The sequence below is a fragment of the Falco biarmicus genome, chromosome 3, assembly GCF_023638135.1.
Source record: "Falco biarmicus isolate bFalBia1 chromosome 3, bFalBia1.pri, whole genome shotgun sequence".
NCBI lineage: Eukaryota > Metazoa > Chordata > Aves > Falconiformes > Falconidae > Falco > Falco biarmicus.
Window position 1 is genome coordinate 119526650 of NC_079290.1, and position 72089 is coordinate 119598738.

A 72089-nucleotide genomic window follows, 5' to 3' on the forward strand; every position below is an offset into this window, starting at 1 on the left:
GTCCACAGGCTCTACACACTGAACTGTACATGCAAGTGGCCACTGAGCACTGACCATGCTGGCACAAATTTCAATTCACAATGTCATGCTGATTACACCATAGAATACATTACTTTCCCACAGAATATCAATTGCATAACAACTTTTTCCTAGGACATGGTTAGCAAAACCAGCAGAGTAGGTGTTCTCAGGGCACAGGCAGCAGACAACACTGGAGCTGTAGGATTACTGCTTCTGCATGTTTTTCCCCTAACATGGGTAACTGGGTTTGATGTTTGTTTTTAACTATTTATCAAATGAAAAATACACCTCACTGCTAGAGTTCAGTTCTCCAAAGAGAAAGTCTAAAACAAACAGTGAAAGCAAAGCAAAATACAGAGAAAAGATTCATTAGGTCCCCATTAAATTCCATTCAAACATGCCTACAAATTAAGAAAGATCAGCAGATTCATAAATGGGAAGGCTATAACCTTCAGTGATGCATCTCATCCAACTTAAGTGAAAATACCTTCACTTCTTCTGGGATAACAGATTGCACCCCACACCTCACCCAAACAAACATCACCTTGTACCACTGATTCCTACCAGCTCTCTCCTACCGATGGTACCTCATCTGCCAGGAAACTCCCTGACTGCATTAGCATCTTTAGACAAATCCTTCCCATGAGGGGCCTAGCTTTGGCTAAAATCTCGGGTGCACGGATGACAAGTTTGCTGCAAGACAGGCAAAGACAATCCCCACAACGGCGCAGCCAGCCTCACACGCTGCGCTGCCTTCCCAGCACCCTCGTGCTCACGCGGGCTGTTAGAACGGCCACAGCCAGCGGTAATTGCTGTTGACATTGTTCGGAGCCTTGCCTCGCTGCCAGAGACAAATCTTTCATTCATGAAGAAGTGCTTGTTAGGCCAGCACTAGACTCCAAACCCACTTAATTAAACTGGGGGCGGGGGGGGGGGAAGGGAAGAAAAAAAAAAAGTTGCTTAGCTCTGGTGGGAAATTTGCACACAAAGGCCCGGTGTCTGTGCCCTTCCTCCACTATTGTGTCTCTCAAACAGTTTTACAATATAACAGCATCTCTCTCCCCCATCCTTTTCCTTCCAGCCACTGCGAAGGCTGCAGTGACCCTCATTAACAGCCCAGTTTGTTACGGAATGTTTTCCCCATGATTCACTCACAGGGCTTTTCTCCTCGGCAATCAAGAGCTTGCAAGTGCTGCGTGAGGGCTCTCCAAGGGCCGATGGCTTCGAGAATTTCAAAAGTAAAGAGTGTAAACAGGTACATGGAAAAAGCCTCTTCTGAGCAGTTATGTAAACATCCCCCATGCAATTCACAAAGCTCGGTGCTGAAGCTGTCAAGTCTGACTCTTTTCTTTAATTCTATTCACGCGCCCCCTTCCCGCACGTACCTCCCGCCGGGCTCTTGGGCAGATACTCGGGGAAGCGGGGGCAAAATACACAGCACAGTGCCACAGACAGCAGTTAGCGTGCTTAAAAAAAACCAAAACCTTAACACCCTTCCCCAAACACAGCTTACGTTTTAGAAGTACCAGACACACCATACTACCCACGCAGAATTCCAGATGGCACAAACTACTTCGTGAAGAGGGAGTCAGAAAACTGAGTACCAGCTGAACTCGTATTTGGCTTTGGCATAATCCGGCAGTTTTTGGTCTTGGCTTGCAAATTTACATGATTTTTTTATTTTTTTTTAAACCCATGTAATTGTAAACCTTTTGGGGTGGTGGCCACAGGTCTGAATCCTACACAAAATAAATTGTCAGTATTGATAATGGATAACAACAGCATTTCAGAGAAAAGTATCACTAACTGCAAATGTTGTTTTTCCTCTGCACATAATATTCCTTTCTGTATGAATAATAACAATCTGTTCTATACTCACAAATCACAATAATTTTTCTGTTATATGGTAAATAATGTTTGGAGTAAAGTTACCTAATTCCATATGACAGCTACATTCAGCTGTTTCTATATAATTCACTACCATAATTGTATATTTACATCAAGTAAAATGTTTATGTCTTTACATGAAAAACCAATAAATTAATAGAAACAATACAGTCCTATTTTTTGAGATTCCATAGAGTCAATATGAAATCACAACAGTAAAATGTTGAGAAAGTTAATTAAGACGGTAAAGCTAGGAGTCAAAGAAAAATATCAAACTGTCCCATGATTTACATCAGCATCACACCAGATGTATTTATCTTATTGTTTCTATCCTTACAAAATCCTTAATCCTTTCTCAGGAAAACAAGATAAGTACCTTTTTGTCATCCCACTTGAGTTGTCATTAAATAAAATAGGGAAGTGATATGAGCGCAAACACCTTCGATATCAAATATTCTGCAGCTGTATCTGTCAACCCATAATTGACAAGACACTGAACTGAAATCTGCTCTGTCTTACACCTGTGGTTTCTCCTTGGCACAGAAGAGTTTGGTCCCTACCCATGTTATCCGCCCTTAAAATTTCAAAATACAGATCTTTCCATCTCCTGTGTCACAGTTATAAAGCTCTTCTTTCTCAACCGACATCCGAAAATGCACCACCACAGAAGGAGCTCTTTCTGTGCAGTGGTGTTCTTCCGAGACTTGAAAAAGTGTCCACAAAGAAGAAAGTACCATACTGGAAAATTATCAGGGAATTGTAGCCATTATTGTCTTCTGCATTTGTATAAATATAAAGGGGGCTGATCAGACTACCAGAGGTTCTCAGCAATTCAAGTATACATCTCCCAGAGGATGTTTTTTCTTATAGCATAAAAGCATGGAACTTCTATTTATTCATGCTTTTTTAAAAATATTGTTTAATATTTTTAAAATTCAACAAATCTGAAATACGTATTTTATGGTTACAGAAGATCTGAAATAAGTACAACTATTAACTGTACACCCCTGAAGTTATTCTTCCTTTTAAAAAATTTTAAATTAAACCAATTATGGGATTACTTATAGATAACAATGTAACAAGTACTTTTTATGGCTTTGACCTATATCCCCTTGCCATTGTTTTATGTCTTACTGTAGAAAACCCTACAGTTATTCAGGTGAAGGAAACCAGTAATTCTCAAAAATAAATGTAGGAAATTACTTCTTTTATTGTAATGATTCAGTTAAAGGAATTGGTTGTTCTACTCTTTTTTTTTTTTTTTATGTAAACCTTTCCAGCTTTACATCTGAACTGTTTAATTGATGAACATCACAATATAATTTTCATCAGGTTAATTTTCAACTTCCCTAAAACTAACCAGAAGACACAGACAACTTGTTCCGAAACCCAAGGTAATCCAAATCTAAGAGATCAGAAATTACTTTTTGTGATGAATATTTGAGATTACTCTTTTGTGACCTGTGAAAATCAAGTAAGCTTCAAACAACGGAACGCTGGAAGTAATTTCTCATCTCGTTTCCTGTACTCCAGGCTACCAAAATTTGCTTTTTACATATGGTGCCATCACTCAAAGTGAAAATTCATTTTTGTTAGTAACAAATCCACAAATGCAATAATCTTTTTTGGATATTGAGATCTCAGCAGAAAAATACATGTATTTGCAAGCCAACACTAGGGTTTGCATATTGCTCCTACACTTTAACACAAGAACACCAGGATCATCCAAAGCCGCTTGAAGTCTACCAAGTCCCCACTTTTAAGTGACATTTCGATAGACTTTTGACCAGGTCCCAAGGCAGTATGTAGGTGAGCTATTTCTACATTCTGATCAATGAAAAGACTATTAGTCACACTACTAATTGATTATAACAGCTCCGTCCACAGGGATTTGCAATGTTTGTCACTGGAGATTTCCAGAAGTTTAGAGTAACTGAAAAGTACACTTTCATTGGATACCTAGCAAAATGCACTGGATGTTTCACACTTAGTGAATGAATATTTCAATGTTGATAATACTAGGGTTTAGATATTCAATATTGTATGATGTTAAGAGAAAATGGATGTAAATATGTTTTATGTGACTCCCCTGCAGAACTGAACCATCAAAAATGGAGTAATGTTCTTAGTCTTCCTCGATTCTTAAATAAAACAATTATTTTGCTGTACAATCCCTCTCCTGCATGTTCTTTTATCCTTGCCTGAGCTAGGCTATATCACTGTTTTGATTTGTTTTCATTATTGGCAGCTTTTAGCAATTGAATAGAATTAAGATTATGAGTTTATATCATGCCTTTTGTAATTTATGTACATTGAGCAGAAGCTGAAAACATTAATTTGTCAATCAGTCCTGCTCTATATCTAGTCTCACTTGAGCAGACCAAGTACACACACAGACACAAAAGATCACTATATATTTCTCAGAGGTAAGACGAGCCTGTAAACATTCAGGTATGCTAGGATTTACTGAGACCATTAGCTGTAATTCTGAAGCCTGTTGCACGTATGACAGTATATTACAAAAATCAAAGAGGTTTCAGTATAAAAACCTTTCAATCTAGATAACAACATGAAAATTTACTTCATACTCTTAAGACCAATTTTCAATTCACAGATCAACTCAAGAGTTAAAACTACACACTGTAAAATACTACAACGTAAAACTGGAAAACTCTGAGGCGTGTCAGTATGTATCTGACCCTGGAAGGAGTTTTGTACAATCTCAGAGTGTGCAAATGACGACTCACAACATCACGTGAGGACTGGGCAGAAAAAGGTAGAACACACAGAAATGGCAAACTCTGAGAGCCAACTTCAACCTTTCTGTCTTCAGAGAACTGTGGCCTGGACAACAGCAGGTCTAACCCAAGTACTGAAACCATCTTTTTCCCAAAACATGAACAGAATTTCGAATTTTTTTTTCCCTTCCTCACTTGCCTTGCTATGAAACGTGGATAGAGTTGTATACCCCGACGAGCAAATCCTTCACGCAGAAGAAAGAGGAGGGCAGAAAAGAAAAAGCTGTTTTGACAAGAACATTTTTTGTGGTAAAAAATATTTTTTCTGTCTGTGAAAACTCAATATTAAATTTAAAAGTATACTTCTGTTTTATAAAGAGTCTCTGTGAACGTATGTCTGTTCTAAGGGAGGAAAAGCACTACAGAAGTCAGAGAAAGACAAACAGCCCCAAATCCTTTCTTGACAATATCCTTCAACTATCTGAGGAACAATTAGAAAAAGCGAGTCTGAAAATCCACCCACCCACAAGGCGCAGAACCAAACCCATGAATGAATGTTTTGTTCAAGATATTACCTTACCTTTTGTTGACTTGGCTCTAGGTTCTGGAAATGCATACCTCAAGCGAGATGGAAGAACATACCAAATAGGAAACATTTTCACTCACTTTTCAGTTTGCCTAGAAGCAGAGAAACTGTATCTGTCCTTTGACCACAACAGAACAAGTGTTACATGCCAATGGTTTGGGTTTTTTTTTTTGTTTTTTTTTTGTTTTTTTTTTTTTTTACACCAGAAGCATAAGCTGTGGATAAAGCTCCATTCTCTTTGTAGAGTTCTATATTTTCTATTGATGTTCATCTGATAACACACTTGTTTTCAGTCAAGCTGGGCATAAGCGTATTTTTATTTTATTCATTTGATAGTTATTGATGGAGCTGGATGCCTGCCGTCACTGACAGAACAATCCCCCACCAACACACTCAGTGCAACTTCTTCCACAGCTCTTTCAGGAAAACGCAGCTATTTTGGTTCTTCTTAGAAGACATCTTCCCCTTCTTCCCCTTGTATTCCCTTGCTTCCTCCAGAGACCGCCAACGGGGAGGACAGTTGCACGCATTGGAGAGGAAAGAGACCTGGGCAGCAAGTCTAAAATGCTAGAGTAGAAATGGATTTATCTTTCTGCCAGGGTACAATTTGTTAAATGAAAAGCATCCAGGGGAATAAAGCGCCTCTTCCACTGCATCACGTTTCGACAAAGTGAGACCCATAACGCTGAGCAAAGGGCACTCACGCCACAGGAGTCAAGGCCTGCACCTCCCACAGCACCAGCAAAACTCACCGGCTGCAACAAGGCTTTTACCATCCCACACCAGGTTAACTCCAACAGCAGTTCCCACACCTCGTCCCAGCATGGCCACCAATCCCCCACGAGGTTTCAACAGTTCATCTACTGCCCGTGCTGTTTCTTCACCCTCTCCAGGCCAGCCCACCCTGCTTCTTGCCTCTGCTGCATCCCGATTTTTGCTTCTCCAGGCTCCTCTTCCAGCCGGCCTCTCCTCACCCAGGCCCCCTGCTCCTCCTGAGGCCTCTCCATTTGGGGTGCTCTCTCTCCTCCCTCTCCTTCTTCCAGGTCTCTCCTCACCCAGCGCTCCCCTTCTATCCCCCTCAGAGCTATTTAGCTACTCAGTGGAACCAGCCACAGCTGCACCTCATCCACATCAGCCACCCCCTGAAGCCAGCCCACAGCTGTATGTTATCAATGTTAATTAACCTGCCTTCATTCCTCTACAATTCCTCTACATGCCCCCCACCCTCCAGCTGGGACAGGCCCCACCTGTGCCGGCTGAGCGACCCGGGAAGGCTGAGGGATGGCGGGCGCTGTTCGGGTCCGTACCCCGGCGGAGGAGCTGGGGTTTGCCCATCGGATGGCACAGGCAGTCCCGCGTGCCATGGAGCCTGTGCTGTCCCCTGGGTGGCAACACGGTCAGGATGCCAGATTGAACCAGGGTTATTAACTCCTCGAGGTAGAAACCTTGTCTGTACGTAGGCCTTTCACCTGCCACACACATGCCACTGAGACTCCAAAGATACACGCAAGAAGCGCTGTTAAAGGATGCTAGTAAACACCGGCAGAGACCAACAAAACTCGAGCTTAGGTACCGCTGTTACAACAGTTTAAAATACCACATGATTAATTCTCTCACTGTGATTTGCTTCCTGTGCAGTTTGGGAACCTCACGTTGCTAATTACAGCATCTCCATGTAAAAATGGCTTCTTACCTACCCACAGTACATAGAATTCCCACAAACCAAGTAAGATACACTGTTGTATCTTTAAAGTGGTGGCTGGTGGCGATTTCATAAACAAATACTGTTGGCTTTAAAAAACAAAACAAAACCCAACCATCACATTACTAATAAAAAGATTTTGCCAATGGCCCTTAACAATATGATAATTTATTTAAAACAGATACAGTCCTGAAAGTGACCCACTTAAAATTATTAAAAAGATATGGTGTTTATTCTTGCTGTCCATAAAATAGGCAACAGCATATGAATATGCAAACCGATCAGATGTAATTAACACAATTGGCTCCTACTGAAACACAATCTTCTGTGTTTAAGGGAGTTGGATGCAAAAACTAATGAGGTCAAGTTAATATGCTTGTGAAGAAAGCATCAGCTGTCAATGCAACTGACAAGAATGCCAGTACAAATCCCCTTTTCTGAGAAAACAATTTAAATTTTCCTCAGTAAACTAGGAAATCTCGAGAGCATGGAGTCAACCAGCACTGATAAATGTGGGACAATTAACGAGGAAGAAATAAAGGCTTGTGTCCATTTATAGTAACAATAAACATGACATTTAATTAACTAGAAGGTTTTCAACAAGTGTTATGGGCAATTAGTGACCATCACAGCACTAGCCTCATCAATTCTGTCCAAGATGCACCATTCCAGCAGATTACCTGCAGATATCTTGGTCCACTGACCTTAAGGAAAAGGTAAAATGTAACTAAATGTTTTATGACATCAACAATTAAACTAAGCAGGTTTGAACTCTTAGCACAAAAATCAATACCCACAAAACTGTTGAATGCTCAAACATTTACATTTTTTCTTTTCTAGTGGGTAAAATCCCTCCAGCCATTTCAAAACACTCTCCTTACTTTGCAACCCTCCCCTCCTTATACATAACAATAAGACAGGAATTTCTAAAATTGCAGGCAAAAAAAGGTGAAAATCAAACTTTTATTTTAAAAGAAGACTTTGATTCATACATAGTCATGCCAGTTTCAGTGACAAATTCATCTTTGAGACATTTCAATAACTCATTTAATTATGAAACAGTTGTAAAATTTCAGTTAGGGGTGTTGTAGACATTAATTCTGTGTTTGCATTTATTACACAGGTGGTATAGTATATAATGGAACAGTGTTGTTATGTCTGTAGTCTTATATGTAAGTAATACACTACAGGTAGAGAAGTATTTCAAGTATTCCTAGAGCCACCAGCAAATATCTGAGTTCTTATCAAGATGGTAACAATTCTTGAAACCAAAAAAGGGCAAAATATCCTATCTTTAAAAAGGGCGAAAAGGAGCCAAAAATTTATATACCACTGCTGTAATTCTTGTTGAAAACGTCCAGAAGGAAACTGCAAAATAATATAGCCTTTATACACTTGGAAGAAAATGAAAGTTATTAGCAACAAACATGAATTTGTCACACATCACAGACACACTCCATTTAATTCAGCCTAACTTCCTTCCAGGGTAAATTCCTTAAAGGAATTAAAAAGCCTTAAGGACAGAAGAGAGAGACAGGAGTCCCATGCTTTGGTATGAGCAAGCCTTTTGGCACTGCTTCACATAACATGCACACTGCAAACCAGGTTGGAAATCACAATTGTAGCAGTTCCCAGTAGCTCACTGCCAGGGAATCCACAGAAGCCTGTTAGGAAGTTGCTATTTTCAGTATTTTCAAAAGTAGCCTAGGTAGAGGAGTAGGTTATAACTTAAGTAATTTTCAAATCACTTCAAACAGTAGGGGCTGCAAGCACTTTGGTGATCAGTACTGTAGCTCGTATTTATCTTAAACTGTGGAAATGGATTGAAAGAAACACACACAATTCAAGAAAAATAAATGCAAGAAGTAATTCCTGGGCAAATATCATCAACTGCACTAAAACCAGAATGGGAATTTGGGTAGAAAAGGAACCTTGAGGATGAAACAGATCACAAGCTAATTCGTAAGTGACGTGCTGCTAAACAGTCACCATTCAAAACTATTAATTAAAGAAAATCATACTAACAGCATACATAGGAATATTGTTTATATGATAGAAACAGCATCTCCCTGCTCAACCCTGGTGAAATCTTAGATGGAGAATAAATCCAGGTTTTGGTGCTACACTTCAGAGGTATGCTGTGGGACTGACTGTTCAGGAAAGAACAAGACAAGTGCTCAGGTGGGGTGTAAACAAAGAAAGAAATCTTTGATATCAAAGGCTACAGACATAACGACACTGTTCCATTATGCAAAGAACACGCAACATGCAGCTGCTGTGCCCATATCAAGTGGCCAGGAGAACACCGTGGAGGTGAACGATGTGCCGTTCTGCCTGCTGACCCTCAGAACGAAGTCCTGATACTCTTCACGTTACTAGATGCTCCAGCGTTACATGATCTCCGAAGAAATCTTCCTCCCTCCCTATCCCAAAAATGTGATATACTACATTACACAACATGGAAAAATGCCCCAATCTGAAACAAAAGTAGCCACAGTCTTTAAATATTAAATAAATGCTTTGGCATTACTTTGATTCCCTGCCTCCCCCCCCCCCCCCCCCAAAATACAGACAGAAATTAGGATTTTAATAGTGGGCATACTATGAGATATTATTTTGCTTGTGAAGGTACCACTGCTAGTCTTGTAACCTCCCATGCACTCCTGAGGTGCAGATTTACATGATTGTCAGTAGCTTAAATATAAGTTTAAACTGTAGTCCAAACCCAACAAACAACCCCTCAAGAGTCTGAAGCAAAGCCGAAAGCAAAGTTTGAATCCCAGTTCCTGCTAGGTGGAATAAGGCATAGCAACCCAATTGCAGGAGAGGATAATCAAGGTTTTTTATGAAAAAAAACCTCTGTGAGAAGAGTGATTAAGTACTGGAAGAGGTCACCAAGGACACTGACCATCAGTGCTGTTTTTAAAACCACGTTGGTCAGGGATAGTTTAAGACATAATGGGGAATTGGTGAGATATTTTAAGATAGTTTAAGACAGGGGAATGGGTGAGACATCCTCTAGCAATTTGAATGTTGGTTGGATTCTTTCAACTGCTGATGCACACGAAGAATGGGAGGCAGCTCTCCACCACCCCTACGCTGTGAAGTGTGGAGAAAAATACCATCTCCGCTCCTCCTCAGAGCTCAAACATGGGCAGAGAAGGAAACCCCAGGGGGGTTCTTCAGCACTGCTGGCAGACTGTGCAAACGCCCTTGTAGCGTACTCTTCACATACACCAGGTTCCACAGCCATGCCACCCCTACGCCTCTGCCATTCGCCCCTAACAACATCTGCCTTTAAGACTTTGGTAAGTCGAGGCCAGAGAAATCCCCTTTCACCCCGATTCTCGTGGTGTAACAGTGACACCCAGTGACGAGTTTTACACTAAACTCCTGCGAGCACCCAGAAAAACATCCATCCCTCCCCTGTTCGGAGACGGAATGCAGAATTTCTGAGTTTGCCTTTGCTCCCTGCGGAAGCCTGGGCAGCTCGCTCACTGCTCGGCACAAAAGTTGGCATCGTTGGGAGCCGAAGAGCAAACCCCCTCCGCATCGCTGGGAGCTAAAGAGCAAACCCCCTCCTCAGTCCCACCCTTTCGTGCTGCCGAAGCTGCGGTCGCCCAGCAAGAAGGAGTCTGAACGCAGAGCACTTTTATTGCTGTCTCAAGAACAGTTATCCTTCAGTAATTTGAAGAAAGCTTGGTAAGTCGGAAGCAATTTATTTAGAGCTCAAGTAAATACAGGCCCACAGTCCACGCAACTCAAACGGGTAGTAAGCAGGTACTACATGTAGAAGCATTTGGACCTAAATCTAAATTTGGTACTTCTTTTACTCACCTCAGCACTATGCCACAGTCTCATGGGTACTTCCTCGTGATAACTGGATGTGCCTCCTTGGCTATCACAACCACAAAACCAATTCTATGATAGCAACCTTTTCTGAGCTTAAACATCTCGTTTAAACATTTTAACCTGTGGAATAGTCCTCAGGCTGTCAACAAACATATAACTTTAGCACATGTTAACACACAGATGGACTATCATCATCTCATTTCTTGCTTAGTTTGAATCCCAGCAATTAGAAATGAAATTAGAGGCTATTCTTATTGAGATGGTGGTTCAGTTTCATTCTTAGATATTCGGCTCAAAACTTGGCAAAGGTGGCCATGACATACATCATGACCACATATTTAATCAGTGCACATAGTTATAGTCTGAACATTCATGCTCCTTTATGCCAGTTTCATTAATTATAGAAGAGTGGACCAAGACCCAAACCAACAATGTGTTGCAGAGAACTGGTGATGTGAAGGGAGGAAGGGGAAAAAAAAAATCCAAACCAAACCAACCAACACCAAACACCCTGTCTCAAAAAGTACATAAAAAGCACATCTCTTTCTTAAATTACAAATAAGTGTTCTTGTAAAAATATTCTTATTTCTGAGTTTGAGACATATAATTTGCAACACAAATATCTGCTCAACTGTATTATCGTAAAAAATAAAATAAATGCATGGGAAGCAGAAAGGCTTAAAGCAATGTAGAAAGAAATCCATATAAATCACTGTGTTATTATGGACTTTTAAAATATATTGAAGAAATATTCAGGTTGACAGAAGTGGCTGGTGCACAACATTGTTTTATAATGTCATGATTCTTACTAGTGTTTATAAACATATTTGTAGGGCGTGTGCAAGGCTGAGATGCTTTTCCTCCTAAGAGTCCGCTTTGAAGAAATCACATGTTGCCTCCTCAACGTCACAACAGGTTCAGGTATGGAAATCAGAAGATGCTGTGCAGTGGGTTGACCCCAGCTGGCAGGTAAGTTCCTAACACCATCATTCACTCACTTCCTCCACCCCAGGCAAGATGGAGGAAAGTCATGGAGATGGGTCATTTCCTCAAAAATGGGCCAGGGAGTTGACAAAGCAGTGTCACTAAGGCAAGAGCTGCAAGGCCTCTGGCACTGGATGAACATGACCAGGCACAGAAACTGCAGGCACACTTGCAGTGGACTCAGAAATGTAACAGAACCGAACCCTGCCTGCAGCCCGAAGCACTGCCCTCCGCACGCAGGCGGTGCAACAAGCGGCACGTAAACATGTCCATGGTGGACGAAGGAAGGAGTCACAAGATGAATCAGGCAAAATTATTTGGCTCCAGAAAGCATGATTTGCATGAATAAAAAGATTACTGCATGCTTTGGAAATTAAAGGCTTTCTTAATTATAATGCAAAACCTAATTATAGTTACTGGAGATGTTTGCTATTTACTTACAATAAGCACCTCGATGCAGCGTAATCAAAATAACTGCAAGCTCACTGGCATCACATAAGGACATGCGTGAGTCAGGACCTTGCCAAGTCTGTGACCCCCGCAGAAGAGCAGCTGTGCTCGGTCACACGTGCAGGCTGCCCTCCCCACCCCAGAAACGCTGAACTTACACAGGGCTTCCACTCCTACAACGGGAAGGATGCTTCTTTACTGACGATCCTGAATTCTGAGCAACACAGAAACCGTTCGCTGACTCACTGGCCAAACAGTATTTCAAGACTGGACCCAGTGCCAGAGCAGCGGGGGCAGCTGGAAGCCCCCCCTCCGTTGGGAGCCTGCAACCAAGGCACCCACAGCGGGTGGGCACAGCACCACCAGACACGGCCAAGTGCAGGGACCCCGACAGCACAGTGGTACTGCCAGCACTAAAGGTTTGGTGCCAAAACACTCAGGACCTGAGAGGAGAGGAACTCAGGGTAGGCACTACCTGCTCACACCTCAAGGACTGAAGCAGCAATGAAATTTCTGTTTAGGTGCTCTGATGATTTTACTGGCCTCATTAAGTACAAGACTTTCACAATTAGTTGGCCCACACAAGCCGAGAATGTGCATCAAGTTTAATTCTTTAATCATGGTTATAACAATTACTCATTTGAGATTCTGAGAGGAAAGTAAAATGAAGGAGCAGACCATCCTTTTGCCTAGACTACAAGGATTCCTAATCTGTTGGAAGCCCATTCTGAATTCTCCCTCCCTCTTTTCTCTTTGTGTATTAAATAAAATCATAAATCCCTACAGACATATGCACTGGAGTTGCAATAAAGTTCCCTTCCACAAGATCAAGAATTTTAATAAAAGACATAAATTCTGTTTCAGCCTTGAATCACAGTGGCAGCTTCTCAGTGCCCAGATCGCTGCATGGTTAAAATGGAAAATGGAAAATATTCTACTGCAAACCTGTCTAGGCTTCACATTCAGTATCAGGCTGTTGCTTCATTTTGAAGGTAGGTTTATTTTCTTCCCCAACAATTTTCAACAACTTAGAAAGTCTGCTAAAGTAAAACGCGTAGCACTTTTGGAAGGGAGTTACAGTGCCATTTTTAAAAGCACAAGCAGCACACCACAGGAATGCACAGGTAAGAGTCTACCTCGGGCCAACCTGTACAAGTTTGCATTACATATTGAAAACAGTAATGCAGGAGCTTTTAATGTGTAATCAGAGTTTGGTTTTTTCCCAAGATGTTATCTTTATACACCTGCTTCTCCCTGCCATGAATATTACAAAATAAACCACTAATCTGTACTTGCAAAATAATGCTTTCCCAGAGTTTCACCACATTATTATGAAAGCCAGTTCACATATGAAAAATAATGAAAGCAACTCTTGAGTATACAAATCCCATTTTTTTAATTCAAATTGAACAATAGCATAATTATATGATGTACCATCAACTTACAAATCCAAAAGACTGGTTAAGGTTTCACAGAATTTATATACAGAATTTGCCTCAGCTAGAAAGCATAGTATTAACAGAACTCACTCTCTTATTAGGGGGTGGAGAAAGCTGAAATATGATCTTTCAGAATTATCAAAATTTTGAAAGTTGTGTCAAAATAAATCCACAACTATGTTTTTCATATTTTAAACTCATAAATGATCTCATGCAATCATGTGCTTCTCTCTATTGTCTGCCATTGTGTGCCCTGTCAACTGTAAAAAAGTAAGAACACATATTACATTATTAAGATATAACTATGTTAAGAACACAATGTTGTTTAATAAAATTATTCAGTTGTATGTAATTTTAGTGGTTCATCCATTTAGAATTCAGTGCAGCTAAATAAATTACAATACCTGTTAAATCAGTACGTCACATACAACCTCACATTATTTTCTCACTAAAGAAAAAGGATCTCGTAGTATTAAAGACATCCTAAAAGTGGCTTTTTCCTCTCAGAGCTGTTATTAATAGTATCCTATGATTTCTTCACAGGAAGCAATTTCAATGCAAAACTGAGCTTCAATTCATCAATATGGAATGTGGCATCTATTTCGCTATACAAATTCAACAACATCAAAATCAGCAGCAGCAAAACCCTCAGTTAACTAGCAATGAAGACAGAGGGGCCTGTTGTCAGATTCTGATAATTAATAAAATAATATTCATTAGGACATCTTTATCAAGAATGTAACATTTCCCAATATTGCCTGGGTCTGTAATGAAATCCATTGGGAGCAACAACAGAAAAAGCTGACCAAAAGCTGCGCTCCTGAACTCCTGCAGATTGCACCATGAAGTGCAGCTGGCTTTCCAAAGGCAGCCTCAGCACTCACCGTTTGTTATTCTACACGGGGGGCAACTGCCCCAAAGTGATCAACCTGCCCCATAGTTTCTATAGTGCAATTCAAAATGGTGCTGCTCACTCAACTTATTTGCCATCTTTAAGTGAATAGATGCGCTGAGGATCAAATGGCAATCTGAAAGCCACAGAATCGTGCAATTAAACCTGGAGCTTGTTGAGCCACTCGGGTCCTTTAATACATGAGCTATTTTGAAAATTCCTTTATACCCTGCACTTAGTAAACAGAGAGAAACTAACTCTGAGGGTAATTAGAACCACTGTAATCCATAATTAAAAGCACCGGCACAAACAACTCATCATTCATTTTGCATTTTTCTTTGACAGTATATCTAATTCCTTTCGTTGGGTGGGTGGGGTAGGAACTTTTCATTGGGATTACCACCTCCACATTGCTTTGAGCAAGGTTGTGGGGGGTCTGGCTGAGCCCCACAGCAGCCCTCAGTGCTGTGCTCGTACTGGTAGCTCGGAAGGTGGGGATACCACAACAGCGGTTCGGCTGCGGCTCAGCATTGCCTGCACAGCACCGGGGCTGTCTCTAACCATCCTCACCCACCAGCAGGCTGGGGAAGGGGGGTGGGGGCAGGATCTCGAGAAGGGACATAGCCAGGGCGGCTGACCCAAAGTGACTGATGGGATATTCCATACCATGTAACATCTGCTCAAATATAAAAGCTAAAAGAGAGGAGGGGGGGGGGGGGGGGGGAGGGCATTCATCAGTGATGATGTTTATCTTCTGGAGCAACCACTACCTCGACTGCAGCCCTGCTTCCCGGGAAGGGCCCGAACATCTCCTGCTGATGGGAAGCAGAGAAAATCATCTTTTGTTTTCCTTGGCTTCCATGTGCATGACTTTTACTATTGCTTCATTAAGTTACCTTTACCTTACCCCAAAAGCTTTTTCCCCATCTTATTCTCTCCCCACACTGTTAGGCTGAGGAGGGGAGTGACAGAGCGGCTTGGTGGGCACGTGGCCTCCAGCCAAGGTCAACCCACCACAAAGGTACGTGGCTGTAACGCATTGTTCAGCATCATACATGCACAGCTTTCAAACTAAAGTTCTTATTTAGCAGCTTATGTTCCATTTTAAATGAGACACAAATTCCCTGACAGAGGCAGAACACTGTGCAAGTATATGCAGTGTATGCCCTAAGCCAGAGTCTAGCTTACAGACATACAACCATGTAGTTAAAACAAATAAATATATGACTTAAAGTCATAAACATACAAATTCTGAAGACCCAGTCACAATCAGGCAAGCTACACCAAGAACAGACCACTCCAAAAGATTTAACTTGGTACCAGAGGTGTGAAAGGCAAAACTGTACATTGTACATTCTCTAAATGGTTAATAATCGTGTCATTTACACATCTACAATGGACTAGGATAGCAAAACCAGTACACACCCGGGGACATATACAGCAGGCGTGACTATTTCTGCTAAAAGCTAATTACTGCTGTCACAGGCAAAGTGTGGAAAGACGATCACAAGTACTTAGAGAAACTGACAATAAGCAGGCCACAAGGAATGGTGCCTTGGCTTTTTCTGTCCTGGTGGATGGAGTTACTTTCAAGCACCTCCAGTCTCTGCTGGCTCCTTTAGCTCTTTAAAAATTACAGCTGACAACTGTTTGATCATCCATGAGCAACCAGAACTTTTCTGGTGTGAGTAGGCACTCCTATCCAAGTCCACCTTGTCCCCAAAACACTTGCATTGTTAAGCAGGTGAAGGAGCTATTAGTAGTGTGGAATAATCCTTCAGAAAGTTGAACTGACATCCATATGAGAAAAATGAGAAAGAACAAAATCTAGCAAGTTGAAGAGAAAAACATAAAATGAGAGGCTAGAACACATGAGGACCAATGTAGTCCATGCATAAAAGCTAAGATATCCTTTTTCAAACATGTCAGAAGACAAAACCCTTTAGAGATTCATGGAAACACTGAGAAAACACAAGGCCACAGCAGAACAAAATAAATTATTTTGACTGCATTTTCACTGTAGAGGAGTTTCACAGCTTTTCACCTTGGAATTCATCTTCACAGGGACATGCCATAGGATCTCTTCTTAAGCTGAAGCACAATTACATTACAGGAAAAAAACCCTGAAGAGTAGCAGATCTCCAGCACCAAATGTTACTGGCCCAAAACGAAATGGAAGTACGGAATAGATGTATGATTACCTGTTGTGTGTAATCCCCCACTTCCAAAGAACTGGAAGATGGAAAAGGCTACACTTGGTATTTTTAAAGCTCTGTGAGGTGATGCAAGTGATCCCAGATTATGGCGTCTGACATTAACCAGGCGATCTATTACTAAGCAAGCAGTAAAATTCCTTTCGATAGCACATTAAGCACACCAGAAAGGTGAATGGACTCAAGGACAGAACTCACAGCATATTAAAGGTTGCTGAAGACAAAGAGGGTATTTCTGTCTTAGAAAGTCTCCAGCTCTGGAGTCTAGGTAGAGACTACCCAGCAAATATCACTGTGCGCTTGCCCTGTTTCCATACTCTTTCCTAACATCAACGTCAGAAGGCAGGGTACTAAGGTAAGGAATCCTTAGGTCTGATCCATATTGCCATTCCCACGTTAGGCACAGTGCAAAACCACTTAATATACACTCATATGATAGACTGGGGAAGGAATATGGACTATGTCCTATTAAAAAAAAAGTGCCCCAAACTAGCATCGTTCTTTGAGGATGCTAAAAGCACGCAGACAAGAGAAATCCAGCCAATTTTCTAAACACATTTTAAAAATACCTCAAATCACAGCTTTTTCCAGAAATTACCCAGGTGTCTCAGCAGAGAGTGGTCACTAACAGGTTGTAAAGGATTTGAATTAGCACTTAGTAGCATTCAAGTTATTCATAATCTGCAGAAGAGCAAAATGTAAAGTTAACTGTTTGTGGTGATTCAGCAGTTGCCTAATGAAAGTGGCAAAAAATAAAATCACATAAAAATAAAAGCTAACTGAAGAATTGCAGGGTAGTACTTCATAAATAAGTGATAAAAAGGTGACAAATCAGTGCAAAGTGTAACGTACTGCAAAAAGTTACTTAAGTTTACATGTTTTATACATGCTGACAAGCTCCAAAGTGGCTATTATCACTCAAGAAAAGGATCTGGGAGTTAGCTGCAGATGGTTTTATGAAAAAAGCATGTCTGTTGGCTTAGCAGCAGTCTAGAAGGCAAGTAGGTTAGGAATTGTTACAAAAGAAATTAAGAATATTAAAAAAAAATCCCAAAACTATGTCGCTTTTTAGGAGTTCTTATCAATGTATCCAAAAATGTACATAGTAGAACTGGGAAAGGCACAAAGGTCAGTGGAAAATCATGACGAAATACATTAATACCTTCCAAAATGGACTGTAAGCCTGCAGGTAACAGTCAGAGAACAGCTATTGACTTCCCTAGCACAAAAGCCAAAGAGTACGACATCTTTGAGTATCGGGAGGTAGATTCAATAAGAGCACTACATATTCTTTGTACGAGGCAGAGTTGTACCACGGGACTCATTGACAGAAGATTCTACACTGAAAAATCATCTGGACAAATTAATGGGAAAAAAAATAACCTTTCATCTGCCCTCACACTCTTCCCTAGGCTTCCACCACTGGCCTCTGTCGGAGCCAGGATCTTGAGCTAAATTGAGCTTTAGTCTGCTTTAGTCTTTATATTCTACACCCAAAAAAGTCAGCCACAGCTGAGTATGTAGATTCCTGCCACCAGAAAGACTTATGACCACTTTTTCTTTTCCTTTGAAGACTGGCTGCATACACATGATCTCTCCCACAAGGACCTGCAAGCGCCTGCACACGACTCTTGTAGAGAGGTGTGATAAACGAGTCTCAACAGGAAGAAATCAGTCCTATGGAACCGCCTTTGCCTCTCTAATATGTACTTTCACCACACATGCAGAATATCAACAACCGCCATGTGGCACCACCTTCTCTGCCCCGATACCCCAGCCAGACCAGCGTGCTGTAAACGTCGACCAGACATCATCGACCAGGCTGCCTTCCAGAACCAGTCCACGCAGCCGATGTACGAAGCTCTGATTCATATTCAAGTCTCTCACATCTCCATAGAGAAACTGGGGCTTAGCGTCTATACACATTTTTGAGATATCTCCAGCCTTAATAAATTCAGCTTGCTACAGTTCAGAAAAATTCAAATAGCTATAAAAAGCCAGTGGCTGCAGGAAGGAGGAATCTGAGACAGTGTTGCTTCAGCCAAGCCTTATTTTGAGACACACAGTCTAAGATGAGACTGGCTTTGCAGCCAACCAGGTGACAATCTGGGATTGGGTCCACAATTGATATGCATTAACACCTCCTATGTTAACACCTGTACATCAAGGTATTTATGATGTGCCTCAGTGTGCTGGCATGCCTTGGGAGACAATGAGACAGAAACATGGAAGGACTGGGGTATGGCAACGAGTAACGTTTAGACATCTTGCCAAACAGCGGAATCCAGAGCACTGCTGAATTCTGCAAATAATATGGTAGACAAACTGGTATGCCAGAATGGAATCGAAAAATATCTATATAATGCATAAAGAATCACTCAAGTTAACCAGCTGAAAACAACAGGGAGTGAGGCTTCTCTCTGCACCTCAGAGAATTAGATGCCTACCTCCAGCTGCAACCTCTAAGCCATAAATATCCCTGGAATCAGTCAGCATTCTTTAACCAGTCTTGAAGCATCTGAGCAGCAACAGGAGTATCAAAGTTCCCTATTCTTGTATTACAGTATGTCAGAATTTTGCTTTCCAAACTGGAGCTTTAATATTTGCACCCATCTCAGAAAGAGGGAAATAAAAAGAAAGTTGTTCCTTCTTTAGCCTGGTAAGAGTTCTATTTCTCCCTCTCATTTACTGAAGTCCACAATGCCAAAAGTTCATTGTCAATTTTTGTATTTCATTCAGACACTAATTCCACATCAGAGTGCTTGCAGTGTTTCAACTCTGCAAGTTTTGGGAGGCTTTTGTTTGTTTGTGGGTTTTGTATTTTTAATTATTAACGACTCTTCATCAGTATAAGAAGCCATGTAAGAGACTAGAGTGACATTTCTATTGGCAACATACACAAGAAACCCTTGCAATTTATTTCTTTTCGGTTGATTCTTGAGAAGGTATGCCCTTGACAGATGGCTTCTCTATTCAGATATACCAGGGCAAGTCCATAATTCTTTAGCATCAGTAACACAAAGCACAGACTCCCCTTGTAATTTACTTTGTAGAGTCAGAGGAATGGTTTTCAAGATGCTGCAGTTACTTTCCACGAACAAAATGTGTTCAAAGTCACAGAAGCATTTGTCACTGCTCTTTGTCAGATAGCGCTGTTTCTTCTGCTGAGGGGACAATCTTCTTTGTACTTACATTGTTTAATGCACCCAGAGGGTTCACAATACTTTCTGTCACAATAACACAGTCTCTTCTCAACCCCCAACAGGACAGTCTGTTTCCAGAATCCATTTTCCAATTGTTAGAAGGTTATTTGCAAAGCTAGTTATCCTCTCCTCTCCCTTTCAAAAAGTTTATCAGGTTTAAGCAAGACACTCCAGCAGGTCACCCATCTATCAAAAACATCTACCTCCATCTTTCATAAAAAGGTTTTTCAGCATGAAAACTGAAGAGCTTCAGCTTTTGCTGATCCAAATACCTTATGCCTGTTTACTTGAGATTTACACAGAATCATCCCATGCCCTTTGACATTACCAGTACAGGACTCATGCAAAAAAGGACACTGCTACCCTTTAATGACATGTATGATGTTGATAAAATTATTTCCCATAATGCCCCATGAATGAGCTGGACTAATCTCTAGTAAAAGCTAACTGTATAAATATTGTCTGGTATGGCAGAGAAAAGACTGGACGTAACATACAAGATATCTGTGTCGCACCTCTGAGTATCCAACTGCACTTCCCAAGAGTGTAAGATCCACAGACTCTGTAACAAGGTATCGCCTTTGCCATAAAATGTCTCATCAACAACAGGAATGTGTGGATGTATGATGCTGTTTGCAGGGCACAATTTTTGCAGTTGCAAGAAATAGTTATTAATGGCAGTATCTTTGTTAACTGATAGCATGCACACTGCAGCATGCCCGTTTGTAATGCAAGGAACTGCAGAAACCGCTCATTATGTTAACAAGATCTCTCAATTCATAATGATACATCACTTGGATTTTAAAATAACTTTTTGCTGTTTAACCTCTTACTTCCAGACTAAGTAGGAAATCAAACTGCGATGCAAACTTCTTTGGGTATCGTCATTTCTTCCTCCCTGTCACCATTTTCACACCTACCGAAAATCTGCAGAAGAGTGACTGCTCCTGCTTTTTGTCATAGGAAAAAGATTCATGGCTGGAGTAAAATGTAATGGTGTCCACTGTAGGTTACTCTCTTCCCTGCAACTGAGAAGCTTAACTAACTTTTATTCAGGATGACATATCAATTGTTCTACCATGACAGCAGCATTATATAACTATATATTATTCACTATTTACTTTGAGTTACATGTAAGGTGTTCTTTCACAGCGATGGATTTTGTTCAAGAGTGACTTTCTCTATACATAACGCAGTCCTGACACACGAGCTTTTGCTTGGAAATAGGGATATTGGCTTTGGAACTCAGTTTTCTATTCAACAATTCCTATTTTTGCTTTACCAAAAACTAGGATGCTTTACAAAACTTGTACTTGAGAACTGAGCACTAGTATTTTATAGGTCGCAAATAATTCAGATATGGATAACAGAGGACCCTGGGGTTAATGAATCTTAGCAGTAATTCCGGCTGAGGCAGTATTTGCACTGTCTTATTACACCCTCATCTTCACAGTAGCTTAAAAAAAATAATATGTATTTTTGGCATTATTTTTTCTGGTTGCTGTATACTCATCTGAGACATCATGATTTCATTTAATTTTACTATTTACTATAGCATTTCCCTCAAAAAAAAATCAAATTTGATCTACAGACAATAACTAGAGAAGGAAGGTAAACCTGGCTAAATAAAACTGATATATTCTCACGGTGTCATTGATGAATTAAAATCAGCAATTCCTCTTCCCATTTTGTGACAATGACATGATATTATCTAGGTTAATCTGTTGACTGAAACAAATGCACAGTCACTTAATTTCTATGATGAATATGGCATTCCAAAATGAACAAGAGCAATCCTTTTTCCTTCATATGTAAAGATCAACAAAATCATGCAGCTTAAGTACCAAAAAACCCTCCCTTTCTCATGCAACACTGTTCTGGGATTTTCCATATGCAGAAATCATTACATTCAGCTATAACCTAATAAGTTTCAGCAACTTTAAGACAGAAAAGCTTCACACAGTTGTATAATGTACTAAACGTGTTACATAACAAGTAACAGAGATTACCACTTACACGTATCTGAATTTCCCTGAAAAACATTTAAAAATTACACTAAAAGAACACTTGATTTCGTACATAAGTGCTTTTCCTTATGGCTCAGAGAAGACAGCATTATCAGGGCAATCCTTAAACCTTTGTGCTTTTATAACACGTACTAGTTACAACCTGCCTGTGAGAATCTGTTTCAAGTGGGGTTCTTGGTTTGCTTGGTTGGAAAGGTAATGCAAAATAAATGCACATTACTGATAATGGAGGAAGACAAAAATGTATTTGTCTGGGTTTGTAACTCCTAAATCCTCCTAGCCTTGGTGAAATGAACAAAAGCAATAGAGACTTTGCCTATGCCTTGATTTAACGGGGTTGCAAAAACACTTTCAAGAATGCAAGCTTCATTTTTGTGCCTCAAGGCAGAAAAAAATGCTGTTATGACATTCCTAACAGGTATTTGCCTATCATGTTATAAAGAACTGCAAGAAATGCCTGAACTGAAATCTGCTGAAAGCTTGGAAAGTCATCAGAGACGGTATCACTTCATGTTTCTCACACTTGTCTCCAGGCACTTGCTATTTTCTTTTGTCACAAACCAGGCATGCAGTTAAACTGACCATTGGGCTGGTTCAGCGTGGATGGGTGACTGACGTCTGAGGGCTTCCCACGTGTAGGGCTGGATGGGAGCTGCCCACGGGCGCTGAGGGAGCTGCTGGCAGTGCTCACCAAGCCGCCTGCCATCATTTCTCAGCACTCCTAACTAAGCAGGGCGGTCCCAGTCACCTGGAGATTAGGAAGTGAGACTCCCACCTACAAGATGGGCTGGAAGAAGGATCTGGGAACTACAGGCCTGGCAGCCTGACCTTGGTGCCAGAGGTGGTTATGGAGCAGGTCATCCTGAGCACCATCACACGTCACATACAGGACAACCAGGTGATCAGGCCCAGTCAGCACGGATTTAGGGAATGCAGGTCCTGCTTGACGAACCTGATCTCCTTCTAGGACAAGTTGACCTGCTTAGCGGATGAGGAAAAGGCTGTGGGTGTTGGAATTCAGTAAAACCTCTGACACAGTCTCCCACAGCATTCTCCTGGAGAAACTGGCTGCTCATGGCTTGGATGGGTGCACCCTTCGCTGGGTAAAATATTGGCTGGACAGCTGAGCCCCAAGAGTGATGGTGAATGGAGTTACATCCAGTTGGTGCTGGTCACCAGTGGTGTTCCCCAGGGCTCGGTATTGCAGCCAGCCCTCTTTCATATCTTTATCAATGATAATCTGGCTGTCAGTTAGATGGTTTCCACAAAGAGAGTTAAAATGCCATAAAACCTTTACATTTCAAATCTCAGTACTGGACAGATAATAGTGAGTCAGATACCAAAAACCTGAAACACCTCTGATGTATTTGAAAAAACAGCTGAGATCTGCTGACTCCACATGAATGTCCTCTACCTTCTCCACTGTACATAATGCGCCTGCTGCCAGTTACCATTCTAACAAACTAACGTTTCTCTGAAGAACAGTAAAAATAAATAAAGCCCACAGTTCAGGCAACTGCCTTGGTGCGGGCGTAAGCAAATGAAACTATAACGACACGACAGGCTTTATGTCTGCCTTGGCCGACATTCCACGGTTCCCCTGCTGAGACCTTGTGGCTGTCAAGTGCTCCTGATCATGCCCCAGTGATCCTCAACCCCTTCAGCTCAGTGGGTGAAACACCCAAACCGCAGTCAGCAGATGTCTGGCACACAGTCAGCAGAACGAGGCAGCACCACAGTGTTAGCAACAACCACCGAATAATGTCAGCACAGAAGGCAGCAAGTGTGACGCTGGCCAGTAGTACATTATGTGCACGAACAAAAAACAGTGGGACCCTATGAAGACACATTTGACTTTTTTTGCTACGGGCAGAAGTGCTCAAGTTCTCATAACTAAGGAGCATTCCTAACATTGACTGTAGCAAGAGCCCATAATACTTGGGTTCTTCAGGGGAAAAAAAAACCCCACACACCAGTGTTTATCCCCAGTTGCATTATCAAAGTTGCAAATTAACCAAGACTCTTTGAACTCACAGAACATCAGGCTTTTTGAGGATTCAGAAATGTTACTCTCTTTTGAAGAAAGCAAACAAGCTCTTGCAATCTACATGATTTTCAGAGCAAATAAACAGTCCATCAGACAAAAGCCAATTAACGTCATTATCTTCAACCTCCATTTAAAGTTCCCAGTTTTCCCTGTATTTCCCCTGCTATGCTTCTAGCCTTGTCCATCAGCAAGCACAGCTGCACATCCAGGAAGGAAAATGCCCCTAAGGTGCAGATTTGGATGGCCCAGATCACCCCCCCATAAATCAGTTTGCTGATTCGCAGGGTCACGCTGTAAGGAAGGGTCTGCCTGCTGCTGCAGCTCGCCCGGAACACCCTGATGCTTTGGGTTCTCCTGTTCCGCAACCCAAAATCTCCTATCAAGTCCTTCATGTTTTGACTGTACGCAGTAGATGACTTCTAAAGTTTGCTTAAAACAACTACCACATTTTCAAAAAGTTGAAAGTTCTGCATGGACTCAACACTGGCAATCGCAAAGCACACAAGTTGTATGGTAGCTGCCAAACCACGCTCAGTTTTCTAAGTCTATGGAACACACTAAAACCTTTGCACATCACACAACATGACTTTTTTAGTGTCTTAAGTCCACTTTTCTGAAGTTAAGCTATCAGTTGTCTCAATCATCCCATTTCCTAAATTAATAACTGCGCAGGCAGCCACTATATTCTCCCTCATATGACTACGGCTTTCTTTTTGCTACTCTCCCCTTGTACTGCAATTCTGCCTTTCATCTATATTCTTTAAATTCCTCTGGCCTTCTCCCAGGGAATATGCAGGGGAAAAAACCCTGTCGGAACTGGAGTTCTGCCAAATCTAATTTACTGACACTTAAAGGAATTCCAACTGTCCTCAAATCAGACTGAAAAGAATCTCTAATGAAGGCTTATTTTTAATTTTTAAGTAGAGGACTTTAATGAATTTCCTGGTTTACTGGGGGAGTGATGCAGATCTAGGTTTTCACATATTCCTTCATGAATATTTCTCACTACATACTGGATGTCATTATTCTACTGAGAATCAATTAGCCCAAGTGTTGTTATGACAGTTACAGAAAAATTGTATTTTTAGCTACGATTTATACTGTTCTGTCTCTTCCCAAGCAATCTTCACAGAAATGCTGAAAACTTCAAACCTAATCGGGTAGTGAAAGAAAATCTCTTTGAATGAGAAAGAAATATATGCAATTTGGAAGGGTTTCTAGAAGAAAACATAAGCTTTTTACTCCTAGATGTACCTTGTTACTTTAGAGGAGTCCAGTTGAATGTGTAAGCAAGCAAAAAGCAGCAAAAAGAGGATTTAATTTGATTCACTTGCAGACATTTCACAAGGAAGTGACCAAAAAGCAATGTTCTCTTTGACCACTTAATACAATACATGCTGAACAATCATTTTCACTGTAGCTGTAGCATCACAAATTCACCACATCTGAGGCACTTCCATTAGCGAACACACCCCACCCCCCAACGCCCCGTCCTTTTGCAACTACCATCAGTATTAGAAGAAACATAGCAACATAGGAGATGGCTTACAGGACAAAAAATTATGCTATTTACAATAGGACCACACTACTTAAGTCCTAGGGCTATGAATGGGTGTCAAGAAAACAAAAATTTGAGAGGTCTATCCTGTATCATATGCTGGACTTGACTAACATCAGGTCTACCAGTTCCCATGACCAGCAGCAGTATGTGAGAGTGAGGTTTGCATCATTCTCAGTCTTTACCCCTTACAGAACTCTGCTCTATCCACTACTGACAGGTGCAGCTAAGAAGGTGTTCTAGAAAATGGGTTTCCTAAACCCATTTGAGCCTGTTGCTCAGTTCCTCAGCTCCTTTCTACACTCTCACATAGAACAATCTGGTCAGAGAAAGAGGGGAAATTAGTGCTTCAGATGAAGACTCTACATCAAAAAAAAAGATGAAATACCAATTGGTCTTCATATTAAAGGCAGTCCCATAAAAGAGGACGTCCTGCCTCTTGCTGCATTCCTTTTTTCTGAGTTTAGTTAGATTGACTGACTATGATTGGCCTAGAACCTTCATTTAACTTTAGTACTCAAAATTCACAGCAAAGATATGCTGCAAAGATAACCTGGACTAAAAGATACTCAGACTTGCTCTCCCATCAGGGGATATGACAACTTCCATCCTCGCAGCAACGAAAGAGTTATATTTAAAAATTAAGCAGCTGCAGCCCTGTCACTATTCAGTGAACAAAACCAAAATGCACCAGTTCAGCTAGCACAATGGCAATGAAATTACTGTGCAGTTATTAAAAAAAAAAAAAGCCAAAAAAGTGTCTGTTTTCTCTCTCTAATGCACAGTGACAGCCAAACACAAACATATTTTCAAGGGTATTATTGTGAGTGCTGCAAGGAAAACCTATTTGTCCAGATAGATCCAATCATCTAACATTAAACATGGTGTTAGCCTCACCCAAAGCAGCAATTAACAGGTTTACGGTGTTTATCAGTTATCAGTCTGTTACCATACAGGCCAAGAGAGCTTCAGCACGAAGGCCCTGGAACATGGTACTGAATACATTCATTCACCTGTTTCCTCTGCTATGGGCTTGCTTTAAACTCTGAGGGTAATACAGAATTCCAGATTTTTATAGGAGAGTTCTGTCAGAATTAGAAATAACAGTGTGTTCTCCTTACCTCTTACACGTGGTCCTCAATACCACAACCCCCAACCTTTCACCTGCTGAAGGATTTCGTCTCTGGAAGTCAGGAACGTGTTAGCTCCGCTTTGCTAGTACAGCAGCCATGGGATGTACGTGTGACCTTCCCAGGTCGGTCCCCTCCCGACACCGAATCTTGGGTCTTGCCTCTGCCCTTCCTCACTTATATTTTCAAATGGAAGTACAGACAGCGAAGCTGGAGCACAGTTTCCAGATGTCCTTGTTTGACTGGTGCAAACCTCTGCTAAGGAACAGCAAAACAGGCAGGCACCCTTTCAATGCAAGAAAAAAATTAAATAAATTAAAAAAAAAAAAATGTTTCAAGACTGCTTGATATTTCAGCAGCAGAACCGCTGGTCCCAGGACATAATTAAGGAGGACATCTGAAACCAGAATGTGAAGTAGCAAGGAGTAAATCTAACACCAGAACTACACTGGGCTGCCAGCGAAACTATGGTTCTTCAGTAGAAAAGCCAAAAAAAGATCAAGATCGCCAAATCCTGGAATTGTAATCCTTTTCTGAGTGATTGTACCAAGTTATCTACACAGCACTCACTTTCTGGGAAGCATATGCTCCCTTATATTTGAATGAAATTTGGAGCCTGAGGGACAAGGACATACCAATGAGCCCTAGACAACAAAACCCGAGTGCCAAAGCATAGAGAGAGACACTCCAATATAAGCTTTTGCAAAGCCAGTAAGAAACCAAAAAAATTTAAAGCTTTTCCCTCCAATTTTTTCCCCCACAATATCTTATTTTCTTACTGCGTTGTCACCATAAATAACGATTATAACAGTAGAACAAAAAGCTGTCCATTGTTAAAAAGAGGAAGAAGCTTTGCTATTTTTAACTCTTACTTCCTAAGAGAGATGACAGCAACTGGTAGCCTTATGTTTTGTATTTCAGCCCAGACATGATGGCCAGATTTCCTTCCCAGGAAGAAATTTCACAAAGCAAAAAATTCTGCCTTGTGGATCATATCAGTGGCTTTTGTAAAGCCATTTGTTGTGACATATGGCTGCATGCATGACATGCCAAGCCCTGCCCCATGCTATTACTTACTGCTGCAGCACAGTGCCAAAAGCAGCAGCATGAGAAAATGCAGGGCAGAATTTATGCCTGGAGACACAAGCAGGCCCTGGAACACCCACAGTAATCAATCTCAGGCTGAACTGGAGAAAAGGATTCTGTCACAGCACACTGCTTGCTGCAAACAGAGAAGACGGCAAATAATCTACAAAGGAAAAGCATAAATGGATTTGAAAATACTCAGGAAAAAACCCTTTCCATATAAGACAGCAATGCCTTTGGTAACCAAACGCATGGGAAGATTTCTATTTCCAATAATTTTCTGGAAAGTCATAATTTTATTAAAATGAGATCACATTAAAAGTGGTACAAATCAAACCTTCATCACCATGAGCATACAGAATCCACCAGCTCTGTGTCACTAGTGTTACTAATGCTATTACACAATAAAAAGGAAAACATCTTTGTTGAAAAGCAATTTAAAACATCCCCTAGAAATATTGCAAAACCGAAAATACAGTTTAATTTCAAGGCTGGTCTTTTAACAAATACCGTGTCCCAATTTTTTGAGTCCTATTTGTAGAAGAAATAGTAAGAATATTTAACTAGATGTTACAATAACCCTGGAAATACACCCCCAAAGGCTTTAAGATTCTCGTGCCTAGTTTTACTTTTGTTCAACAGTATCATTTGTGTCAGGTAGTACAATCCCACTCAGGGAAATAATTTATGGGAGGACAGATAATCTGGAAAGTGGTGAGGACTTCTTACTATGGCAATGTCTCTCTACAAGTGGCAAAAATATGGAAATCTCCAGGAAAACCACAGTTTGGGCCGGAAAACATTAAAAAAAAAAAAAAAAAGATGCACTGAAAATATCTGTCCAGAACACTGAAGATCAGAACATTGAGTTGAATAGTATACGACCACGTAGCTTGAGCTGTAATGCGCAGCCGTAACAGTAGATAATTTTGTGGCACTAGTGTCCTTTAGCATATGGGCTAAACATCAGCAGACTACAAAGACAGAGGATAGAAGGAAGGTCATTATCCTTTCCTTGTGGTTTCCCAAAGAGCTTGTATATGTTAAATCCTCACAGACTCCTAGATCATACAGCAAAACAGCAACACAACACCCCAACACTTAAGATTGGTAGACTTTTCAATAGTACAGCTTTTCAGCAGGTCTTATATCACAGATCTACTAAACTTTTGGCCTCAGCCACCTTATACTTAGCACTATAATGAATCATATAATGAATAAACTAAAATTCCAGATTTCACTTCTGTTCCAGTGTGTTGGCAATACAGCTGAAGTGTAAAATGTTGCCTGTAGAGCTGGCCACACACAATGAGAGAAGAATGGTCATTTTCTACAGAATAATAGTTACCTCTTTGAAAAATGTTTTCATTTAAGACAGAAATCTAGTTAGGACCTTAGTATTTCCTATGATTTAACCCTACACTTCAGGCTGCTTGTTACTGCCTCAAACTCCAAGAGACAAGAACCAATTTCTCCGTCACCAACATGATCCTTTCTGTTTTTAAGTGATGATGGACCACAATAAAAGTCACTTTTCAAAAGCGGTAAGAGTGAACCTGAGGAGTTTTAACATTTCAAAGAGATACTTCAAGAATAAAACTGCAGCAGATACAAACACTAATTAATTTACTGATTATAGCTTGAACTACTCAAGGCGACACAGGAGCCCATGGCCTATTGCTCTTCATGAGGCAACGTTTGCTATTCATATTTCCTGATAGATAGATAGCACTTACAACATTTTTTATTTAAATGTTCTGAAGACCTACTGCCTGTACTTAAGAGATGAATGCCAAGAACTCACGACAAGATTACAGGAAGACATGAGCCTTCCTAACTTTAAACCGGCCTTTTAAACCAATGTTTTTACTCTTGTATCACATCCTACTTTTGAGACTAAAAGCACAAAACCTCGAGCCTCTCCCCTGATTTGAAACTGCTGCTTAACCAACAAAGACTTCAGCAAAAACTCTTCCTTCAAGTGAACCGTCAGGTGTTTTTAAAAGCCACAAGCAAACACTGAAACTGCCTCTACAGAACAGCTCTGCTTGTAGTGCCCAGTTCAATGGGAGGAAAGACAGCAAAGCTTCTGAGACTAACAGCAGTTGACAGACCTTAAACTGCTATCTGCTACTAAATGTAACAGAACAAAGGACTACCAGTCAGTAAAACTACTGAATGTTTTAGTCAGTAGTAGGCATGGTCATCTTTGTAGAAATACTGAGTGCTGTATGGAAAATGCCATTCCACAGACAGAAATGCCAAGTTTCAACAAGTGTAAATGCAAAGAAAAGGAAAAGTACAAAACAACCCTTGACTCTCTAATTGATCAAAACATTTAAAATAAGCAAAACCACTACTAGCTGCTGAAAAAAAGAAAGAAAGTAATAAAAATTGGCTATATTCCGCCTCTTTCTCAAGAGCGCACATACTCTGGGTCTTCTTAGCATTTCTCTAGTTTACTGCTCCTTCTGTCAGTTGAAACAGTATCTAAGAATATTTTTTAAATTGCACTGTGATTACTAGTACCGGGCTCAGCTGGCAAAGGCCTGTCTGTTAACTGCAGACGGTATTTATCCACAGATCAGGTATGACAACACCAACTGTACAAGCTTCACTTACACTATTCTAGTAAGTGTGCCTGAAAACAAAATAACCCAACGTGACAGAGCAAGTGAAACAAAGACTGACCGTCTATGTATTTCCAGGGTCTCAAGAATGCTTTAAAAGCTTCACCTAGTATACATATATCAGCTGTTAACCACATCCAGTAAACTTCTAAAAGTAACGTCAGAATTTGTACCAAGCTTGTTTCCATCATTTCAGATGTAAAATATATTCAGAACCCGTGACTGTCATGGTTTCAGTTGGGATAGTTACTTTTCTTCAGCCAGAGGGCTGGGGGGGCACGGGAAATTGGGAGGGGACACAGCCAGGACAGGTGACCCAAGCCAGCCAAAGGGCTGTTCCGTACCATATGACATCATGGTGAGTATATAAACTGGGGGAAGGAGGAGGAAGGGGGGGACATTTGGCATTATGGCGTTTGTTTTCCTGAGTAACTGTCACACGTGATGGAGCCCTGCTGCCCTGGGGATGGCCCAACACCTGCCCATGGGGAGTGGGGAAAGAATTCCTTGCTTGGCTTGGCTTGTGTGCATGGCTTCTGCTTTACCCGTTAAATTGTTCTTATCTCAACCGTTGAGTTTTACGTTCCTTTCCAATCCTCCTTCCCGTCCCCCTGGCTGGGTGAGGGGAAGTGAGCGAGCGGCTGCGTGGGGCTGGGTTACCGACCGGGGTTAAACCACGACAATGACAAACAAAAGGTATCTGCATCATTTATGATGCATCTATAGGTGCCTGTGTGTTGAGAGGTTGTTGAGAGTTGTTAATGAACAACCTCACTAAAACAATAACCAGGTTTATAATTATATAGATGAAAATGCATCTTCCTAACTTTGCTGACACAGCTGCGCTGGCAAGACTGAGAAAAGACAGGAGAGAGAAAGTACTAAGTTACAAACTGATTCTCTAAAATTATCAAGGCCAGTTATTTAACCTTAATCAAACCTTACCATGTGTAATAAAACAACCCACAGTCTACATTATATCACTCTCTATTGGGGTGGGGGGGGGAAGGAGGAAAAGAAACAACCAAACAACCATCTATAAATAAATGTTCCTAAGAACCTTTGCCAAATACTAGTTCTCAGAGAGGCTTAAAAAGTTGTTTTTTCTGTTGAAAGTTCACAGAATTGGTATAATTTGTTATGTTCCTTTAAGTCTTTGTTGTCTAAATAGGAGTTACAATTTAAAGCTAATATGAATAACTGAATCACAGGGAAAACACCCTCCAACCATGAAAAATAAATATTCAACATTCTCACCTTATCTTATATTCTTTGTAGTTCTGTTTCTCCACCGCATATTAAGTGGGCCCTGTCACATGAAACTAATGCTGTGTTAGCTCTGAAGGGGAGGGGGGGAAAAAATTGTCACTGAACTGGAAGGCACCAGCTGCAGAACTGAAGTAATCTTTGATAGGATAATTCCAGGCTCACAAACTAAATTCTCTTCAGATTCTGACCAAAAAAAAAGGGATAAGTGACTAACTTTCCACAGATTATTGTGCAGTTCAAGTACCATTTGCCGACAGTTTGGGTACCCACCATCAGTAACGATTTTGAGCAAACTGACATTAAAAATGCATCAAAATACAGCAGAGCAGCACCTAATGTCTTCCAGAATTTTGTCAGAGTTCGTGTCAGAGATGCATTTTGTCCCTCGGCCTTTAAATACAAATTGCATTGTCTCTATCAGGTACAGAAACCACTAACATCTCGGAAAAGACTGGATACTCAAAATGAAAAACGGCACTGAAGGGCAGGGGGAAAAGGGAAAACAGAATTTCTACTGGAGAAAAACATACAATAACAGCATGACAAAAAAAACCCGAAAACACTGCAGGAAGAATATGTGCCATTACCTCATACAGGAGAGAGAGCTCAAACTAAACAATGAAAAGAAAGATTGTCTTTAACATCTGTATAAAAGCACTGTCCTTCCCCGAAGTAGTCTCTAATTCACATTTAAGTAGAAAGATGATTTGACATCACAATATTAATAACAGCTATTTTAACAGCCAATGGAAAAGAATCACAGCAACTTCATTACTTGCAATTGCAATGGGACACACAGATCTTGGCATGGGAATGTCTTGGTGATTGCTAGGCAGTGTCTGGAATAACAACATTCACAGGCACCTGACATGGTTTTTAAAAGAATTAAATCTTAAACAGTATCAACACACTACAGCAACGCAGAAACAGAAACGCTTCTAGAATTGTAAAGAAATCATTAAGGTGTTCGTTAATCACCTCATGAACAGGGAGCTGAAATTCCTTGGAAACAGAAATGACAATTATATGGAAAAGACAAAGTTACCATTGCCTACTGCACTAACCATTGAAGGACAATGAAGAAAGGAAATGTAAGAGAATATAAAGTATTGCAAAAGCAAGGAAAACACCCACTACTAGTAGTTGATCTAAAAACCTGGAGTCCAGAATTACGCAGTATTCTGGCAAAGAGTTCAACTTTTTTGGTAAGACGTGATGAGAAAGGCAACATGAAAAAGGACCAACCCATACGCCAAATCATCAAATACCAGAGGAATATCAACATGAATATAATATTTGCAAAAAGGTGAGAAGAAACATAATAAGCATCTCCAGGTAAGAGGCGAGCACAACCAAAGAATGGAGAAAGACATCTTGAAATGAATTATCATTTGCAAAACTTCCAGCATAAGATCAATTTGAAGACAACAACTAAGCAGACAGAATATATACTCAGAGCTCACCTAATCTGCCCAGTGGATTCTAGGCTGCAAGGTGCAATTTCTAAAAATTATTTTTCTCCTGTCAAATATTCCGATCATGTGTAATGTGAAAGCAGTCTACATTTAAACTGATAAATCAGGAGAGGCTGTCGGGTTTTTAAAGTGCAGGAAGTTTGCATAATGATTCAATCTTATCACCGACACCAAGTGTATCCTACACAGACACCTGAAAAGAATTACATGAAACTCAGTGCAATTGTGATGGTCACTGGATCCCCGAGTGTGAACGGCTACTGCAGACTTCAGGAAGTGTCTGTCACAACTCATGTATTTTGATGTCCATTACGAAACCCTCCTGGGGTTAAATAATACACAGATACAAGACAGTTTCACCTCCATTGGAAGGGTTTTAAAAATGAAATTAGACATGCTTTTGAGGCAAAATCTTTTGTAGCTAGCTGCCCGGTTCTGCACATATTCGTATAGAATCTGTGGCCAAAGGAACCTCCTCTAAACCATTTCCCATCACCTCCTCTGATCTGTCAACTTCAATTGGGCTTTTCTTGTACCACTACTTGTCCTATACTGAGAGGATAACAAACAAACAACTCAACTTATCCTTCTAGATTTATAACTGCAATCTAAAAAGTCTGAACTGTTGCAACACACAGTATTCACTACTGCATATTCTAGACTACTGTACCTACTGCCATCATTTGTCTCTTCTCTACTAGTATCAGTGATACCGAAACATTAAAAGAGTCACTTTTGTCACTCTAAGGCTACCCCCTCTAGTAATGCAGAAACATCCGTTAGCATACTTACCGATCAGTCAGACAAAAATGGTAAGTTTTAATACATAGAATCATTGAAGCTATAATTTATTTTTAACCTCCGTTTTTAAATTAACCTTGCAGTTTGAAGAAGTGAAATAAACTGAATTCTTCTAAATGGAATGGTCCAACAGTTTTCTTTCCACTGGGGGCACTTTTAGGAAGAAAAATGTATTTGAAAAATCAGATCAACCGAAAAGCATCTTGCTAGTTTGACACATAAAGCAGTCAGAAAAAACCAAAAAGTCCAGGAGACCATACAGCCACTACGCAAAGGCCTTGCTAGAAAGATCTTTAAGAAGAGCTAAATGCAAATACAGTAGATCAGAAAGAGAAATACTCAAAAGGCAACTCAAGCTCTCAGAGCAAATTGTCCTTATTTGTCTGCAGTTTGTGAGGACTTGTCGACAACCTGCAGCAAACGGCATATTAAGCCTCATCTAGGAGAAAGAGCCAAAACATACCCATCACAGGTTTCAAGACAGATACTTTCATTCCCCGGTTTATATAACGTGATTTCCTCCACCCTCAGTGTTTATCTGCCATTCCCCAAACAGAAATGGCTCTTGACTGGGAGGGACAGCACTGCTACAAACTAGAACATTTGCACCACATCCTTTAATTGATGAAATAGTCTCAGGTTTTCATTTGAGTTGTAATGAGAATTGGAGTCTTAGTATTGGATTCTTATTACATCGGTTTTTCTAATTTACATTTGTATAACAACTATGGCAAAAATCATTCTGTCCCCCTGTAAGTGGAGAGAAAAAGCAAACCCTTGTTTTCTCAAAGGCAATCTGTCGTTGCTCTTACCTAGATTGTTAGCAATGCTATCTCAGGCTTGCACCACTCACTTTGCCTTTTTTCTTTCTTTCCGTCCCTCCACCCCCTTTTTTTCCCCTTAAAAAAAAAACCAAAAACAAAAACCAAAAAAACAAAAAAACAGAGAAAGGGGCTTCATATTCAGAACAACTTGTTCACAACCTGTGCTGGCTTCGATGAAGTTCCCAGACAAGCTCTATGGTAAACACTGATTTGACAGATTCTAAAGGCTCTGTGTTACCATGGATAGTTTTCCATACGTTTCTAGGGAAGTTTTTAAACCATCAGCTAATGCCTTACAGGGGGAAGTACTCTACGTTTTGCATCTCTCTAATTCATCCACCCAAGAGTAGTTGTTGACAAAGATACTACAAATAAGCTCTGAGAGTAGAGGATGACTACTTATCTCTTAAATGCATCTTCTTACAAACCAAACCTATATAAATGAGCAACAAAGTATCACAACTGATGGCACAAAGGAATAGGCAATTGCTGTCAAATCATATCTACTTGTAGCACTCAGTAGCCAAAACTAGTAATATTCCAGTTCTCTGTTATTTTGTCTAGCAAAAAATGGTGTAGGCAATGGAAGAAGTGATGAGGATCTCCTCCATAACGGTCACTATTATGCCTATTTCTTTCAGATGATTTCTTATTCATGGAATGCTAGTAAATGAGTAGACATAAAATAACACAAAATAAACAGCCAGGGTTTGAACATAACAACTGTTACATATAAATAGGCTTCCCACACATTTCTCCCCCCACTACCCCCCTCACAAATGAAAAGAATTCCTAGATTAAAACAAACCCCATTCAGTCACTTCTAACTCTTACCCAAAATGTTTCCTAAGGACTCATGCACCTCAAGACAAGTCAGATGATGGAAAAACAAAACCACAAATACTCACTAGAATTAAGAAAAGCAATCTTGTTTGAGCTGTGTTCTACTCTTCACGGTACTTCTATTCCACTAGTATATTAGCAATTAAGTTGTGATTAACAATTAGACAAGCATTTGAATTTCTTTAAGCAGGTGAATACCAATAAAATGGGAAGTCTGCATTCCTAAACAGGGAGCAAACAACATCAAACAATCCCTTTCTTACCATAGTTGAAGTCACACAAGCCAAGTTTAAAACTTAGACCAAAAATTGTTCAGGAAATTATTTAAATAGACAAACAAGCCTAAGAAAAATGCTGTTTACTTATGGATGTTACATGTGTTCCATGCACATGTGGATTTAGAATGTTTCAGTAGTTGTTTATGCAGCAGCAGAATGATTACTGTCTGTGTTAAGCATTAAAGGATCAAACGGGCAACGAGCTGCTAGAAGAAATCCATCTCTTACACACTCGGTACATACCAAAGTGAGTCTTTCAGTAACGTATTGTCTGCTGTAAAAATAAACCCATGAAACATAGTCAGGCGTTTAAGTGGTTCAAAGCTGGAACAACAACAAAGGCAGATTTAAACAGACACAGAAGAGCAAGAGCAGGAAGGTCCAGCCTCACTGACAGACCCCGCTCAGTGAGCTGTGGGTGCCCCATCCCTGGCCGTGTTCAAGGCCAGGTTGGATGGGGCTTTCGGTGACCTGGTCTAGTGGAAAGTGTCCCTCCCATGGCAGGGGCTTGGAACGGGATGATCTTCCCCACCCACGTAGAAACCATTCTACGATTGTATGAAGTATTGAACCGCTCAGACTTTTCCACTGCTGCACTTCCCCCAAGCTCTCCTTGCAACTGTGTCTTCTCAGACCTCCCTTTACGCTGCTTGCCCTCCTTGGGGCAAGGGAACGAAAGTGTATAGGGTGCACCAAGTTCTGAGGCCTTTCCTATTCCAACCATCTTTGCAAAAATGTAGAACCTACTAACAGTCTCTTCCAAAGCAAATATCATATCAAAGCCTGATGATGAAATGCAAACACCTTCACACAGCATCAACAATCCACAGCAATCCACGTAACAATCAAAAAGCAACAAATCAATACATACGTACTTTTATGATTTTGCCTCTTTCACTGTACAGATAGTTCAGCCTATGGTGTGACAGATAAACTTTCTATGCTTTTACACATTTTTGGCACACATTAATAAGAGACCTCCTTCTCAGCAGTATTTCTGAAGTAAGGAAAAGATTTTTCTGTTCACAGAAAATAAAAAATTTCATTGTACAATTATCTGGTTTGTTGAACATTTCAAATATTAATAGCAAGGATTAAGAAAAAGGAAGAAATGATATTTCAAAACTTGAGCAGCTTGGCAAATTGAAGCACCAGAAGCCAGAAAACAGATGATGGGTTTATAAGGAACATACTTCCAAGAGTGATACTATAGCTCTGCTATGGCACTGGTCAACAGCTTTCTGTTGCTGTTTATCCCAGTATCAAGATATCAACATTTATGGTCCAGCAACAAGAACAAAATTTTAAATGGATAGATTCGAAGAACCGATTTGCAGCCAAATGTAAACACAGAAGAAATGGACCCACAAAATTACTTTGATGAAATGACTTGTACTGAAGTACCAGTATTAATTTGAATGCTGTGTACTAGAAAACTGCATTAAACCAGTAAAAAAGGATGGTTAAGCCTTACTAAGAAGAACAAAGCTGCCTTAGGGAATGCCTATGTTTAGATTAACCAGCAGGATTTAGGTTTGCTTATGGCCATTGACTGTCGGGGCATCGAAAGCATCTTGATGGATCAGGCGTGCATTATATACAGAGACTGAATTCTTCCTACTCTAAAAAAAGGGGAACCAACATATTCAGGACCAACTCACATCCTATTCACTTCATGTATGCTGGACTTGGACTGGAATAAGTAACACAGATGAAGCAGTGGTAAATATTAAAATTAGCAAAGCAGAGGAAAAAGCATTAGCAACAGTACAGAAAACAGAAGGGAAGCAAAGGTGACTAATCCTGAAGGAAAATGGGTTTCTATGTTGGATGCAGTCATTACAACAGGGGCGTAAGTGACATAAATGATAAAGGGACACATGCAAAGGGAGAGGTACAATGGGAAATCATGAGATAGTAGGTCATGCTGAACAAATCTGATTAACTTCTGTGAAAAAGTCGCAATAAGAACTGATGGGACAGACTAACAGACATAATGCATTTGGACTTCAAGATGGCTTATAATACTTCACAGCAGAAAAAGCTAGGGTAAAAGGTCAATAAATGCAGTGCAGATAAACATGGAAATTCTAAACTGAATTCAAAACAAGGTCAGTACACAGCAGCAGATAGGTAAAGAACAGATAGAACACTGACGGCGTGGAGATGGCTCAGTGTTTGACCCTCTCTTACTTAGACAAGGTACCAAAGAAACAAAGGGACTTCTGCAGAAATTAAAGTTGTCGCCACAAAATATTGAATTGGAAGAAAGGTTTGGTAATGCAGGTGATATGGTCAGAGTCTCATCAACCCTGCTTAAAACTCAAAACTAGATGATCTGTAAAACACACTCTTCCAGTACTGAACTTCTGGGCTAAAACCGGAATAAACACCACAATGAGACACACACGAGAGCCACTACACTGAACCAAGAGACAACTGCAAAATGTTGCTGTAACTTGAGAGAAGGGGGTAATTTTCTATCTCTAGACAAGTGCTGTCAACATGTGTTTCTGATTTTGTAAGTTACTAATTTTAAGCTTCGTCAACTGAAATTTTCTCTTTAAACCATTTTAGAAGCGATTTAACTGGGATGTTTGCAAGGGAAGCCAATCTTTGATCACAAGGAGGGCTGTGTTTACCTGAAAATGCTATTGCATGAAGAGAAATTCATTAAGTACTCTCAAGTTTACAGTTACAATGAACTGCTTTTCATTCTAAGCAGCACAGTGTCTTTCACTCCCTCTACTTCCCTAACAGTTTGCGTTACTGCACTAACTATTGTCTTCCTTTTAGATTGCAAGGTCTCTGAGACAGGCACTGCCTCCTCCTTAAACAAAGCAAAAAAACCCAAACAACAAAAAGCTTATTTATACAGCACTCAGCACAGTGGGATCCCGACCACAGACTTCAAATTGAAGATGTAAATGAAGAGCCTTTAGGAAGCTCTGTAGACTTATTAACATATTTCACACGCCTTTGGATATGATGGATCTGCCATACAATCGACAACAAACACAAGGTAAATTTTTGAGGGTAAGATCAGGCAGAGTTTAAGCATGTGTACACAATGGAACGATGGATTTTGAAGATGAGCGAGGATACTGAAGTTGGTAGAAGACAGGCAAGTAACCACTCTACTAGCCTGGAATTGGTAAAAGAATGCTCCCATTATTAGCACACAAAAGGATTTTCTTCATGATGTTTTAAACGTAGACCTTATGATTTGATTCATATATTCAATTGAAAACTTCAACAGATTGCATTGAAATGGCAAACAGCAGCATACTTGTAGACAAAACCTTCAAATGCCTAATTAGTTTGCTTAGTTATTCTTTCCTAATGTTCCAACACATTAACACAGCCCCTTCCTCACATTTTTCAGCACTTGACATTCCTCATTTTCAAAGTGCTCTTGTAACTGCAGAAGTGCCAGACATTTGCCCCAAGCTTAATTCAAACTGTATTGTGCATTATCCTACTTGTGAGTATGGATCTTTCTAAAATTAAAAAAGCCACCTTTTCTCAATAGCGGTGTTCAATACTATTTACTTACAGAGTCTGCCTCTCTGCTAAACCTTTTTCTCAGCACTGTCTTGTTAACAGTACTAGATTGTTCAAAGTAGCCTACGGATGAGAACTAAACAGCTAAAGGCAGAAAATAAAAGAAGTTCCTCGTTTTACCTCAAAATTCTTTCCCTGTACTATCACTCTTCTCCCTTCATCTTGATTACCATCTTGTACAAATAATTTTTATTTTATCTACCCAAAATTATCGATGGGACAAGGATTTCTACTGCTGTATTTTCCTCAGTCTCACCCACCAAAACAAGAAAAGATTTTTGCCTCTAAAACGAGTTCTACTTCCAATGTCTCATATTCATTAGCACATAGCTATATTTTGATCACAAAGACTGTGAAGACTAGTGTGCTTACTGAAAACAAACCAGAATAAAAACAAAACTAGCAGCAACCATTGCCTTGGGCCTCATCACTCCTAAACATTGTGGAGAGTTTGAAGGTCCTCGAGACGGTTGTTTCCATAACCTAAACTGAAGGCTTTGCTGCTATGAGTCCTCCTCTCTAAACACAACCTGCGCTGAAATTGGTACATTGTAGGAAATTAACTTTACAGAAGCCACAAATCTGACATCAGATACACAAGGGGAGATCAAACGGGACTCCTACGCAACACCACACACAGCGTTCAACTGGGAGGAAATATTCCCCCGAGCACCCCAGTGTCTGTGAGCACACGCTGACCCGCCTGCCCTCCCAGAGCTGGTGGTCCTGCCTCACAGCCCTGACCGGCTGGCCAGCAGCCCCGTCCTAACCCCTTATCATACACACATCAGTAACCATATTCCTTGCGTCAAATCTCATCTCACCTTTCCCTGAAAAGTGATTGGCATCACTGGTGTTCATTGCTGCTAGGTCACAATTAACAATCAAGAGGGACTGTCCTCCTCCTCTTTAGTGACAAGAAGGGGGGGGGGGGGGGGGGGCGCATCAAGTGACAATAGCAGGTTAGAAGTTCAAAGTGGAGGGAGGAAAAGGGGGTATAAGTCTGCAGAAAGCACTTCGTGATGCTCTGGAACTCTCCAGAGAATGCCATGGATGCTTAAAGGTGTTAGCAGCTCACAGCATAAGGGGACAAAAAGAGAAACCCATTGAGGACTTCGAAGTAGAAGAAGGGCAGGAAGGGCAGGAAAGGAAACGGTACGCTCCACGGAACGGGCAAACACAGGGAGATTTTAGCAAAACAGGAACTCCGGAACAACACTCACAATCCTGACATGAGATGTTTTAGGCTTAACGGAATGTGCCCCGATGCCCTGACTGCACTCACCAGCGTACCAGCTCCAGGGACATGCAACTCCTGGGCTGCACCTAAGGGTGCTGCACCTAAGGGTGCTGCAGAGATCCCAGCTGGGCTAATGCAGAGTCTCTGGTCTCAGACTGCTGCCTCTCTGCTCCCTCCTCAGTACAATTACCTCCATAGTTAGCATAAAAATCTCTTTATGAGGTTTCATAAAGGTATTACCAATACTTTTGAGTAAAGCGGTTTTGATTTCCACAGACTAAAAGAAACATGGACACACAAAAATGATACACTTTGCTGAAAGTGACAGTGTAACTTACTATCCCAGTTAGTATTAGAAGCAGAAACAAAGGTATGGGAAAAAATTAGGAATACTCACAGTTGTAAATTGTTTGCAATTGAATTGTTGCAAAAACAACTACAACATGCTGCTGTTTAAATAGCTGTTTCTTTTGGATGATACTTTTTCCCTTCTCCAAAGTCTGTTTGTCACCAGAACAGGAATAAGATTCATCTTTTCCACAGAAGGTAGAGTCAAGCATTTCCACCTCCTTTTCTCTTTTTGAAATGTGTTAGACACTGAACTGCACTCAGGTCTGAAATCCACAACTGTATTGAAAAGGTGCTAAAAGTTTCCTTCTAATCAGGCACGCAATACAGAATCAAGAAGAACGCGCTCTTATGTAGCAATGTTCCTTCACCGTTTACATGTTTTACATCCAATTCAGAACACAAACCTGAACTTTTCTTTTGAAAAGATTTTCAAGCCAAGGAAAAAGGAAACAATATAAAATTTAAAATGTTATTTCAAACTTAGCCTTTACTCCAGAAAAGAGAGCTCCGGTTGTACCAGAGCCAGCCAATAGCTTGACAGTCTCATGGGGACAGCGATCAATGCCCAGGTTACCAGCCGCTTGCCTGGTACAGGTTACATGTAAATAGATAGTCATAACACAGTAACCACGAGCCTGCGAAAATCCAGCCCTAGAACTAATTCTTTATAACAATTCTGTAAACTCCTTTGTTCATAATATAATACAATACAAGATCAGGGGTGTTGTGAAATTGCTTGGAGGGGGGAATTACAGATCTAATATTATAACAACCCTTTAGGGAAAAATACTTTAACACAACAAGAGGGAACAAAGGCTAATAAAAGACCATGCAGCTTTATCAGGGGGGTCACTGTGCACTTGGAGCCAGTCTGAGCAGCTGCCACTACTGTCTTCTTCTGCAGGTCCAGCAGAACTGGGAAGCAGGCAACAGAGGAAGCTGGAAGTAGGAGACTGACTCAGACGTTCTGCCAGCCACGGTACAAAGGTGATAACTAACAACTAATCTTTCTTTGGAGAATGAAATAAGCTGTGGAGATCACTTCTTAACACTGTTGACCCTCCGAGTCAAAACACATGAACAGTCCTCAGTCAGAAAAAGGCAAAAAGGAGAAATAAACCATTTACCATAACCAATCCAATTTTTCTCATGTAAGGCTCAGGAAAAAATTCCCTGTGGGTTAAACTCAACCACCCAGACCTCTTGGATAGAATGCTTAGGACATTCTTTTTCTTGTCCTTGTACACATAAGCTACAGGAATTTAATTATGCTGTTTCCATCACCTAAGACTGTTCAAGTATGTGAAGCCTGTTGCTTCCAGCATGCTAGGGACTAGGCAGCATCCTCAGATGATCACTGTTTCACAACCGCTTGTCAGACTAAATAAATAAGCAGCTTTAAACCGGACAGTCATGTAGAAATCACCCAGCCTGTCATCGTGTGTGCACTCTGAACATCCCCACTGTGTGAAACTAGCTAACAGAAAGAACCATGTAAGTCGCAGAAAGAGCTGTACACAACACAGTTGCATATCAATAAAGCCAGCCTTCTCAAGCCCTCCTCCTATAACCCTAAGCCCTGCTGTCTCTGCAAATTTTTAGTTCTAGCCTCAGCCTCTCTAGACTGTCAAACACTTAATTTTCAAAGTCAAACCCACCCCCAAAACACGTCCAACGTCTGCAAGAAACAACATGTACATTTTGCAGTAAGATTTCAGCAGTTTCAGTCCTACTAAGACTCAGCACTCAACAACTTAGTGCCTGATGCTCGGAGCTGCTGTGAATTAGTAGTACACGTTAACCCCTCAACAGCTTGTCCTTCATCGCGTTTAGTTGAAGGCAGAGGTCCAAAGAAAAGATACGGCAGCCATACAACATTCCTCGACTTACAGTCTTCTAAAAGTATGGATCATGTATCATTTATTTATGTAAGGCCCGAATTACTTACTGCCAAGATCTTCCAGATAGCACAAATTGATGAATAGGCTTACCTTCAGGCTAGCCTGATTAGCAAAATTGAAACATTTATATTAGATCAGTCTCTTGCCTATATGTAAGTGATCTGTAAACTTTCCAGAGCTTTCTACAGCCAGACAAGAATTTTTTGGCTATCTATAGCAACTTTCAAATATCTTTAAGTCCAGAGACAAGAATAAAAACCTTAAAAGAATTCAGCCACCTGACCTGGAGAATAGAGAGGTCACCACAGGTAGGAATGAGACGAGAGGTACAAGTAGCATAATAAATTCAGCTATCCTCGTAGGCAATATTAGATCTGACAGAGCCCACACAGAAACTTGCACTATAGCTAAAAGGCAAAGTCAGATCAAGATGCCAGCACAGCAACTACAAGCACATGTACACAGTGACCCACATTACCACTATTAACTCTCCCTTTTTACTTTAAAATGGAACCGATGAGCTAACTGCCACCTTCTCATCAAAATGAAGGATGTTTAATATTTTTAGCCAAGCAAAAAGGGCATGAGCCACAGCTGTATATCAAACCATACTCACAGCAACGGAAAAAAGGGAAGCACTGTTTGTTCCTGCAGAAAAAGAGTTTCATCTCACTGTAGTGCATCCAATGAGATGTACATAGCACATTCATTTTAAGGCTCCCCGTTATACTACCATCGCTGTCAAGTACAAGTACCTACCCTATCATGCTACATTAGAAGGCTGTATGCTTGCTTTTATGTCACATGAACTAAAAATCGAATGATACTTAGATTAATACGGGCCTCCACAAGGATGGCATGTCAATTTGTAAAGCCTTGAATACTTTACACAGTAAGGCCTTAGCTGGAATACCAAAAATTAAGCTTTGGGCACCGTATTTAACCAACACATGTATAAACTGAATAAGGCAATAGGAAAGGAACAAGAACAGGCAGGTATGTAGGTAGAACATGGGACCTGGGAGGAAAAATGGGGGTGGGGGTGGGGGGGGGGGGTGGGGAAAGGAACGCAAGATCTAGAGAAGATAGAGGGGGAAAAAACATGATAGCAAGTATTCAAATCTGTAAAAGGGTAGTACATAAAAGGGAAATAAGCTCTTCCCTATGAACACAGGGGGAATATGAACAAGGCAAAAGATAAACATCTCAAATCATAGCAAGGGAAATAAACTTCAATGCTATGGAAAACTTTCAAAGGCTCTGACTAGGGAAGCATGGGATCAGACTGTCTGTGGAAGTTGTAAAATCTTTGTCTTTTTAACTCTTCAGTGCTTTCAGCACCCAGAATTACAGGTAGCCAGAACTGATAAGAATTCTAGTCCATTACAGGTAAATCAAAAATTGTATCATTCAGCAGAAAAAAAGTACTGAATGACATTTGGAACTCAGTTAAATAATTTTCATCCACAATTTCAATGAACATTCAGTATTATATTAATGTATTTAGTAGTTCTGGGGTTTAGTGGGGGCTTTGTTTTGTTTGTTTGGGGTTTTTTAATTGCAAATTACCAAGCTAAGGCAATGGGAACTCAAGTTTTACAAAGAAGATGGTAAAAGGGCTCTGCACTATTGTCATGCTAAAAAGAGGGATACAAAGTCCTCCTGATCATGCCAGTCTAGGGCCAACTTCAGCAGGGCCTGCAAGTAACCAGCTTCCCATGTGCAAAATGGGATATACAGTGAGAGCTGCTGTTAAAAAAATGCTATCTGAGCATTAGGAAAGACTATTAGAGAGAGAAAAACACGATCATTGTTTGAATCTACACTGCTGTTGGTAACACTGAATTGTTCTGTAGATCCCATCAGTGAGAAAGTAGTTACAAAGGGAAAAAAAACACCGCAGTTGTCGGCAATAGCAAGCTTTACATATTTGCTCCCCCAAAACTACAACCTTCTGAAGAGGTTAAAAAATGAAAGAGAGTTGAAACAAATGGCTGTGCTGGGAGTAAGCATGGCCTTCGCTTAAACAGGCCTATAAATCATGAGCCTGACACAGGATCGGAATGATTGCTGGCAGGGCTAGCACTGCTCCAGGCAAACTCCACAAGGACATCGGAGTATCTGTAAGGAAACAGCACCCAACCGACTGTTAACCCTGTGCTCTCTTCCCAAGGAAGTTTCCACTTGCAAGGTAGAGCAGAAGCTGCCTGAACAGCCGTCCCGTTCTATACCGAGTTCAACCAAAACTTATGGCAACGTCCCAGTAAACTTCAGAGGACGCCAAGTCACCAGGACTTTCATTTTAATTAAGGCACAAACTTTCACTACTGTTAGAAAACATTCTTTTCTTCATTTAAATTTTCTCGCAGATTTTTTTTTTTCCAATTCAGGAGTTGTGATAGGATTTTCCTTTTCTTCTCTTTCCCTTAAAAAGGGCAAAAAGGCAAGAGTGAAAGACAGATAAATCAAAAGAAAAAGAGAGGAGGTGAACTTTTTGGCTTTCATTGAAAAACAGAGCACTTTGCATATCGTTATTTTCCTTGAAAATTTTCACTTTTAACAACTCTGTTTTAACCAAAATATTTTTATCAGCCATTTGAAGCTCATCATCTCAGCCAATCTCTTAAAACCATCACAAGAGTGTAAACCATAAGTCTATTACTTTTCCACCTTCCTGTTAATGTTCCTGCTAGCTTCCTTGTGCCAGTACCAGGTACTGCCTCATGGAAAACACATAAATAGTCCAGGGGCCAAAGATCAGAAACTGGGGCTCTTCTAGTTTGGGCTAGACCCCCAGACACTTCTACAACCCATGATTTTGACATTCCTTGCTGCTTCAACAGGAGTCAGAATATGCCTTAACTCTGAATTGCTTATGAACTCTGAATTCAGGGAACACATCAGGAGTCGGAGCCCTCTCAGACTAACCTTGAATTCCATTCTGCCTGTTTTGGGGTCCCGCTAGGACACCAGACAAAAGATTTATTACCACACTACGTCTCGCACCCAGAGAATTCTACCATACAGCCCAATACCTGATATCCACAGACGCGCAGATTTTCAGATATACGGCAACCTAAGGACGTACTGGCATGAAGGTGCTCCCTGCTCAGCAACCGAATGTTCCATTGAAGTGCCTGGATCATTCAGCATAAAGAATTAATTGCCTACCCTGGATGACCTGGAGCATCTTCCTGGGTCCCAGTGGCTACTTTTTAGATAGTGTAACACATAGAATAGACAAGCCCAATAATTTGGTTTTGTCCAGTCCCCTCCTTCTTCTGAGTGGCATTCTTTTACTTTTGAGTAACCTAAAATTTTATTGTGAGTGTTCCTGCTGTACAATTCTTCTAAAAAAAAAAATCACCACAAGAAGCTCATACCAGCACGGTCTACAATAATTGGAGATGAATGTTGGAAAGCACAAATACGTATAACCAAAATATCTAATTTAAATTAAAAAAAAAAAAAAAAAAAGGTTTGAGGTGTCTCTCAACGTAATCAAGGGGGTCCTTCCCGTTAGCGTTATGGAAGCACTCATTCTTACCAGTGGCGTGACTCAAGAAAGAGATGGTTGTGCCTCTCTGATGCAGCTGTCCATTTCAGCAGTGCATTAGTTATTTACCTTCAAGCTTGATCCAAGCAACCCCTTACTGACCTTTCTTCATCCTGACACTTCTCACACTCCTCTTCCCACTTCTTTTCTAGGACACTGATGACAGTATTTCCCTACTGTCACAAACTCGGTCTCTTTGTAAGCTCATAGATCTTACCATCAATACAGACAATCAAGTCAGTGTTCTTTGGAGGGTTCTCCCACTGTAACCCGAATTTGAGCCTTGCTTCTCAAACCCAGGCGGCTTAGATCCCAGGCGTCACAGGTACAAGGGCTTAGCAGTGAAACCCTGCATGTTAGGTGATACACTGCTGTACTATCATATACAGGTTGCATGTGACAATGGAGGGTACAGAATCAATCTTATTTTTTCCACATAGTTAATTCAGTCTGCAAATAAAATAAAAAAAATCTTCATATCTCTGTGTGTGCCAAAAAAAAAAAAACCACAACAAAAAAACTTTTCATGAACATCTTTGAATCTTCTCTTCTCCTCTAATGATTCTGCACTACTAAAAGGCCTGAATTTGTAATACTATACTCTTTCATCACCAGAGCCTTAGTCTTGCCCTTGGTTACTTCCCTGTTTGCTGCAAAGATGGCCAAGGAACGCCTCCAGAGCAAAGCAGCTTCTGCCCTACCAGGCTCTGACAGCTGCGTACATCGTCTGGCTCTGTTCTCCCTGAAAGCTGTTACTGTCAGTTCTGCAGTAAGTCTCCACCAGCCAAAGGACCAAATATGCCAATTACAATCCTGAGCTGCGGTGAACTAGCTTGCAGCAATGTAAGAAAAAGAACGGACATATTTTAGAAAAGCAAACACATTAGCCTTTCACCCTAGAACTCATGAATAACTTTAATATAAAGTGGATTTTTGAGTGGTCGCCATTGCTTAAGTCATAATTGGTAAATTCTTTGGTAGTTCCTCCTCTTCTGTTTTTGGTAGAAAAAACAAGTATATATTTTCAAAGTTTTCCTTTCTATTCTGCCTCAAGTTTCTCCTCTACTGTAAATTCTTGGGCACACAGTTAGGGTTTACCAGAGATCAGCACTGCCAACACTAGCTCAGCACTAAAATTTCCTGCAACACTAAAAGATGTTTTTTAGCTGGTGACATAGTAAATTATTTTTTCAAATAAGAAGTAGCATTGCCAAGGATCTACATATTTATTTTGACAGTTATTACTGTTCCTAACACTTTTTTTAGCTCAACATGTTTCCATCAGACCTGTGATGGCTTTCACAGGTAACGTGGCACTGTTCATGCTGTCCCCCACCCATGTGGGACAAATGACTGGAAAGTAACTGCTGTTTCACTGCAGTAAGGGACTACCTGATTTCAAAACTCAGCACTGACAGTATAAAAGGGTAATGGTTAAAATTAATACAGTTGTGCTCAAGTACAATATTATCCTCTACCATCTCCAGTTCCTATGCTCATGTATTTTGGAAGCATCTGGGATAATGCCAAGCTCTACCCAGGAAGACGGGCAACAGTCCAACTTTATAGCTCTGGGGACAGGAACACAGTGCTGGGACCACCCCTTGCATGACATTGCCAGCTCCTTGCCATCAACACAAACAGAGGAGGCGAAGCACTTTTAGGTGCACTTAAGGGCAACAGCTGGTTCTCTACGCTGATGGATGCTTGCAGTCACGGAGTCACTCTGCTGCTCGGGCATCACGTACTGCTCAAACAACTGTTTGCCTGCCTCTTCTAACAGAAAAGCAGTGAATCACAAAGAAACGTGCACCAAAATGTTCCAGTTTCTGCACCTATGCACCTACACAAGTGCATTTAACGGTTGCACTTGATGATTTCCAAGGTCCTTTCCAACCTAAATGATTCCAGGAGACATGTTTCAGTTTTTACTCCAATGTAGAGCTTATTAAAGCACAGTATCCTAAAGATTGGCTCCCTCTAGTGCAAATTGCCAATAATACTGTAACTTAAAACATCATCGTTCAATTGTTTTCCTCAAATTAGGCATTCCCAGACACCAGACCTCTTGTCTGATATTTCAGTAATTAATAATCTTGCACTGAATACAACATGTGTGATCTGCTTTAGTGGTTAATGTAATAAATACAGATTAAGTTCAATTAAACAATTTCTACTTCTTAGTAGGGATTTGATTTCTAGAGTACACTTCCAACTAGAAAGTGCAGGTTATTTTGATAGGAATACACCTACATGTAACTGTAACAGCTGCCTACAGTTAGGAAGCCACAAATATGATGCCTTTAAGTAACAAAATTTGTATTCTCAGTATTGTTTTGATCCTGTCCAAGCACTGGTAGCTCTGCACACTGGAGAACACGTATAGAAAATGGCAGTTTCTGATAAGTCAGTACAGTAGTCGACAGCTAGAGTGAGTAGTCTGCTAGAGATCTGAGTATAGCTACTGGATTTTACATTCAACAAATTTCAACGAAGACTTCAACAAGAATCACTTCTGTCTTGCAGAGAGAGAGATGGGCTTCACCCAGGCAGCTCCTCTAGAACACTCAAGCGGAGTTCAGAACAAAAACCTGATTTTCTCAAGGTACTGCAAGGCCAAATATCCATCTCTTCCTCTCCCAAAGGCCTGACTCCATCCCCTTCCCCTGCTTACATCGCCTGCTACAAATGGCTTTGGTTTACAAATACCAAAGGTAACGAAGAACGAAAATAAAAAGGAAGGCCTTGTGCCTGTAACCCGAAGTCATATGGAAACCCACTTTGTTTAAAAATAAATAAATAAAGCTCACAACCTGCCAGATAGGCAGGCAAATTTGAGAGTGTATTTCCTAGTTTCTACGATGCAGGAAGAGTTTCTCCTTCATGCCTTGGAATGCTATATAAGAAAGTTTGCTTTAGGTATTAATACTGATGACTTCTTTTTCCCCTCCCTTCTCTCCTCCCTTCCCACCCCCCACCCCGTCCTTCTAACTACTCAGCTGCTATAACACGGGAAAGCGGTGTAAAGCCAGGACTGTGCCAATGATGGTACAGCCTAAGTGATAATCAGGACACCTTAAGAATGAGGGACAGAAATCGTCTTGATATGACAGTCTAGTACTTAATCGTGGGTCATGAGGACAAGCGTCAGGAAGAGAATGGAAGGAAATCTTTCCATTCTGAGTCAGAAATTAAGAAAACACTTCCCTGGGAGTGTTGCCTTTAAATCCTCTTTAATGCTAGATACAGAGATGGTCTAACCACCCTGTTCCAAGGCAAAACAAGTCTTAGCGTAAGTCCAATAGCCTTGAAAGTTAGACAAGACATCGGTGCAGCTAAGTAGGATCCTTTACTGTTAAGCATCATCTCCAAGGTCCAAGGTCCATCATATTGCTTTATTTTTTGGTTATCCAGATGATAACTGTTAAGTAGCTTACATTGCAACAATCCTAAACAGGGTGCTAAGCTTTTTATTCCTTTTTTTTTTTTTTTTTTTAACTCAAAAAGTAACAAAATACTTTTCAGTTATGCAGGGTGAGTCAACCTGGTAGTTGTTAAAATAGAATTTGGATGTTGAATAAATATTTTCTGGTGGCTAACATTAGCAAAAGCCCCTCCGGCAGTACACAAGGAAAGCATGGAGAGTTCCTGAATTTCATCCACGGAAGTAATTTGGTGAATTTGTAACAGATAATGCAAAGTGTTCTGTCTCTCAGAGAGCCATAGACCTATACAGTTGCAACCAAAGATGGAATTACACTGTATCCTGCTGGGGTAAAGACTCTTCCTTTATTGTGCATAGGAGGAACGTGTTGAGGTGTAGTCAGACCATGTAACTTTAGACACCTAACTTTGGACCCCTGATTCTCTTAAAACTCAGAAGAGCTCCAGAAGACCACGCAGTAGCATCGATCAGTCTGGAGGTTTTATTTATTAGGGCTCCTAGCCCATTTTTGTATGGACCACAAGTCTGTCCATAACTGATAAGTCTTGGTCCCCATTTGCAGTCAAAATGCCAACTTTGAAAGGAACTGGTACAAAAGTTCTTGCTGCATTCAGGGTATGCCAAGAAACCATGAATATCAAGTTATGACAACAGAAGGGTGGTGGCATTACTGCTGAATAAAGAGAGGACTCGTGCCTAATAACTACAGCAGATACCACTTTCCTTCTGACTTTTCAGACCAACAAAAATGTTTAAGAAAACCAAAGCAGCACCTTAAGAAACAGAATAGAAGCACTTGGGGAATACTTGATGCCAGCTTGCCCTGGTCAGAACTGACTCCACTTTACTATTTGCATTTACACGGAGCACAAAAAATGTCAGAATTACACAGTTTAATTTGGAAAAAAAAATAAATCTGAGCTACACCAGGAGTCGTATCCATGACTGGACCTCTGAATATAATACCATACATATGCAACTTTGCCTTTCTTATTCATTTTTCACAAGCAGCAGTGAGTCCTTCATGCAGCTATGTAATGAGAAATTTCAACACGCTAGCCTGAAGGCTACTGTAAGCTGCTCTCTGTGTCAAAGGTTCAAGTTTCTACTTTATTAGCCAGTTCCAAATGAATTTTAAAGAAAAAATAAATAAATAACCCCCCTCCCCCAAACATCTGCCAGGACAGACTAGAAGCTGACACAACTTGCTCTGAATCTCTAGCGATGTCTTGCTGTAGTGAACTGACACATCAGCATTTTTGCACGATGTGTTTGTTAAATGGCACCACCTCCAGGAGCTCTGTACAACGACAGGGAAGGGGAAATGCTCTTTGGAGTCCTTCCTGACGAAGTAGTTGAGAAACATGCGGATAGTGCTAGTATGTTTTGTAAAGGCTTAAAATCCTCCACTAAACTTTCATTTTTATATTTGACAATACAGGCAGATAGCTTTTGCCTTATGATACTTGTCACACAAATTGCTAACACGTAGTAATAAAACAGTCTATGCTTCCTTACAAGACAAAAGATGCTCCAGCTAGGTATCACGGGCACACCTGTAAAACCGTACACATCCGAGGCCACAGGCACGTATGTAATCCAGTGGAGGCAACGTGCAGAAGCAGACATGTGGAAATGCACGAACAGCAATTCACATGCATTCCTACTCCCAAATACCCAGAACACACTCTGGCACCCTCAGTTATCAGACTGGCTAAAGAACTGAACCTGGCAGTAAGTAAGCCAGGACCAGTGTCTCCAGCAGGTATTGACAAACAGCATCTCTGCCAAGCTTATAAGTCTGCAAAGGTGTCACTCCCTTCTGCTGCTGCTGGCAGAGCCTGGCTCTTTCACACCTAAGCAGAAATGGAATCTCACTAAGAGGCCACAACGCCTAGAGGTACCTTAAATGAGCTTAAACTTCTCCAGTTACAGCTGGAATTTAACTGAGAACTCACATGATGCCTTCTCTGTTTGAGGAGGTATGTAACCATATATTCTAAAAAATGTATGGGGTATAATGAAACATGATTATTTTGATACAATCCACAACATGAAACCCATTCCGTGACTTTAGAATCGGTAATAGTAATAGTTTTGGAAATGAAAACCAGTAATTCCCACTGTGGTAGATGCTGGTCCAGGGACTACTTTTAGTGGCAGGAGCACACACAGATAACCTGAAAAGAACATATGTTTTCAAGGCTTCCTTTTCCCAGCTGCTAAATCACACTTCAGACAACTTTACATTAAAAGAATACATATGGTTAAATATTTTCCTTATATTTATTTATCATAGAAGAAATTACCAGGGAGAACACAGGAATCTTACAGGATTGTAAATGGCAGAGACCAAAACCTCACAATACATTCCTCAAGAGGCAGCCGCTCAACAAAAATCAAAAGATAAAACCAAAACACAAAACCTGGTGAATATCTGCAGCTGGACGCCTGGTATTCAGCAAGTTCAATAATGCACACTGATGAAGTATTGTGTGTCTGTGAGGAACGATGAGGTCTCAGTAGTGGGGGAAAATGCCAAGAAAGTAATTTGTACCAATTTTTATGGGAATCTGACCCTACAGTGATGGAGGTACCGTGACAGACCACCACAGTGGTGGCATGGCACAGTGGATGTGGCAGTGAGAATTCTTGCTGAAGAGAAAGGATCTTGATGCTTTGAGGTGGAACATTTTTTCTATTTGTCTGTTTTTGCTACAGTTTCTTTGCCAGCACATTCCATTTTCTATTTACTTACAGCCTAGCAAAACAATTTTTCTGTGCTGATTGCCTACAAAGAAAGCTTGTTTTAAGAACTGCGTTTTGGGAGGTTTTATTCTTTGTAATTCACCTATGTCATGTTTAGCGCTTTACAGCTTCAAAACCAGGCTGGGTTTATGACTGGAGAAACAGTGATGCCACAGGAAACAGAAAAATAGCGAGAGCTGCCAGCGTGGCTTTCCAGCAGATACTGTTTGCCCTAACAGTGGGTCACCAGCGGGAATCCCTGGAAGATGAAAAAAGGAAGACAGATTCAAAAAGAAGCAAAAAAAGTTCCAAATGTGGGACTTAGCATGAAGGGAAGACGGGAAAATCCAAGTGGGGGAAGGAATCCTTCCAAAATGTTAAATAACAAAATCAAGCAGTAAAAACAGCATCAAAATACAGTTAAAGATAGATTTATAGTCCCGTACTTGACCTTACACTACAAAACGTGCATTCAATGGGCGTGATTACCTATGCTATTCTCTTTTTAGTGTTAGCTCTAATAAATAACATTTAGAGGACCAAGAAACTCCTAGCGCAAAACAACATGCTGCATTTTCAAAATATAAAGAGCAAGAATAATAGTTCCTTGCCTCTCTTCAATACAGCACTACCGCTTCCATTAAAATATCCAGTAACAAATTCTGACTGGCTGCTTAGGTTCTGGACTAGTTACTGCAGGTGCAGATGGGGATTTAATTGCAGTGGTGTCGGGGTACTGGCCTGGGGAGGGCCAGCCGATGGATGCAAGCACAGTCTTTTTAGCTTTACCAATTATTCAGCCAAGACGATACCAACTGTATTAAAATTCTCAGCTATTCCCAAAGGCTTTCTACAAGCCCCCAAATATTAGCACAAACATCATGACGCTCCTCAGCTTAAAGCACGTCTTGAAATTATACTCTACATTGCTTCCTCAGATGTGAATCATCACACCCTGTTGGACTTCAGTTACACACTCTCTGTCTGATTTTTCCCTTGGCTTTTAATAGAAGTGCGACATCAGGAACTCTGCCAAGGGAGCCCACAAACATACAGACCAGTGCTAGCTTAGACTTTCAGAGCTTAATTAATAATTTCTATCTTTCTATGTTTGAACATTCAACAAGCTGATTTGTTAACCACCAAAAGCAGAAAGAATGGATTCAGAGAAAAGAATCATGAAATCATTTGGGTTGAGAATCCCAACCCAATCATTGGGAAAAGACCTTTAAGGCCATCAAGTCCAATTGTTAACCCAGCACTGGCAAGTCCATCACTAAACCATGTCCCTAGGCACCGCACCTTCGTGTTTTGTAAACACCTTCACGGATGGTGACTCCACCACTTCCCTGGGCAGCCTGTGCCAGTGCCTGACCACCCTTTCGGCGAAGCAATGTTTCCCAACACCCGATCTAATCCAATCTAACCCTCCCCTGGTGCAACTGGAGGCCGTTTCCTCTTGTCCTATGGCTTGTTACTTGGAGAAGAGACTGACCCCCCACCTACACCCCCCAGTCAGGCAGTTGTAGAGAGCGAGAAGGTCCCCCCTGAGCCCCGTCCTCTCCAGGCCGACCCCCCCCAGCCACCCCAGCCCCCTGCCCGGCTCTGGACACGCTCCAGCCCCTCTGCGTCCCTCTGCCCGTGAGGGGCCCAACGCTGAGCCCAGGGGCGGGGGGCGGCCGCAGCAGCGCCAAGCACGGGGGGACGGGCACTGCCCTGGTCCTGCTGGCCACACCATTTCAGACACAAGCCAGGATGCTGTTGGCCTTCTTGGCCACCTGGGCACCCTGCTGGCTCATGCCCAGCCAGCCGTTGGCCAGCACCCCCAGATCCTTTCCCAATGGGCAGCTTCCCAGCCGCCCTGCCCCCAGCCTGTGGGGCTGTGTGGGGCTGGTGTGACCCACACGCAGGACTTGGCGCTGAGCCTTGTTGAGTCTCATACAAGTAACTTCAGAATGCACAGCAGGGCTGCCCCAGAAGGCACACGCGTAATTACCAGGGATGCAGCTTGCATCCTGGTCCAAAGGCTTAGCAGCCTCATCCTTTTCACCTGCAAGTCAGGCTCTAAAAGCAAAATACTCTTTCAACCTACTGACCTTGGAGCCTCTCCAAGTAGCCTGACTGGTTCAGTACCAGGCAAGGCATAATTTCTCCCTCTGCCTCTGGGATAATCGGAGCGAGCTCCGAGAGACAGACAATAAAGGCTGCGAATGCAAGTATAGATGCCACGTAAGCAGCGCTGTGGGAGTTTTGAACATAAACTGCATGATGTTTACAGGGTTCCCTGGCTCATACTTTCAATTTTGAGGGTCCACAAGTAGAAGATCCTTGTCTGCTTAAATACTTCCCAGCCTGGTGCTCTTCTACCTGAGGTTCCACAGACTGCATACCACTACATCTACATAACCTCTGAAAGGTAACTAAGCAAAACAAAGCTTTTGGCAATTATTTTAAATTCGCTACATAACCTGGCACCTCAGAAATTTTAAAGGAAAGGCCAATTTTCAAAAGCTGTAGGCTGTTCAGAGGAAGGGGAAGCATTCAGTCCAGACATAACTGTGCATCAACCCATCTGACATCATGAAAGGCATTAAGACAGTCATAGCAAAAAGGATCCCTTTGCTCAAAGTTATCACTATTCATCAGCACTAACAGAGGCCAACCCTGTCCACAACCTGTGACACAAGCTGCCACTGGCTCTTTATGACTAACAAATAAATACCGCTACCCCAGATTTCCTTGTCCTCCTAGCTCTTTGTCATTGGTTTGTGACCCTTCGATGTGGCAGTAATTACACCTGCACCATGCTGCCTCTTTCTGCACGCAAGGCTGGCACAACCTTTTTCCTCTGCTAACAGATGGTCCGTGTGTCAGGTGATGTTGCTTCAACACTGCAACCACCAGGCCCAGGCAAAAGCAACTGAAGGCTGCTGAGCAGTGGTGGGAGCATGAGCCCAGCCTCCTGGGAGCACCTAGAAGAGAACTGACAGGGTCCTACGGTCGATATTTATCAAACTGGAAAAACCAGCAACATTTGACTGTTACACTAGCACTATAAATGCAAAGGCTTCTGTCCCCCAAGCAACCTCTTTCCAAGCAACTTGCAAGTATTATTGACCAAATACCATCTCTAGATAATAAGCAGGCATCTACTACTCAATTAGCAAGTTCATTGTTTCGGTGAGGCTCATTATGTTCCTTTAATACAGTCTAAAGAAAGAACCGAAGGGAATAATTTCAATTCTGAAATGGTAAGACTGCTTATAAATAAACAATTGATGCTAGAACATGAACCTTGACTGTTAGATAGGACCACGGGATGACAGTCAGCCTTTATGGGAAAGACGATGGAAAACCTACTTGAATCAGAAAATCAAGAAAAAAGGAAGCGGCATAATTGAAAAACTAACACTCTTCCCTAACCATCCACGAACCTCTGTGAGGATCTCCACTATCTCTTCTTCCACCAAGAGTTTGGAGGTTAACTATATTTTTGCCCTATTCTGACTTCCATCTCAGAGCAGTAAGAATGCTGTAAAGGGACCACAGAACAATGGAATATAGAGTCTTTAAGCAGGAAACTGAACTAGTCAGAGCCTCTAAAATGTGTAATAATACAACATTTTAAATAGTGGTTGGAAACAACCGCCTCAATTACTCCATCCTCAAAATACTACATGACAGCAGTGGTTAGGAACAATTCTTTTTTCTAAAGAGAAAGTACTGATTATGTTATCTATCCAGTACTATTACATTCTATTCATAAATGAGTAAGAAAACAGGTGATTTCAGGGAGAACAGATATCCAGTGGCAGCTACTATTATAAAGTAAAACTCTTGGCTGGGTTGTTTTTTTTAAAAACCCTAAGCCAAATCTCTTAGAACAGTTGCTTCAAGCATCACTGTCAGCAACATCACCCGAGAGTAACAGGCATCACTTTATCCTTGCTTCTAAAAGATAAAATACAGATACTGCACGATACAGTAAAGAGCACCAAAAGAGACCAACAGATGACACAAATCAGTAACCTGAACAAGGAGGTAAAGACCATTAGCAATTTAGTAAACTGTTAGCAGCTTTACTTCTCCTCTTCAGTAAAAACCAGGCTACCTAGCCAGCGCAGTCTGTGTGCTGGATTTACCACCACTGACTTACCAGCAGAACAACCTGACAAGCGGGGCTTCCTTCCAAGGGCCACAGCAGTAAACCTCTCAGAAAAAGGGATCCTGCACTGCAGCCAAGAAGTAAGGAACAAATATGTCTGCTATTTTAGACGTTTAATCTGCTTTGAGCTCTTTCCTAGGTGCATCGGGGCTGCCAAATAAAAAAATGACAACTGGGCTGGCAGAAATTTTCTTGAGGTCTGAGCTACCAATTCAAGTTTATTTAGGCAGGTATTCTGACATGCTTTCTGCTCCAGCTTATCTCTACATGTAACAACAACGTGCAGAAAGGAATACGGGAGGTAAAGACACCTGAATCTTCAAAGTAATAAACAGATGAGGTGCTCCAAGACTTCCTTTAAGAAGTAGCGTTATAACCCAGCACAGAAAACACTGAAAGGTGAGATTTTGACTGCAGTCCCATGACTTTAAACATGTGGTGTTTCCCAGTTCTATTGTGTCAATATTTATATGAAGTAAGCAAACAAAATTATGTAAGTAGTGAGAGTTTTTCTCCTCCCTTCCTAACAGTACAGAACAGTACCTATATGTAAAGAAATGTACTGCTTGCATTGAAAGTGCCAAATGTATCCCTCATACCTATAAGATTATAGATCTTTCTCATTAATACCTAGATTGCAATTAAAATATCAGCACTTTTGCAGATAACCATAAAATATGCCAGTAATACCATTTTATGTTGGACATAATGGGGTCTCCAGCACAGATCACAAATGCTGAAATACAAAACGGTTTGAGCCACACGCTTAATCATTTGGTAACGGGGGAAAAAAAAAAAAAAAAAAAAAAAAAAAGAGAGTTACATGAGCAAAAGAAGAAGAACCAACAGATTCAAGTTAAGGATGCCTTGGAAATAAACTGTTAATCAACTGCCTTATGAGTAGGTATGCAAACAAATTCAGAGTTTAATTAAACCTTCCTTTCTCTTTCCATTACAGAGTTGTAAAATTCTTCCAACCTTAGTACGATGCAATTAATAAACTTAAAGGCAACATAAAATAAATCCTAATTAAAGATGCCATTCTTAAGTCAATTCACAAATATAAGTGCAGACCACTTAACTAAATTACCAAAAAAACACCCATAAAAAGAAATGTTACTGTCCAAACATTGTCCAAGCATCTGAGTATGACTAACTAGCAGAGCGAAGACAGAACAGAGATTGTGCTTGCAGTCAATGGCATGCTGATAAGCAGATTCAGACAAATGCCTTCCTGAACTGACAGTGGTGCAGCAACAAGAAACAGAAACAGAGCGCAATCTCAACTGCAATTCTTATTCAACCTGATGAGAAACAGAGCTTGTGCTTTAGGTTATACATAAATTTCATTTTCCTTCTCTTTGGTATACACTTCTGCAATCCGGCGGCTCATCCTTAGTCGTGGCTTCTCTCTATCCCAGCTCTGCTTTGCTGCCTCTTCCCTTCCCTCCAGCAGCTGGCCATCAGTGATGCACTGCCTCCTAAATGTGCAACATCAGTCAGGCAGATGTGCATTTCTTCTTTGCCCTCGTTGTACATTCTGCTTTGGGCATACATTGTGCTGCACGCATCCTGGAAGCACCTTGCACCTTCGGTACTGCACTAGCTCCATTCGTGCCTGCCCCTGTGCAACATCTCTTTGCTTGGATTGTTTCCCTACCAGTGACCATTCCTGGCTAAACTTTCCCAGCAGTCCCCTAGGAGTTACGTGAGTACAGGGATCTTAGTAGCCACTCTACTAGAAGCATCTTTGCTTCTACAAAGGAGTGATCTGCACATCCGATCTCAGCCTATATACCATGCTGTGAGCTTGCCACTGGGACTCATACTTTGTCACCTCTAGTTTGCAGTAACATTATTTCTTTTATTCACTGTTCTCTTAATGTAGTGAAAGGCTGTATCTTAGCAAAAGAAAAAAAAAATGTAGAATTTTTTCTTGGATTTTTTTTAAGCCAGAAGATTCTATTTCAAGGGACTACTGCCACTGGAGGTCACTATCTCCTGGAGCAAGAAAAGCATATGGTCCAAAACACACCTCCAACTCCAAACAAATCCGTTTGTAAGAACATAAAATACTCCCAGGAACTGTAGCCCATAGAAAGGTAGAGTATACAGCAGCACATGTAACAGGAGCTACTGTACAGCCAAAGAACAGGCTGCTCAGCATAGCTAATATTGGCTTCGGAGCATTTAGACGTAGCTGCATTTTGTACAGACCCTGTGCAAGGTGCCAGTAGGGAAATAATGTCCACCCCTAAGTTTGCCCTGCTGAGTCTCCGTATGCCTAGGTAAGTGTAATGTGGAAAGACAAACACCTTAAATACAGCTACTTACTTACCAGTAGGGCTTGAGTTGGTGTAACCTACACCGTTTGTGTTTCCCGGCTACTTCAAGTGCCAGAAAAAATCAACTAAAACGTGACTATACATACACCTAAAAAGTGTGTGCAGGAGCCTCATGAGACAAGTTTAAGGGGTCAGAAGTCTATGCCATCCTGAATGACTTTATACTTTTAATTTATTTTTTTGTGTGTGCGTCTAAAAATCTGGAAGGAAAAAATCTAACATATGAATGCCTCTCATAAATATTGTCCATTCTATGTCAGATTTCTGCTTGCCTTTACAAAAGGGATGTATGGAAAATCTAGGTGCAACTGCCTTCTCAGGAAGCCAAAAACCACCGTCAAAAGATAAAGTATATTGGGCTAAACATTCTCTTCTGTGCTTTACCTAAGGATGCATTACTGTGCAGTACCACAGCCAGGATACCAGGCTACATGTATTTTCTTTTATAAAGAAGCTTAGTGTGTCTATAATCATAACTACTCACATATAACTACGTTCTCATTGAGACAAAACAGAAGACAACACTAAGAACGGGATTCCTGTTTTACAAACTTCATGAAGTAATGTACACAAGTTGAGGCAAGAATTCTTAATATGTGTATTATTAAGACTAAAAGTGCAATTACTTTCAACTTTCAGCAGACTAGCAAAGAAAGCACTCACTTGAACAATAAGAACTGTATAGAACATGACTGAAAGAAAATTGCAGATGAGTCTCCATGGTTTCAATACCAAACTGTGAATACTAACAAGAATTCAGAATATAGAATAGTAAGGAAAAACAAAGGAAGTCTTACCTCTAATAAAATAAAAAGGTCATTTAGGGAAACAAGTTACAAATGCCAAAAAGTGCCAAACCCAGCTAGGGAACTGTAACGCACCATGCCCCAACTCCCTTGCAGTAGGGATAATTTTTTATAACGTACATCTCTAAGTAGCACTGTTAGATACAGGACATTTATTTTAGGTTTCCAGTAACAGTTCTGTCAGACACTGCAAAATCTCCCTCTCCATATTATCTTCAAACATATCTGAGTGAAAGGGCAAACAGAAATTTGAAAGAGATGATTGCTTCCTTTGTGGGGGATACGGTTACCCACTGAGACGGGAACATATATGAATTCCGATTTGCAATCATTTCCACTATTTATGAGGTCACTGGACTTGCTCCTGCTGAGCTCAATTTAGCAAGAGCTTTGGCTAGATCAGTGCAGAGAATATTACAATCACATTGACTTGGTGATGTCCAAACTACCAAAGATACGTAACTCAAAACTGCAAATAGGCTGAAAGCTATACACATTTCAGTGGATAGCCAGATTAAAAAAGCTAAGATGTAAATACAAATTAAATAAATGCCTTTAAGGCATTATCAATCATGAGTTGAAAATAAAAGGACGCATCTCATGCACTAAGGCAGGCATACTGAAGTCCACAAGAACTTCAGAAGGTCATGAAAGGCCTCAGTTTAAAACACACAAACAAGAACAATTAAAAAAACAGCAACAAAACCCCCACCTCTCATTTTCATCACAGAAAGAAGGCACACTTCCACCACCACCACCCCTATCTTCTGAATGCACTGCGCACCACCTCACTGCATGACTTGCACAGGACTTTGTGTTTCTATCTCGAGTTTCCTTAAGAGGATTGTTCAGCGATCCCAGAAATCAGGAGAAAGCCAACAGCTACAAATACAGAATCTATCTGTTCCGTAAGATTCTTTCTCTTCAGTTTACGCATATCTAAACAAAGCTAACAAGAAACACCTAAATTTTTCATCCCCTTCCTTATAATGTATCTTTGGTTTTGCACCCTATAGATCAAACAAGGATTTGAAGCAGGAAATACCACGTTTATTTAACATTCACAAGAATTTTCACGTATAGAATCTGAATTGTCTCTTCAGCTAATGATGGAAATTAGAACAGACTGCAAATGTACTGCTGGAAGATACTATGGCAAACACATGCACGCTGACTTACCCATACGCACTCTCGAAGGGGACACCAACAGTTGAGCTCCAGAAAACCCTAAAAAAAAAATCCACTGAGAGGAGAAAAAGTAGGAAGCAAAATTCAGCATAGAAGCAAAGCAGCACACTACGAAAACAATAATCTAAATCAGGTCTTCATAATGCTGAGCTTGAAACTGGCAGTTACAGATAGAGAGACCTTTGAGTTGTCAACGGCAGTTCTCCAAAATCACCGGGTCAATGTGCAGCAGAAGCCCAGAAAACACCAACAAAGTGCAGGCTGTCATCAGGGAAGGTGTTAAGACCCAGACAGAGGACAGCATTTTGCTGCTTTTTAAAAAACTGGATGACCTGCACTTTGTGTACTGGACTCCACATCCGCAGGAGAAGGTAGCACGGTTGGCAGACGTACGGAGAAGGACAAGTGAAGAGATTACGGAAGGGAATGGCTGCCTTACGGAGGGAGAACAAAAAGCCTGGCAACTCTTCAATGTAAGAGATGAACTGAGAAATCGGAAGACTGTACCATTGCAAACTCGTGTCAGCAGTGGAGTCAGTGAGGACAGAATAGCTGTTTACCCAGTCCTGCATTACTGGAACTGCAGAGCATCCACAGAAAGAGCTGGCAGATGGGCCACGCATCTTCTAACTAGAATCTCCTTTTACCACTGCTAGAGACAAAAAGGTTCTAGACTGAACACTTGTCTAAACCCACACAGACACTTTCTCCCTCCCCAATCACTTCATGTTTTGGTGCCAATTCTTTCAATTACTGTTTCCTCAAGAATTCAGGAGTGAGGAGTTGTTTGCAAAATTTTAAGGTTCAAATGTTTGGCAATCACAATCATGTGTTATTGATGACATCAATAGAAGAAAACTGTATATAGCACAGAGTTTGAAATTTAAATTGCAGAATGTCTGTTGCCTCCTATTACAAGTTTTGATGAGTCTAATTGGGGTTGAGAAGCAGAAGCAGTATCATTCACAAGAGCAACACAAGCACACTTTGAACTCTGCTTTCTGCCACACTTGAAACCAAACAGAATGCTATTTCCTCTATGTTTCTGAAATCAACTACATATCAAGCTTCAGCCAACAGACTACAATTAAAATAATTTCCTGGAAAGTGGAAGCCTTAGCTCTAGATTCTCTCAAGAGAGAATAATCACCTGTCAATCTGCATAGTGTTATCTTACAGCCCTAATGAGTACACTCGTCACTGAACTAACAGGAGAAATAAGGTGCAGGACCACAACTACTATCTAAAAACCTCTATCACAAAGCTTGGGTATCTAATTCCAGGTGTACTGGTGCACTAAGCACTTCTTTAGCCTTTTTCTGGATCTTGCCCCATATTTCAGAAGTAATTTACAATATAAATCAAGACTAAGATGACACCTTTTAACCAGCACAACATTCACATTTGCAAATGGACTTCAGCAAATCTATAATCAGATTTGCATGCACAATCTTGCATACTATCAACACTAAAAAAGGTACAGAGCACATCAAACCACTTCAGCTATTCAAAATTTTATGCTTAACATGACTCATAAATATAAGCTTTCTACTTATTTTAGTTGTCCTGATTCATAAAGAGAAGTAAGATAAAAATTAGAAATGGTAGTCAATGATTTCACTGGAAGATCATTCCACTGTTTAAAGTGTGAAGGCAACATGATACAAACACACAAGCCCAATGGACCCAAGAAAGAATGTCCAAATACACAACAGGATAACCTCTGGAAACGGAATCTTCAATGTCTAATGACCAAGCCATGTTCTTAAAGTTTATTCCAATCTTCTCCGTGCAAGTTCACTAAATCATCTTCAAAATAACTACTTATTTTGTAGCAAAACTCGCTGAAGTGCTGCGATGAGGATCAGCAATAGGACTTCTGGGAGTTTGGTTGTTTCGGGTTTGGGGTTTCCCTCCCACCTCCTTCTACTTACATGGTCCTGTGTGTAACCTGTAACTCCTACAGCTTCAAGAGCTGCATCTGCTGGACTTCCCCTTCCCAACTGCAACAGCTCTACATTCAGGAGAACTGCTCCAAACAGGAGGGCATCACACAACTGGTGGCTGGTGCTGAACAAGGTACCTAACAAGATGCTCTTTCTCCAGTGGGGGCAGAGGGGTATAACCCCTTCTTTTACTTGACAACCAGTTTTCCCAGAGGATGGGAACTCAACTGGCTTTGAAAGCTCTAGTTTTCCATTACATTTAACTCAGCTTGGCCAGGACATTGAAAATTACTGGGCAAACAGTCTCCATACAGACGTCAGGGCAACGTTCTCTAGAAGCACTTGAAAACTTCTAAAAATCTTGCTCATTGCCTACCCCACAGCAGGCTGCAAGTCTGTGGTGACAGTTTTGGTCAGGAAGATCTGACAACCTGGAAGAATTGGACATTATTTTTCCTCAAAGATTTCTTTTTCCTACATAACTTTGTTGTTCAATGATCGTTACATTGAAGATAATACAATTCAATTTCTGCCAACAGTTTTTAGGACTTCAGAACACAAATGGGCCTCATGATCTGAGCTGTTTGGTTTAAAAAATATAGGAAAACTTTGCTTAGAAGTTTTGGAGACTTTTGGAGTCATCTAGCTCAATTTTCTGTTACAAGCACAGGTGGCTAAGGTGTGATCAGGTTGCTCAGGACTTTTCCTGGTCACCATCTGAAAAAAAATCTCCACAGATGGCAACTCAGCATCCTCTCTGAGCAGCCTGTCATTGTTCCTCCCACACCTTCTCTGTTTGCTTTGGTTTTATTTATCAGTGTGAACTACAGAACCCAAATAGCTTTGAGAATTCCAAACTGTGCAAAAACACAGCCTCAAAAGGATTCTTGTTTTGCTCTAGAACAAGCTTTACACTCACAGGCTGCAACAAAACACATTTTTCTATGTGTCTGTCTTCTTGGAAATGAAGGCAGCTCACCCACAGTGTGTTTTACCTCTGGAACGGATGAAGGAGGAAGGCTTTGCATCTCCCACCGGTCCTTCATTTCATGTGGCTTACAGTGCACTTACACAGGTCATTCTCAGCAGTCAAGCTTGGCGTTACAAAGGGAAGGAACAGACAATCTACTGGGTGCAAAAAGTCATGAGAGTACTCCTTTTCTATTTTGTACAGCATAAAATAATTACAATAAAATTCTACAGAAGGATTTACCTGATTGTATCCAGTCCCCTGCTTTAACACAGAACTGCTTTTTTGGTCTTCGTAAATTGCTATCTTGTACAGTTTTCAGAACCTGTAGCATACCTATATAATACCTGTAGCAAACCTCGAGGTATTGCAACCTTAGGGAAGCAGCAATCAATCTGTACAAACAAGATACTGATTCCTTTTCAAGATTTTAGCAATCCAATCTATTTTGCTAAAAAGCCCTAAGGACAAAGGATGCATTCCAATTAAACTGCACAGGGCAGCTAGGAACAGAGCAGCTCTGTGACTGAGGCACCTTCTCTGACCAGTATTTGCCACTAAACCTTATTTTTATGCAGCATTAGCAATGCAGAGAGTGCCTGAACCCCAGGGACCACAGAACAGAACCGTGTGCTTGTACATGGTATTCTAAAAATCTCTCTGAAATGTTTTTGCATAAACCGACGGACAAAATAGGTTGTGATGCTATAACAGAACCACGACTTCCACTAATAACTGTAGAGAAACATTGAGGGCAGAACGTACATTAAAAAAAAAAAATCATTAAAAGAAATGTACACTGACATATTATTTGCATAGTTTTAAACCTGAATAATAGCTAGTGTATAAATATGCTCATTAGGAAAGTTAATGCTGCAGGCATCAAGGTGTGGGGTCTTTTCTCTTGAAACACATTACTCCATTTTTCTGTAAAACATATTGCCACCTCCCATAAACCAATAATTTAAAGAAATTTCAATACACTAAAAAGAAATATCCAAACCACACCCACAAAAACCAGCAAACGTGATTTTTTTTTCTAATTCCTCTGAATACATGGAACACAAAGGAATATCAAGTTTGATCTCTCAGAATGTAAAAGTTTACATTTCCAGACACTTTATATTGTTTTAAAAATCAAATAGGAGAACAGGTTTCTTTGGTAAACTGGAACTAAAAGCACAAAAGGAATACCAGATCTTCCTTTAACTGATGCTATATGTAAATTAATAGAATACATATGCTTCCTTCTGGTAAAATCACCTTTATGGGGAATTAAAATTTGCTAATTTTAACAGGACAATATAACAATTGGATTGGGTTGGAAGATCTGTGTTGTAAATTCCTCTTTTGTCATGTTTAGGAAAGTTCCTTAGCTCTTCATATCCCAGGCTTTGGTAGAAACCTGTCCATCAAAACAGTAACGGAAATGGAATCAAAATGTTTCATCTAGTGATGCTGGCTCTTTCTTTTTTTAAGTGTAATCTTTGGTTTCATTACACTTAAGTATTTTTTATTGGTGTTTGCACAGAAAAGCAGCAATGTGCATTTTAAAAGACCTGTGAAGAGTGCTACAGCCAAAGTTGAGAATAATGTACCTTTTCTTTCTGGAAAACCAGCCTATAGGAGAAAACCCCCTCCAGTAATTTAGTTTAGCCCTACGTATAAAACAACCCAAGTCAAGGTGCCTGCGCTGTTATTATTTTTTCTGATGTTTTTGACACCAAAGTGCTGAGCTTTATGGCATTCACAGTTTCAATAGCAGTGAGTTCCCACTTGGTATAGTCGTAATACTCCTTAATATTTTCATTTTGATGTAATTTGCGGCCCCAGCTTTTTAAATATCCGCTCTGTAATAATGTTTAATTTCAGGGGTCACTCCGCCAAGGAGTATATTAAAGCTTATAAAACTCATTTCCAAAGCTCAAATATCAAGCTGTGATCAGGTTAGGAGGGCAGCATCTGTGAATATTTCATCTTTTATCATGCTGATAATAAGGAGATGACAGAGGCACATTATTACAATGAGAGAATTGCTCATTTCAGCCCTGGCTGCTGGAAGCTAGGGTCCGCACTGCACGTTACTCAATAAAATCAATTCTTATATGAAAAGCAAGTTTACTGAGCCACACTGTGTCTTATTTGATTGTAATGAATAATATATGGACCCAAGAGCTTGTGCATCCGGTAGGGAAAGGAAAGGAAAAAGAAAAGGTTCAAGTTTGGAGGGGCACTTGAGTATAGACAATAATTTATCAAAACTGTATTTTATTGTTTAGAAGTAATGTTATAAGACCACTGTTTGTTGGGTCCACTAACACAAAGCTGGGATGTTACCTATACTGGCAGAACAATTTCCAGTCATCTATTTACACTCCACAGAAAATGGCCAAGTGGTCTGACGGTTTAAGTATTACAACGGTTCCTGCTGCAGTCTCTTGTATTTTCACTCTTTTGGCCACGTTTCACACAAATCTCTACCTAAAGAAGAAACATTTGAGAAAAAACTACTTAACACCTTTTGCAAAAGAGTGAAAACATCCCTCTATTAAAAAGTAGTAGCATCATACCTATTTTGAGAGGGACGCAAGAAAAAAGGCTGAAATCCTCTTGGCTCTTGTATTATACACTACTACTATTGTTGCTTAAAAATATTTATGCCATTTGAAAACTGCTTACTAAGAACAGAGATACTGCATGTGTTTTGTGCAAATTTGGTAATTTTAACCATTGGTACTGTCGTATCTCCCCTGAACCCATTTTATTCCAGCTTCAGTTGTTTCATGATTTAAGACATCAAATTGAAACAGCTTCATATCATTTAAGGTACAAACATCTTAAAAAAAAAAAAACACCAACAAAGAAGTTTTAAAAAAATCATCAAATCCCAGGCAGTCTTGTGCATCTCCACGTATAAAAGTTTATATACATTCTTCATAATCTGAAATATACATTTTCTGTCATTATGGGAATTTCCTGTTAGTTATTCCTTCAAAATAAAACGTTACAAAGAAAAAATATCTTACAGGCAATTTTTTTTAATTACACATTTGAATTTTCACACCACGTAAGCAGCTAAACTGTAAACTGAATCACCAAGATACGCAGACTTGCATCATCAAGACATTGCAGAAATGCATAACTACGTAATTGCACCATAGTTTTATTTTGAGAAATGTATAAAAATATTCTGTTTTTCAGCACTATTGTAACATAATACCAAACCAGCCTTCTACATTGCTGGGTGTCATAAGCGCAGCATATAATGCAAGGTTTACAAAAGTAGAATGTAGTTTGTCTGGAAGCTTTTCTCTTAGTACTATCTCTAGTCAAAATGTTCACACGCTTCTTATTTACTCACCCCATCCCTAGCTGTTTTAAATAAGACAAACAGCTCCTGGATTCCCATTTTCCACACCTTGCAAACAGGCTTACCCCTGCCCCCGTTACACATTAAACCCCATGTCATGAAGTGCAAGTTACAAACTGGAACTAAGAGGGAAGGATTTTTCAGGCAAATTCTGGTTTTCAGGAAATGTTGAAATGGCTTATGATGCTGATCGCTTTTTTTTTTTTTCTTTTGTCCCGTTTTTTTAAAGCCTCTCAGTACTAAACTTTCACATTCCCACTAAAGGTGAGAATTATTGTCAAATGCAGCTTTAAATGAACACCTTATAGGCAAATGAGTCTCAGCATAATAAATTATTTATTATTAGCAACAGCATTAAACAAGGCCATTTCTTTTCTGAACTTCTGGGAACAAACGGCCCTCATCACAAAGATAATATGACTTTAAATTGTCATTATCACCATGCTGTGATAATGACCTATCATTTTGGCACTAGTAACTCCGAGTTGTATCTGTTCCAATCCCTTGCTGTAAAACATATTTAACTCATTTATATCTAAGTATTTAATCTAAGTATTTATTCTGTTTGTCTTCATTTCTTTCTCTGCTTACACACAATCAAGTTCAGTAGGGTTTATTTAATTATTACTATTTTTATTGTAAATTTTTAAAACGTCCCACCCATTCTTTTAGGGGTGCAGCTGAGATAATTCTCTCTCTATAATTGTGGGAATATTGTGTCAGTTTAAGGAAATGATTGAATTTGACCATCAGGACTGAATATCAGGAAGCTTCCCAAAGCTTACACACATACACTCCGATTCAATAAATGCAGACTAATGCTCACAGAATCACACAAAAAAACCTAAACAAACAACAACAACAAAATACCAAACAAGCAAAAATATAGGTTGGATGTCCAGGAACTCCAGGACATTATCTATTCAAAACTCCTTGTGCAGAGCTCCCTTCGGAGGGAAACCCCATTGCTCACGAGTTTTCCAGAAGAGTTTTGGGAAGAGCCATTGATGCAGATGCCACAGGTGCTCTGGGCAACCTGGCGGAGCATTTAGCCACCACCTCTGTTAAATTGTTTTCCTTATGCAAAAATCAGAGTTTCTCCTTGTTGCAACTTGGGACCCTCCCCATTTGTCCTTTCACTGAGTCCCCGAGAAGAGCTGGGCTGAGAAGACGTGTTAGACGGTGCTCCCTCAGCCTCTCCTTCCTTACACGTCGTTTCATTTTAGAGGGGGACAATCCCACTCTGGAGCACCTGTTATTGTCTTCCTATTACAAACTGGCTCTAGAGGGCATTTGTACTAAAGTTTCTGAAAGTTTGCTTAAATTTCTTAATATATTATACTGTTGCATTCTGTGCAACAGACTTCGTTTTCGGAGCTACACTGAGCCTCCAGGCAAATCCACACTGCATTACTGTAGTTAATTTACGTGTGTACAATAAATAACTGTACAATATTTAATAAAAAACAATAAAACTCACTAAAATTATTTGATCTCTTAATTATGGAGGAGTTCTTAAACTGATCTGTACAATGGAAAATCTTCCCTAACAGACAATCTTGCAGTAAGCAGGAGAAAATAATTACATATCAATTCTTGTAGTTTGCCTCAAAATGTGGTTTGTATCCTCCAACCAAACCACCAGAAATACAGATCCAAAGATGTAATAAAAATACAATAGGTATGCAGATTTCAGTGAGCATTGTCAACAGAGAAATGAAAAGCTTTTCCTATAGAAAAAGTTATTTAAAATCACAAAACATTCATTCATGCAGGAAAATAGTAGCAGTAATAATAATAATAGTAATTAAGGAGGGGGGGGAGAGTACCTCAATTTCTGTAATATAAAAATCTAATTATTCCAATAACCACTAGCTGCTTAGTGCATGTCCCAGTTGAAAAAAAGATTAGAAGGAACTGGGAAACATTTTTTCTTGGAAGTGAGAGATCCAAGCCCGTACTGATTTTTCTAAGAGAAGCCAGAGAGAGAACTACGTGTCAAATGTATCAGAAGGAGTTAAAACAGGTCTCTCACACCTTCAGCAATAACACTTAAAATTGCAACCACTAATTTGAACTTCCCTGACTCTATGCGGCTATTGACAGCGCTAATGTATGAAGATAAAAGAATAGAACTCAGCCATGATACACTATCAAGGGAGCAAAACTCCCCCTTCCAAGTTAAACCTGCTCAAAGAACAGGACTGAAAACAGTGTCCCCTAGGAGACAAGGCTTTTTGATTTTGGTATTGAAACAGAGGCATTGTTCAAAGAGATCTGTGTGTGAAATAATTACCTTGAAAATAAACACCAAGGTACAACTTAAAACCAAAAAAACCCCCAAAAACAAAACAAAAAAAACCCCTCCCCCCACACTGCACTGGCGCCAGCCCCTGAAGCATAGGTTTTAGAGCTGATGTTCTGGGAATTCTTGTTTGCTGTAAAAGACGACAATTTCCTAGGGGGTTCCCCCCCAACACTAAAATTCTTTACAAATACATAATTTGATAGTATAATTATGCATACATAATCTCAAGTCTATTTTATTACAAAGGCCATGTTATATCAATTAACTCCTAAGATTGAGTAACTTTTCAGCACCAGGAAGGGTCATTTTTACTCAAATAAACATTGTAAAGGTGGTATTTTCTTCCTACCCTCAAAACTTCTCTCAAAGCACAGGTCTTCTGAGCAAGACATGAAAATAATTTCTTACCATTTTACTCCTGCTCTTTAAATTCCCCCTAAAGCAATGTAATCACATTGGCCCCCATTTATGATTAAAATGAAAAAATGTAAAAAAATACAAGGTAGCTTCACATTGATTCAACTTCAATAACTTGGCCTACAGAATAGCTTAATTAGCCATTTGAAATTATCTTTGTACTTTTACCTTTTGTTACAGCACAGAATTAGATTCACTATTAATGCACAAAGCAGCACTTACTAGTGAGTATATAACCTTAAATACTTGATTAAAAAGTGCTGTTTCCATTTACAGAAGGTATTACTGTAGTCAGTGGCTTTTAAGGGGCTTGTTAATGGCTTACTCTCTTAATTCATCATCAAAATTCACATATTACTAGTAGATGTGTTTTATGAACTTAAGTCAAGAAATATGCTTATTCAGCTGTAACTGCCCACTTGCAAGTGATATTTCCTCCTTAAAAGAAATTTATGATATTCAGTGGTTGTAACGGTCTCATTAATGGAATAATAACTATGTGATTGTTATCAGCACACCTTGGATGATGGGATGTCCATTACACTCACGACAAAGCAGAAGTTGCAGCCATGCCAATGGTTCACCCAACTTACTATGGGGTGTTACAGAATGTGAATTCTTAAAGCAAAACCCCTGAAAAAGCCTACATGCAGGTACTCAGTTCCATTTAGGATGCAACAAATAGAATCTAGTTTACGGGAAGTGGGTGGGGGAGCTTCCAACTGGTAGGAAAATCTCATTCTTTAACTATTATACAAATTAGTCTTCACAGTATGAAATGCTATTAACTTTCCCAAGACACATAAATAGCTCACGTTGTATGCCGCATAGCCACACCTGACTCCGCAAACTAAAGGACCCCAGCTTGTCACAGAGACCACAGCCCAGCCCTGGAGATAAGGACTTCGCAGAATCTTAAAGATGTCCACGAAGGATAAAAAGAGATCAGTAGAGATACCTGGTCAACCAAGAATCCGGCAGCATCCTGGCCCCTCCAATGTACCTTCCAAACCCTCCCGTTGCCTGTCACAGATAAGTGACCACAGCAAGATCGACTCCAGGGGTATCGGTGACAATGGCGAAGCACAGAAAAGGTGTGGGTTCAGGTACGTGACACAATAGGTGCAGGGACAAGATTGGCTGCTGCTAGAGAACACCGAAAATTAGCCATCACCATGAAGGGGAACAGCAACTGTTAAAAACTTGTTTAGCGGTGTAGCAAATTTGTTGTAATTTTGCATTCTTACTCATTTACTAAGTTTCAGACTACAGCTTACACTCCTTACAGAGTAACAGTTTTCTCTCTACTGTACTTTCCTGTTCAGTAAATATTACCTAAGACAGTGTTATACAGTACACTGCAGAGAAAAGAGATTGGAATGATAGAGAGATATTCTTTACCACTCCAACACAAACCTGCCAGGCAAGGAGAATTCATTCTGCACACATTACAGACATGTAGTTTTTAAAGGGGTGGGGAGAGGTAAAGGAAGGAAAAAAACCCCGACAGAACAAACCAACAAAACATTACAATGCTCATCTTTTTACTTGGATGCATTATCTGCATTTCCCCTAATATATGCAACTCCTGCAGAATAGCTAGGTGTCATTATTCATTACAATTTTCTATTACACTGTGATAAATGACACCCCCAGGGGTAGAGCTGCTCAGCGAATGCTTATTACAGTCATTTAAGTAGGAGCTGATTTACCTTAAATAGGTTGTTTCATATAGCTGTATGCCACAGCAATAGAGGCCTGCCACTGCTATTTTTTTAGTGTTGGAATAACTAGAGTTTAATTGAATTATAACTGTTCCGCATATGTATTGCAC